The sequence below is a fragment of the Diadema antillarum genome, unplaced genomic scaffold (genome assembly GCF_040938485.1).
Source record: "Diadema antillarum isolate AM-2024a unplaced genomic scaffold, OU_Dant_1.0 seq00000133_RagTag, whole genome shotgun sequence".
NCBI lineage: Eukaryota > Metazoa > Echinodermata > Echinoidea > Diadematoida > Diadematidae > Diadema > Diadema antillarum.
Window position 1 is genome coordinate 500,361 of NW_027271210.1, and position 72,089 is coordinate 572,449.

The 72,089-nt window shown below is 37.6% G+C and overlaps 2 protein-coding genes across 2 annotated transcripts; one reads left to right on the forward strand and one right to left on the reverse strand.

The window, feature by feature from the left end:
• Window positions 1-14,834: 14,834 nt before the first annotated feature.
• LOC139727485 (C-type lectin lectoxin-Thr1-like) lies at window positions 14,835-42,250 on the forward strand. Its single transcript, XM_071638461.1, has 2 exons — window positions 14,835-15,089; window positions 42,041-42,250. Exons 1-2 carry the CDS (start codon window positions 14,835-14,837, stop codon window positions 42,248-42,250), a joined length of 465 nt encoding a protein of 154 aa, XP_071494562.1.
• A 19,779-nt stretch (window positions 42,251-62,029) lies between these two features.
• Window positions 62,030-68,981, reverse strand: LOC139727477 (C-type lectin lectoxin-Thr1-like). Its single transcript, XM_071638452.1, has 3 exons — window positions 68,946-68,981; window positions 64,292-64,561; window positions 62,030-62,246 (listed from the first exon to the last, which is right to left on the reverse strand). The coding sequence occupies exons 2-3, from the start codon at window positions 64,538-64,540 to the stop codon at window positions 62,037-62,039; spliced, it is 459 nt and encodes a 152-aa protein (XP_071494553.1). The 5' UTR covers window positions 64,541-64,561; window positions 68,946-68,981; the 3' UTR covers window positions 62,030-62,036.
• Between the last annotated feature and the right edge of the window lie 3,108 nt (window positions 68,982-72,089).

Genomic DNA, 72,089 nt, shown 5'->3' on the forward strand with positions numbered 1-72,089 from the left:
TTATTTCCCTTTTTCTTCCTAATATAAAAAGCACGCGCAATACTCACACAAACATTCACATCCACATTAACGAGAAACATTTTACTTCACGAACAATAACAAAATGTGTACCTTTTCCCCCTAATGTGTGCTTAATGAACGGTAAGTCATGCTACACATGTTTGCAGTAACATCTATCTATAATTCATTACACATTATTTTTTATTTACACATTATTTACAACATTTTATACAATTTAGTGACCATGTGACCACCCCCAACACAATGCATAACCGTTAGATCTGGAATCCATTTGCAACTGCCGCAAAATGAATCGAAACATCAAAAGTAATGCATTCTTTTTTACGAGGTGTACAAACAGTAGCAGCTGCAATGGTTCAAAAAAAAAAGTATATGTAAATATATATATATATATATATATATATATATATATATATATATATACATATATATTATATGTATTATATATATATATATATATATATATATATATATATATGTGACCGTATCACAAAACGAACAAAAAGTCGTATCACAAAACCGTATCACAAAACGAACAAAAAGTCGCACAAACTGATTTTGTGTGAGGACTGAAAATAGGAGAAATGGGTCAATATAACCGATCTTTACTTTTTCATATTTTCTGAAAGAGCGTGTCTTCTTCTACATTATGCTAACATTTGGGATCATAAAACGGACAGGAAGTGTGTTTTTAGCAGTTTATCGCGAACATTATTTGGTAGAATGGTGTGATTAGGTGTGTCTTGAGAGTCCCCTTTTCATTTCTTAATTTCATTTCTTGCACACATTCTTCACTTTCAATTCTAATAACATTTGAAAAGATGATGCTACTGCTTTGAAAGTTGGCACTAATTATAGACAAAATGTGCTAATGAGGCATGCTCAATTTCACTTATAATCCCTTCATAATTTTACTTATAATCCCTTCATCTGATAATCCCTTCATTGTTGTTACTCTGCTGGTTTACATCCTGTTTTTTGTCCCATTCATCGCACAGCCAGCACGTCTTGATAAAGATTTAGCGCTTGAATAGACATAGTATTTCAGAGCCTCTTTTCTCAGTTCACACTTTTTCTGAGTGTGTGTTTTCTTTCCAATATTTAGATAGGTTAGGAAAGTTCATTTGATACAAGTTATACATCATTTTAAAGCTTAAAGTCTGCTTATTCAGCAATCAAATTTCATGTCTGGCGACTTTCTGTTCGCTTTGTGATGCAGGGTCACATATATATTGTCAATCAAGAAAGACTTTTTCACGACTTTCTTTTTCTTTCATACTCTGAAAGCGATGATGTACGATGTATTATAAGTGTGGAATTTGAAAAATAAAAAACAAAAATAAAAAACAACACTCCATAATGAATTCTTGCAGATTTAACAACAACAATAACACCAACAATCACAATGATAATACACATTGGTCGTTACATATATTTGGTCAAAAGGGTCTCTGACTTTGCTTGACCCCTTTAAGTAGTCTGTCCTTTTCTTATTCCTCTCGTCACTTTCTTTGCATTTCCCTGTCTCTTTCTCACGCACTCTCTCTCTCTCTCTCTCTCTCTCTCGATTGATCAATCGATCGATCGATCACACACTGGCAAATATGATGTTCTCGTTTTACGTTGCTTGGAACCTATACTTGAATAAATAGTGCAGTTTCCCTGTTAGCAATAGGACAATCTAAATGATGCATAGGCGCCTCATGTGTCTATCGAACATTAATCATAATCAAAGCAGGAATACGTGAACACTACAAGTAGTATTGACACATACTAGTTCGTACAGACTGTGTGTAATCAATATGGAACGTCTGTTCAGTGGTAAGCGGTTCATTAAGTTCACTTTAATGTCCACTTCACAAAGACATTTTTACATTGTTTTGGTTTTTTTTACTTTCGCTGCATTGTTGCTTGCCTTTCAATGAAGTCACACTTCACTTAAACGATCATCGCGCATAGTTGGATTCTGTTAGGGTTCATATCTTCAACATGATATCATAAACTGTGTATAACTGATATTCCCATTCCATGTTTTTATTAGGGGGCACTGTGTGTCATTTCGTTAAAGATATGGACTCTTAAATAAACAATTCAAAATTCATTTCAGGGACATGTTTTACTTTAAATACGACCTGTCACTTATTTGTTTACTGTAGGTATCTATTGGATACTTGTTTTGCTGCATTCATTTCGTCTAAATTCATCTCGCCTTCACAGGATCTGCGATAGGGACTCGGACAATGTGTCACCCATATCCCACAAAGGATTAAACGTAAATGTCAAACTGGCTACATTGAGTGACGACATTCTCCTCCTTAAACTTGTCAAAGAATGAAGCCACGAAAAGAATTAGACAACAAATTAATTACCTTCTTCCAGTAAATCGCAAACGTATGAGGAACATTGCATTATAAGCTTCCTGTCACTCATACGTAGCCATACAGGTCGTTCTCGATTAACATGCCTTCTGAAATATCCAAAGAGTGACAGCGATTCCAATCACTTGTGGAGCTTGTCACTTCTACCTTCGTATTCGTCAAGGGTCCCTCATGAGGAGTAATCTGGATGTATTCCCTCTTGTCCCGACAACATTGGGGATGATACAAGAGGCGATGTGGATGTTCATCTCTTTCGCTTATTCTCTCGTTGTCGTCATGGTAACTGTACGGGAACTTTGGGGATGGTGAGGGCGACTTCCTTCTTTGTCGGTGTTCTACAACTGGGATCATAGGGCGATCAACGATTTCGCTGTTGAATGGAGTGTTAGAAGGGCCTTGGAGCCGTCGATTTGGCGTAGCGTCGATGATTTCGCCTGTTGGAGAGGACGCTGCCATGGCAACGGATTGATGACAGTGTCGGTTTAATACACCAGGCGGGCGAGCTCCAGAAGAACGAGATCCTTTCAACCATCTCCAGTACCTGGAGGAAAACAAAGACGCTATTTGGCCTTTCAGGGGAATTCACCCTGAATGTAATTTTGTAATCACAATGATTGATTAAATAAATGCAGAACTATCGATACACTTAAGTTTATTAAAATCCAGTAATATTCCATTGATACGGCAAGACGTTACTGGTAGCTCAATGGGCCGGGGAGCACCAGTAAATAGATGTCGGGCCACAGTTATTTAAGGAATTAAATGTTTTCGTGGCCCCATCAGGTCATCAATATTTGTGAATATGTTGATTGTGTGAATGTATGTTTCTCATCCAGGAAAGGTAACTCGCAGCTCGTTTCATGTTGATAACTACAAACAAGGCAGCTGCCACTACCAAAGTTGCCCGATCGCATTTTTGTAACACCTGAATTCAACTTTTTCTTTTGCCAAATTTGACCAGCCTACATTTTCCATTGACCAAAATGGGCTGTCCACGAATAGAGGTAAGCATAACCATATCTCTTTTTGTATTGATACAATTTCAATGATATATCGATCCATCAAAAAATCATATTCATGTTTGAGTACAACGTTCAATATGTCAAATATGTTGATATCTAATAGCTGCAGTACATAATTCTTGAAGCTCTTTATCATACCAGCTAACTTCCACTTGATTATCATGGTTCATTGTAGCATTTCATTATTTTTATCTGTTTATTTATCGTTTTTTGATTTGTTGTTTCCCTGTATTTTTCAGGCCAACCCAAAAGTCAGTGTTGTGCATTGGATGTTGATTGCATGGATATTCATTGCACTTTGATCTTATAAAATCCGTTTTCTGCTTGTTAGGATGAAAAATCTTTAAAAAAAAATGTCAGATACTCACCAGAAGAAAATTATCACACCGAACGGTAAAACCAGAAACACAACAATTACGCATAGGATGATGGCGTGTTGTTCTACATGCATGTTGAAGAGAGGGGGATATAGACATAAAAATACCAATATGATTATGTATGTACGTATGTATGTATACATATAGTACAGACATATACAACAGGAAATATAGAGAAAGTTATAAAATACATTTTAATTCCAACAGTAATGCTTAATAAAGCCAGATTTTCGCCTTAATTGTACGTTTTTGCTTGAGAGCTATATAAACAATGATAAATGAAAATAAACGTAATGACTCTTGAGAATAGCGTCATCTTGTTTATTTTCATACAAGTGACCCTGATGTAGACATTTGATTACGTCGAAAATGTGGTTTTAATGAACACACCTTATGGACTTGAGATGCATTATAAAACTTCTCTATACTCTGTCTTTAACACTGATACCAGCACGCGGATTAAAAACATTGCTCTAATAGGTATACGTATATAAATACGCAATTATACATACGTGTACATACAGAGATGGGAGTTGGACAACTCGACCGTGGGATAGCCCGACATTGGACAGCTCGACCGGATCGAGCTGTCCAATGTCGGGTATGTGTACGGACAACTCGACCCTACTCTATCTTTTTTTTTTTTTTTTACAGATTTTTACAGAATGAAACACACTTTTACACAGAAATGGCATAGATTAGTCAAGTGATGTATAAAGGTTTTATCGAATTCTGAAAGCATTTTTTTTTTTCTGAGTTCTCTTTCTATTACGTCTTGCCGTGCTGCATTGCTCAGCACGAAACATGTCTTATTAGTAAACTACATCACGGAATAAGCATCAGCTTTCAAAATGTAAATGAACCAAGGGCGTATGTACCTTCTTGAATGTACGATACAGCCCAACTGCCGTTTCGAGTGTTGAACTTGGAAGATAACAACGAAGGGATTATATACATGTACTTTGTACTTCTACATGACAGAAATGGATCTGGATCTATTATTACACTTTCTTTTGTGTGGATTATATGTCTCATTTTTTATACAGCTCATATGATCCCGCCATTATAGATATAGGCCTATAGTTATATGTTTGAAAGACAAGTGAAGAAATTAATCATTTTTCTATCTATCTTTTTATTTCAACATATTTTGACAGGATAGCAAGGTAAACAGGTGAGTGTTGTTAATTTGAATCAGACGGATGGTTGGTAATGACAATTAGCCACTAATTACTTATGTAATGATACTTGTAGTGGGCAACTTACTGGTATTTCCCGTGGTTGTGTTGCTGCACTTGTTGTTTTCGGCGCTGGTCGAGTTGGCTATATAGTGAAAGTTATAGAAAGCAACACATAACGGTAATGACATATTATCATTGTCCTACTAATACGTGCTTTGCACTTTTTGAAGCTGTTCATGTATGATGTAGATTGTATAGGCTACTGTAGTTACACTGTTGGTCATAAAGGTGAAATTTTCATACCACTATCTCATTTTTTCCCCAAGTAAAAAATGTATGCTGTATACAAAAAGATGCCGGCCCATATCACCACTAATATGCCGGCCCATATCACCACTAATATGCCACCATCTTGAGTCATGTCAGTTTAATGCAGACATCACCGACGTTCTCCCTGGCTTATCGACGAACTCACCATCTCCCGTCAGAACTGTTCGGTCAAAGATGTATAGTGGCTCTCACCTGAGTATCGCAGGTTGACCTTTCACACAGTCACTAATCTAAATTACGCACGACTCTACTGAAATTTGACCAGGCATTCTCAAGTAGAAGATTAAAATGTACGATTAGGGCCCAAATGTGGACCCCCCCCCCCCCCCCACACACACACTCACACACACTCATAGTATCAATTCCAGCTCTATCACTTCTTGTTGTAGAGAAGAACATTCTTAAAGATTCCTCAAATTTCTGGGGGTGGGGTCCCCTGGGTGGGGCATGGTGCCCATTTTGACAAAGTGAGATCCTAACCCCCAAAGGAATGCTTCCTGCCAAGTTTGATGAAAATCCTTTATGAGGTTTTCAAGAAGAAAATGAAAATGTACAATTCAGGCCCCAATTTGGACCTCCCCATCCATCCCCTGCTCCCAAGGGGGCACCCCTGGGTCTGTTATGAACAAACTTAAAACTATAGACATTAATGTACTAACTAATACTTCCTAACTTAGCTCTATCACTAGCTAATTCTGGAGAAGATTGTTAAAGATTCCTTAATTTTGGGAGGGCTGGGCCCCTTGGGGGCCCTCCAGGTGGAACACGGTGCCCATTAAACAAATTGAAATCTTATTCCTCTTGGGATGCTACCTGCCAAGTTTGGTGAAAATCGGTCAAGTGGTTCTCAAGAAGAAAGAGAAGTCCTTTGGGACCCCTCCCCTGGGTCCAAAAGGGGGCACCCCTGATTCCGCCATGGACAACCTGGAAACTACAGTCACCAATGTACTGACTCTTAGTATTAACTGATAGCTCTATCACATCTGGTTCTAGATTTTATTTATTTATTTATTTATTATTATTTTTTTTTTTTTTTTGGGGGGGGGGAATGGGTCCCCGCCTGGATGGAGCATGGTGCCCATTTTAACAAATTGAGATCGCAGCCCCCTAGGGATGCCACCTGTCAAGTTTAGTGGAAATCCATCATGAGGTTTTCAAGAAGATGAAAATGTACAATTTAGGCCCTCATTTGCACCTCCCAGCCCGCCCCGTGAAGGGGGACACCTCTGGATCCGCCATAAGAAACTTGGACCTTCAGTCATTAATGTACTAACTCATAGTATTAACATAGCTCTACCACTTCTGGTTCTAGAGAAGAAGATTTTTGGATATTCCTTAATTTGGGGGTCTTTGGGCTCCCCAGGGGGCCCCCTGGATGGGGAATGGACAGGTGCCCATTCTAACAAATTAAGATCCTAACCCCCTAGGGAGGCTACCTGCCAAGTTTGGTGAAAATCGGTCCTGGGGTATTCAAGAAGAAGATGAAAATGTAAACAAGTCTTCGCACGACGCACGACGCACGATGGACGACGGATGACGGACGCCGACGAAGAACGTGATCATATTTCCTTATCTTCATTGTTATTTGATTGAATGTGCCCTTATTTGTCAAAGTCATCTCGAACATGGACTGGATATGATCACCAGATGTACTTGGATGAAAACAAACTATATTGATGACTCATCCCTTATGAAACTATCCGTCGAGGAAGTGAATGAAACGCATTTATTCCTTCGTGCTTATGATTTTTAAAGGGGGAGTTCCCATTATCAATGCAAAGTCGGTGAGGGCAGAACTATACTCCTGAACTACGCTATGTAGTTGGAGGAAATAGGACAATTTGTTCAAAAGCAATGGCTATATGAAAAATTATGATCAATTCGATGCAGGGTGCTATGTATATGTGACCCTGCACCTCAAAACAAACAAAAAGTCGCCAGACGTAAATTTTTAGTTAAGACCATATTCTGAAAGAGCAGACTTTAAGCTTTCAAATGATGGATAACTCAAATCAAATGGGGTCTCCTAACCTATCTAAATATTGGAAAGAAAGCACAAACTCAGGAAAAGTGTCAACTGAGAAAAGAGGCTCTGAAGTACAGTGTCTATTCAAGCGCTTAATCTTTACAAAACCGTGCTGGCTGTGCGATGAATGGGACAAAAAAACAGGAAGTAAACCACCTGAGTAACAACAATGAAGGGATTATCAGATTAAACTGAAATTGAGCATGCCTCATTAACACACTCTGTCCATAATAGATGCCAACTTTCAAAGCAGTAGCATTATCCTTTCAAAAGTTATTAGAGCTGAAAGTGGAGAGTGTGGACAAGGTTTTTCAGAAATGAAAAAGGGATTCTAAAGACGCACCTAATCACACCATTCTACCAAAAATGTTCGAGACAAACTGCTAAAAAAACACACTTTCCTGCCCGTTTTATGATACCAAATTTTAGCATAATGTAAAAGAAGACCCGTTCTTTCAGAAAATATGAAAAAGTCAAGTTCGGCTAGGTTGACCCATTTCACTTATTTTCAGTCCTCACGCAAAATCAGTGTGTGCGACTTTATGTTCGTTTTGAGGTGCACTGTCACATATTAGAACTTTATTAACTTTCCAATGCTACAAATAATGTCATAGAAGGTAGTTGCCTCTTAACTTGTCCACCACATGGTGGGGATGAAACTTTTATTCATATGATCAATGCATTCTTTAAACTTTACTCTATTTTAAGAGATATACTATATTACATTATGTTATATGATTTCATATATGGTATTGATTAATAAATTATAGTGTATTAAATTTTATTGTGTCGTATCATATCATGTCATATCATATCATATCATTAATGCTACATTATATTATATTACATGATATCATAATAAAACTTAAATAAATATCATGGAGTATACTAACTTCACTGACGTTTAAAGGATGCTGCGATTTTGCTCAAGGACATGTTAGCGTTGATTTTGATCTAAAAAGTAATGAAACCCAAACATTTACGTGGATGAAGAAGAACGCAATAGTGAAAGTTTGAGAAAAATCTGACAAGCCCTTGAATTTTTTACAAGGGGTTTTTACATCTTCGCTGCAGCCAGTGTTAGCTGAGAAGACTACTACAGTGTATGAAGCCACATGTGAACGACTATATAGAGACTATATAGAGAAAACATTATAAAGAGATTTCCATAAAATTATGTTTTCCATTAAATGCGTATTCTTTCGATTTATTACTGGCATATTTAGGATTAATAACCTATCGTTCCCTCTGCTTTCTGAGAGGTAAGTCGAACGCCCTTTCATTTTCCTGAAAAAAACTTTGGAGATATGTTGGATTTTCTTCACACTTTTCGTTATATTGTTGTTATTCATGATATCCCTGATACACAAAATGCTTTAGGCTTTTCATAACTGCACCGAGGCTTTTGTAATTCATATTTGTTTAACAGATTGTCACATTTTTTCTCAAACTCCGCTGAAGTGTTCCATTAACAGTGCTGTATTCCTTCAAATCAACCATATATCCAGGTTTAATTCTCTCTGACGTTCGTGATATCTCATTCGAAGGAGTAATCCACACATAACTGTATATCCACAGATGAGACGTTAACACCGCCCCTGTACTTATAAAATACCTTGGTAGATGACCGACGAGTTTTTCCCGCCACAAAAGTAGCGTATATCCCCTACACAGGGCAGGCCACATTGGTCGTCATCTATCTTTTCGCTTTCTTTGCAGAGAGACAAGCAGGAACATATGCAGTTCGAGTTGTTGAAGACGGTCGCGACATAGTAGCCGGTATCAACACACAGCTTCAGGCAACTTGGTACGGTCATGGAAGAAATCTGAAAGTTGATGCTGTCATCTGAAGTCAATATTCCACAACCACCGCCATAGCACCCCAGGTAGGTTGCATCTGAATAAAACCAGACAAAGCAAAACTTTCTAATTCAATTTGAATCAAATTCTATTTCCAGTATCACATTTTTTTCTTGTCAATACAAGTGCAAGAAAGGCAAAACGTATGCAATGTATTAAAGAAGCATCGTCACAAAAACAAAACAAACAAAAAGGTCACATCCACTGATTTTGTGTAAGGACTGAAAACAGGTGAAATTGGTCAACCTACACCCAGTCTTGAGTTTTTAATTTTTTCTGAAAAAAAGAAGTCTTCTTCTACATTATGCTATTGAAAGTGCGGGATCATAAAACGAACAAGAAATTGTGATTTTAGCAGCTTTTCTCGAACACTCTTTTATAGAACAGCGTGATCAGGTGTGTCCCCTTTTCGTTCCTTAAAAGCCCTGTACACGCTTTCCAATGTCAACTTTAATAACTTTAGAAAGAATTATGCTACTGCTTTGAAGGTTGGAATTAATCATGGACAGAATGAACTAATGAAGCATGCTCAATTGCAGCTTACTCTGATAATCCTTTCACCGTTGTTACTCCGATGGTTTACATCTTGTTTTTGTCCCATTCATCGCACATCTGGCACGACTTGGTAAAGATTAAACGCATGAATAGATCTTGTACTTCAGAGTCTGTTTTCTCAGTTCACACTTTTCCAGAGTGTGTGTTTTCTTTAAATACCAATATCAATGTAGGTTAGGGAAATTCATTCTAATTGAGTTATTCAACATTTATAGCTTAAGGTCTGTTCTTTCCGAATCTGCTCTTAACAAAAACAAAAACTAAAACAAAAAAAAATCGGTTTTTGGCGACTTGTTGGTTTTGGGGTGCAGGGACACATATGAAACTATTTGTCAAAAAAAGCGAAATAGCGCTGAGGGAACATACAGCGTAATTTGATAAAATATTCCGTGTTTAAGAAATACCAAACGTTGTACAGGCTGCTACAATATCTTCTTGGATTAAAATACGGTGATACTTTAATAAAGATTCACTTTTTTCTCCCAGTATTTTGATCGAAAGGTACGAATGTAAAGTTTAACTGACCTCTTCCTAAAGGTGCCATCTGAGACTTGCATTAAAAAAGTAATTTCAAATAGGTGTATTCGCCTGAACTCTACTGCATTCTTGGTTTTTCTGACACGGCGTTTTTGTTGTCATCGTCTTCATTTCAATTCCCATCTGCTCACTTTCCTCTCTTTTGTTCTTAACAAACAGATTGCATCGATTTCCGTCACAACGTCGTGTTCCTATAGTCCAAAATTGAAAATATATTGCAATATCGATACTTAAACAGAACAATTCAATAATTTTTCTGAGAAGCAAAAAAAGAAAAAAGAAAAAGATCGACAGGTGTATGAACAGTTGTGAAGAATCCACTGTAAAATGGCTGTAGATGACTTGTATGAAAACAAGAAATAAGGACATTTTATGTTAGATGTCACATATAGGTAGGGCGTTCGTTTGATTGTTTGTTTGTTGTTTTTTGGGGGGGAATAAGGAAATATGCATTCTGCTCATGCTCGTTATTTGTGATGTCTATACACTCGTTGGGATTGGTAAGGAATGGTTCAAAGGATAATGATAATCACGATAATATCCTTTTATCCTGTCCAGATTGTGCGTTTGTTATCTATGGGTGTCACACAGCCCTGTTCTGCAAATTATATCGCAAACTACGACGATTAAACATACTTACTCTCAATGCAATGAGGGCAGTAAGATGTACTTGAGAGAGCATGGCACACGGTATCTAGAAGGCAAGCAATGCCTGCCAGCAAGAGCACATGTGTTATCCAGCCATTGGGGCACGAGATCGCCATCTTCTAGAGCAAATCTTCTGAGAGACTGACGAATTTCTCTTTTGTTGTTCCGTTCCTTCTCTCCTTCTGAATCCCTTCATGCCACTCCTTCAATTTGACTAGTATTCATGACTCACATTTCCCCTAATCCATGCAGCAGACAGAACTTCTTCTCGTGAGCACAATTCCTTCTCTTTTTCAAACTGGTGGGATTCTTTTACATCCCACCGAACGAATGCACATACATGTAGGTTTCAAATGAAAAAAAAATAATGAAATGAATAAACATTGATACACACATTATTGTGACAAATATAATTTTGGGTACACATAAAATTGTAATCTATTTTGCCGAGTGTCAGATTCAGTTTCGAAGGTCTCAGTCCATATCACCGTTAGCACTGGGCAAGCTTTAAATCACAGAGAATCATTAGTAATTCATGTTGAATAAATTGTGACACTGATTAAGCCTTTGCTGTATTTCTTTCTGCCTGCAATAAATAAAAGAAACAGGATTTTTTTTTTTCATTCTGAGGGAGTTTTGACTAAGGTAACTTTGTTGAAGTAGGAATTCCCTGAGAAAACTAATAAGCAAAACCCCATCTTTTCAAACTACAGATAGCCGTAAACCGTTGATGATACTCACATGGCAACCATTTCTTGTAACCACTTCATATTTAGGAATGCATTCGGTATAAGGCCAAGGAAATAACAACCAAATAGGCGTACAGTCCTACCAAGGCACCGAGTTATCATGTCACAATACTTCCTCATCAAAACCTGGAATTCTGGAATCGTCTCGTAGCGTAATCACTCAAGCAAATGCACTTGAATATGTCATGACACTCATCAAATCATTTATCTAAATAAATGTCATTTTCACTTCTTAAACACTTGTGTGGTGCATTTGTATTGTCGATACGGATTTACGGGGTGTTTGTAGATGTATGATTTTCATAATACAGCATTTTGAGCCTATCATGAAAGGTCGGTTGTAGGCCTATAGTAGCCCCTACAATTATCTAGTTAAAGTTATTTTGTGCTGAACCAACTTTGACCAAATAAGCAGATACTGTAATTCAGACCATAAAATCGGACAAATCATATGATGGCTTCGGAGACAAAAGTCGAGAGAAGGATTTCGACTTCAGATGTTGCTACATTTTGAATGATTTGTATCCTGTGTCTTTTTATTTTCCAACGTTATGTCGGATATGTCTTCCACTTACCAATCAAAATCTCATAAGGTTTCCAACACCCAAAATAGTTCATCGCGAAATTTTGTAGCTTTACATTTGAGATCAAGAACGATTGCATAAACTTTTACAACCTCATCATCAACATAGGTACTTTCAATATGTCCACCAATGCTTCCAATCATCATTGGAAATTTGTTTCAGTTAAAAAAACAACAGAAAGTGGATTCAAAAACGTTTCCCTACGTACGTTTGAAATGTAGATATTCTAAGAAATAAGACGGAAGACCAGTGATATGAAATAAACATTTTTACCTCTAAACTGCCACATGTGCTTTAAGTTTTGTATAATTATTACGAAGGGATATGGCTGTGATCCAAAAGACCGAGCAAGTATGAATCAATTTCTAAATGAAGTTCTTACAAAAGCTAAATGGTATATACAGTAACAAACGGAGGATGTAAAGAGTATGCCATATTTGAGCATGCTCTTCTATCTGATAGAACAGCGGCAACAAACGAAGAGGCTACTCTGGATTTAACATGATTATTATCACGTAGGCCTAATGTTCCATAACATATTATACAGAGTTGTAGGAAACCCTCCCACTATCGGTCCACCCATCCCCAGATACTTATCGCTTTTCCCATCGAGTTTGATAAATTATTAATCATTTGTGACCTAGATATAATTTTGATGTATTTATTTTTGTAGCGATGGGAATGAATGCAGGCGTGGTATTATAAGGGCGATAAGACAGTAGCCTATTATCAAGCCAAAATGAGAAACGAAATAAAGATATCAACTCTTGAGATACTTGCGTTTCATTTAACTCGTGTTGACTGTGGAGAGCACGCCGCATTGCGTTTTCTGTGAAACAGAAAGGTAAGTGGGATACATGTTGGTACGTTCGTAGGAGTATGGCAGTGTGATGAGCTGTTGTCGGTTGTAGAAATTTAACTCATGCTAAAGACTTACACTGTAGTTGTTAACTGAACATCACACATCACTTTATCCTTATGTCTTTGAATTGATTGATTGCTTCTTGTTTGTCATTCAGATGTGATTACGTTTTGTATAGGGCCTACGTGGTTCAGGGCTGTAGGAAACTAGGTTTTTATCTCGAAGTAAAGTCCTTGGCATTATTTGAAGCATTTTTTTTTTCTCGACGTTAACATATTGAAAACTTCAAATACAGAGAAAATGTATATTTATTGATTTTTTTAACGACCCGTTTCTACATAAGATATCATGTCTAATGCTTTCATTTGGCACACTGTATTACCCAAAACTGTTTTGTTCACTGTTTGTGTGCATGGGATATTGAATATGTGGTATGGGATGGACAAACTTGTATGGTTTGAGTCTAATGGTCATGACTATGTGTGATTTATTCACTGTAAACTTTTTGATACATAGCCATTTTTTTTTCTTTTTGGTGAGCTTTTGAATTCAAGCTCTTGCTGGAAGACTGGTTAAAGTTTTACTCTATTCTTTTTTTTTGTCTTTAAGAGAAGATGATGAGAATCCTCTCATGGAATATAAAAGGAGCAGTACATGTAATTCCAAGAGATTTCTCCTGGACGTCCTTCTTCTTTCATCTCTGTACATTGCTGTTAGTTTGTTTTTCTATAAATAATGTTATAACCTCATTTATGCATACACTTGCATTGTGCAGTACCTTGATGTAAAGAGTACTCACCTTCTGATCTTATTATTCTACCCGAATACATTTATGTGAATATAAAAAATATAGATTATTAGAAATGATAAAATACTTCACTGCGTATTTTGCCTTCTGGCGCTCCCATACAGCGCCTGCGACCGCTAACAAGCACTGTTCAATTTCCTCTCGCAAAACTTTAAATTTTTCTTTAATGAATCTAGCGATTACTGCTCCCCCCCCCCCCCCGTTACAAATATGACTCTCTATTATTTCCTGACTGGAAACGTTCAATCGCTTCAATCACTTCACCCATCACGTTCAATCCCTTCACCCATCACGTTCGTTAAGGGATCGCATAGTTTTGGTTGAGACCAAGCTCTATGTTTCTAACGTTTTTGGTGAGATAATGCGAAACCTTTAATGAAATAGAAAGAGCATGTAATTCCAAGAGGAATTAAACATTCGGGTTTTTTTTTGTTGGAGAAAATTGGTTTTGAAACGGCTGAGTATCCACGATAGTAGCATATTTGGTGGGACAAACCTTTATTACGATCATTTTGTTTTATCTTGTTTTTAGATTGCTCCGCCATTCAGAAGCCGATTTTCATCAAATAAACTTTGAGTACCTCTTAAAATGGTATACTCTGTACTACTTCGTAAGTGGCTTCTTGATATTTCGCAGAAAGTTATAAGCCAAATCCTCATCTCTACCAATACTATACACCCCTTTAAAAACTTCCAATTAAGATGTGTGTGTGTGCGTGTCTACCAAAGAATGTGCATTAATTCAGCAATATTTATTCACTTTTATTGAGAGGGGTTAGTGTTTATGTTAAGATTTACAACTACGAAAAAAAAAAAGTTGTTTAAATGCTCGTAACAATGTATTTCGTTCCTTAACGTTTCCTAGGTTCCCAGCTTGCAGTGAAATTAAACACGCCATGGGCAGATATTTTGCTGTAATCTTTATCCTCGCCGCTTGCACTGTTCAATGGTGCGCGTCGTCATCGTGCTGCGAGACGTTTTGGATGCAGCGCGGTTCGTTCTGCTACCGCGTCATCGGCTCTCCCCTCAATTGGCTAGACGCCGGTACCGCCTGCCGTAACTACGGCGGCGAGCTTGCGTCGATCCAAGATGGTGCTGAGAACACTTTCGTGTACGATCTGTGGCGCACGCAGACTCGAAGTCCAAGTGGGGTAAGTTGGCATAATTTTCTTCAACCACCGTTCAAATATCACCACTACATGTACTTCTGGCAATTCGTACCCTCCTTTGGTAGTATCCAATATTATTGATATAGAATTAGAGTGACAGAAAAGTTCATCGTAGACTCGATTCATCATGTGTTTATTCGACATCAAGCTAGAAAAATAGAAGTAAAACATGCGTTCCGTTGAACTTAATGAGAGAGGTTTTTTTTTTTTATTTCTGGATTTTATTTATCATTTTGTTGATCTTTATTCAGTAGTTATTTTGCAAATGATTTTTTGACAAAACAAAAACAAACATTCTTAACAATATTCAATGACAGTAAAATGACAAGACGTCTGATTCATTTTTGGACGATACTTTCTTGAATAAATTAACAGTCATAATAGTATTATATTGTAGAATCATGTACACGGAAAAAGGGGAAAGTAGAAAAACAAACACTCAAAAAAAAAATCCTTTAGTGCAAAAACTACCCACAAAAAAAAAGGCAAAACAAAAACAAAATCACTAAAACACCCTTTACAATATATCAAGAAAAAAAATATACAATGGAATTTATTATTCACATAGATCATTACTTACAGTTATTTTTCCTGTATAGTAGTATACACCAGTGGCGGATCCAGAGGGGGTCGCGCCGGGCAACGCCCCCTCTTGATTAAAAAGATTATTATCATTATTTTTGAGGAGGAACGGTGAGGGTAGATTTATTCACCTCATGTATAAATAAATCTGGCACTCAGACTGCTTGCGCTATAACAACTAAGATAATGCATTAGTCTTTAACAATCTGATTTTTTCCATAAAGGGATAGGTCTCTAGATCTCCACATACGGAGTTGTGATTTCATATTCATCAACATTCTCTGTAATTGCGCCTTCCTATTGTGAAAAGATTACAAAATATATTTTCTTAAAACTGTGTTTAGATACAAATGATACATTTCTAAATTGTTGCACGTCCGTTTTTGATGCAGTAGTGAACACAGTTCGACCAATTGGCATTCTTTTTGAAAAGCAAGAAAACAATAGGTCTATGGTCGGTATTTGATGTGCAGTGGCAAAGAGTACACTATTTGCTTACCCTCTATTATCATCAGATTGCCTTAGCCAGTAACATGATAATTTTCTTTTCACTACGAATGCAGTACGGCAATATGACAACACAGCAATTCATCTCTTCATTAAGATTCAATATACCCGTATCCCCACTTGAGCAGAAGAAGCACGTTAACTGCATGATTATCTCTTTTTTTTTCAGTTGCATCATGCCTCTACGGAGGTTTAACAATGCCGCTTTTTAACCAAGCTGCAGGTGCTCTGTGCAATGAGTGGAACCAAAGAATACGATAACGGGATAAAAGACACCCCAGCAACAACAAGGATTTGATTATCTTTCGAACTGAAATAAATAAATGAAATAAAGTTAGATTGAACCAACATTGAGCACGCTCTATTAACACACTATATTCATAGCTACTTCCAACTTTCAAAGCAGTAGTATCATTCTATCAAATGTTATTAGAGTTGAAAATGAAGAGTGTGTAAATGGTTATTAAGAAATGAAGAGGGGCCTCTAAAACATAACTAATCGCACTAATGTACAATTAAGTTTTCTAGAAAAACGGCTTAAAACACAACTTCCAATTTAGTATGATCTCAAGCTTTACAATGATGTGGAAGAAGAATTGCACGTTCAGAAAATAAGAGAAACCAAAGGATGACTAAAGGTTCACCAATTTTGAGTCCTCACCTTAAATCAGGGAGTGCGACTTTTTCTTGGTTTTGTGATGCACGGTCACAATTATGTTCCCGTAAAACGACAAATAAACAGAAATAGCCTAAACAATTCTGGACTTGGCATTTCAAGCACATTCCATCGCCTGTAAGGTTTTTTACCCAATCAGAGTGATTATGATACTTGATCATCGATATGTCCTTACACGCAATGACACGCAATGAGATGATTTACTGCAAAACGTATCAAGAACATAATGTCTTCCGTGTCATGTTTATTACGACCTAACTACATACAGTGCCATTGTTTTCGACAGTCTTGGGCGGGTAAATTGCTCTTCATCACCAGTTTGTCTCAAGAAGAGTATTCAATTGCCTTTTTATTGTCATAATGGCTGTAATAAACTCGGCACTAACCATGCATAGGCCTATAACAACCACTAAAAGAAACAGGACCTAATGTTGACACTCAGTCTAAAAGTAGAGATCAGATTCCATTTCAATGCTTACAAAATTACATGGTAGTTTCATAGGCCATCAGCTTTGAAATTGAAATGATTGGTATACCTTCCTCAGTTTTCTGTGAAATTTCAACAGCTTTCAGCAGGATCATAAAAGTGTCAGAAATCAAATAATCCTATGAAATGATAACAAATGTGGTGGAAATGAAATAAAACGAAACGGGAAGTGAATCTTTACTATTTATACATGTGTATGTGTAGTATAAGCGTACCTGTGTTTTGGTGCCTTGTCTGCTACCGACGGTTTCTCGCTGAGTCGCGATCTTCAGGCAGACTGACAAAGTGGTGCGTTGCTGCAGTATGTGCTTGTGTGGCGCGGTGGATCGGATTGATGCATGGATGGTTTTGTCTTTTCCGGTGTCTGCATTTGAATATAAGTTCGGACCTTTTGTTGAGTGCATTTTTGTTTCGGATGATGATGGCCTTCTCATCGAGGCAGAGATTACACAGGCCGCTCTTTCTTAGAGTTAAGTTGACTTTTTTTGGAATGTCCCATGTTAATGTGAAGTTTGCACGTTTGCCTAGCTTTCAGATTCCAGATGTATTTAGAGAGCTGGGTCTCATTCTTGTACTTTTTGTGCTTGATGGATTCAACGGGATTCCTGTATCTGTCTTTGAATGTGCCCCCGCCAGCCCGTAATAACATTTTCCACGTTGTCATGTTTGACGGTTGCCTTGTTGACAAGAGCTGTTTCCAATCATCTTCCTCTCAGCAGGCATTGGTCTTTTTGGCGACAGTTGCATTTGGGTTTGGAAAGAAAGCACACACTCTGGAAAAGTGTGAACAGAGAAAAGAGGCTCTGAAGTACAGAGTTTATTCAAGCACTTAATCTTCAGAAAACCACAATGGCTGTGCGATGAATGGGACAAAAAGAAGATGTAAACCAGTGGAGCAACAACAGTAAAGAGATTAACGGATTAGACTGAAATATGATATGCTCTACCAACGCAATCTGTTCATGATTAATGCCAACTTTCAAGGCAGTAGCATTATTTCTTCAGAAGTTATTAGACTTAAAAGTGAAGTGTGTGCTAAGGATTATCAAGAAACGCACAGGGGCCCCGGATCTCACAATTCTACAAACAAAAAGGTTGTAGAAAACCTGCTGCAAATGCACTTTCCCATTACTTTTATGTTATGATCCCAAAAATGCAGGATACTTCTTCCAAAAAATATGACAAAATCGAATATTGACTCTGTTGACCCATTTCACCTTTTTTTTTTTAGTCCTCTCGTAAAATCAAGGGGAGCGACTTTTTGTTCGCTGTATGATGCTCGGTCATATAGATATATATGTATATGTGACCCTGCACCTCAAAACAAACAAAAAGTCGCCAGACATGAATTTTTAGTTAAGACCATATTCTGAAAGAGCAGACTTTAAGCTTTAAAATGATGTATAACTCAAATCAAATGGACTCTCTTAACCTATCTAAATATTGGAAAGAAAGCACAAACCCAGGAAAAGTGTGAACTGAGAAAAGAGGCTCTGAAGTAGAGTGTCTATTCATGCGCTTAATCTTTACCAAACCGTGCTGGCTGTGCGATGAATGGGACAAAAAACAGGAAGTAAACCACCAGAGTAACAACAATGAAGGGATTATCAAATTAAACTGAAATTAAGCATGCCTCATTAACACATTATGTCCATAATTAATGCCAACTTTCAGAGCAGTAGCACTTTCCTTTCAAAAGTTATTAGAGTTGAAAGTAAAGAGTGTGGACAAGGTTTATCAGAAATGAAAAAGGGATTCTAAAGACACACCTAATCACACTATTCTACCAAAAATGTTCGAGATAAACTGCTAAAAAAGCACACTTTCCTTCCCGTTTTATGATCCCAAATTTTAGCATAATGTAAAAGAAGACCCACTCTTTCAGAAAATATGAAAAAGTCAAGTTCGGCTAGGTTGACCCATTTCACTTATTTTCAGTCCTCACGCAAAATCAGTGTGTGCGACTTTATGTTCGTTTTGAGGAGCACGGTCACATATGATATACAAATATATACACTCTGCAAAGAAAAAAAGAAAATAAAACTTTATAAGTTCACATATTTCAGAAACTATTTGGCTATTAGTATGTATGTTTTATATGCCATGCTAAGGGTGATCTAATTGGCTATCAACCTGGTTGTTCAATGAAAAGGGAAACTTTACGCATGAGTGAACACATTCGTTTTTTCTTTTCCATGGCACTAAAGTGAAAAGTTGTTATTTGTGTGTATGTGCTCTTCCATATAACAATGAGGACAAGAATCAATTCAACACGATGAAAAACATAATTCAATTTTCAAAAGTTATCCTGTGAGCTCTACAATGTGTATATGTACATGACCGTGCATCACAACACCAACAAAAAGTCGAACGCACTGATTTTGTGTCATGACTGAAAATAGCTGAAATGGGTCAACCCATCTTGAGTTTTTCCTAAAATATTTTTTTTTTTCGGACAGAGCAAGTCTTGTTTTACATTATACTATAGTTTGGAATCATAAAACAATTTAAAAAATCGTGTTTTAGCAGTTTTTGTCGAACACTTTTTGGCAGAATAATGTGATTAGGTGTCCCTTTCTCATATAGAGACATCTTTTTATTTCTTAAAAATCCTGTCCATATACTCGTCACTTTCAACTCCAATAACTTTGGAAAGAATTATGCTACTGCATTGAATGTTGGCATTAATCATCTACAGAAAGTATCAACAAAGCATGCCTTATGTGAGCTTAATCCGATAAGCCCTTCTTTGTTGTTGCTCCAGTGTGTGTGTGTGTGTGTGTGTGTGTGTGTTTTCTTTCTAATATTTTTCTTTTAATATATAGGAGAGTCAATTTGATTTGAGTTATACATCATTTTCAAGCTTAAAGTCTGCTCTTTCAGAATCTGCTCTTAACTCAAATCCATGTCTGGCGACTTTTTGTTGGTTTTGTTATGCTGGGTCACATATTGTCTTTGTAACCCCAAATTAAAGAAAGGCGAGGAATAATGGAGAAAATGAAGAACCTTCTGTCAAATTTAAATTTAATTTGCTTTGGAGAGGCAATATTAGAAAAAATCGGAGAAATTGAATATGGTATTTCATATAAAGAAAATAGGAAATTTGTTTTTGAATTCGTCTCAGAAATTCTTGAATTCCTAAATGAAAAAGTGTAATAAGTAATTTCATCACATTTGCGGCTTACTCCCTGTTTCATTTAAAGTTTGATTTTTAAAAAAAAAAATCTTATTTCCCCTTTGGTGTGTAATTTTGTTTTTGTTTGATGATATAAAGAGGGAAAGGGAACGAATCTTGTTTTCGCTATTTCATTCAGGTCTCATGTAGTGTTAAATTGGTCTTCTGTTATCATTGCTATCTTAAATGGCATTTGCAAAATGAATAACAAAATGTCATGCATTGCAATTTTTTTGTGTCTTCGGGGACAAAAACAAACACGTGTAAAAAATCCCTTTCTATCAACCTATTAGGTTGATAGCCAATTGCATAACACTCGATACGGTATATGACACAATGACTTTTATCACAACATATCAAAAATATATGTGACGGTGCATCACAAAACGAACAAAAAGTCGCACGCACTGATTTTGCGTGAGGACTGAAAATAAGTGAAATGGGTCAACCTAGCCGATCTTTACCTTTTCATATTTTCTGAAAGAACAAGTCTTCTTTTACATTATGATAAAATTTGGGATCACAAAACGGGTGGGAAAGTGTGTTTTTTTAGCAGTTTATCGCGAACATTTTGGTAGAATAATGTGATTAGGTGTGTCTTCAGAGTCCCCTTTTCATTTCTGCAAAACCTTGTACACACTCTTTCAGCTCTAATTCCTTATTCCTTATTGATTAGGCATTTCCATGAAAGGCCTAAAACATGAATTATTTCATAGTGCATCTTGATGTCGTAACTGTTTCCACTTTCTCGTGATAAAAGGAAACTAGAAATTGCAATTTAAACACCATTTCCAACACTTCTTCATATATATGGACATAGCCAGAATAAACACTCCAACTAAACACTCCAAGCTAAACACTTTAACTCTCAATACTTTACACGTGCTATACACACCGGGTGTTTAGATGTTAAACAAAGTGTTTAGATTTTTAACACTGTGTTTAGTTCATAAACATGTCGCATGTCGCATTTTTTACAGTGCAGGAGGCGCTCTAATCTTCGCCGGTATTTCTTGCGTCATGTGCATCAGGTAATGCACACATTAATGATGACGTTGTACTATACTTGTGTAAGCGCACCAGGTAATTCTGTATAGTTCCAATGGTATATAGGGGAACCAGACTCCAAACTAATAATATGCACAAGTAGCCCTAATACCTGGGAATTTTAGGGGAACAGTCGAAACAGACCAGTTTAAAATGTAAAACTGACACATTTCGATAATGTTACCATCGATGTTAATCTTTCATCCTTTCTATCTTATCATGGGCGTCACCAGGGGGGGTGCGTTGGGTGCGAACGCACCCCCCTTCAGATCCTTAAAAAAAAAAAAAAAAAAAAAAAGAAGAAGAAAAAAATCAGTCTGCGAGCGACCTCAACGCCGGACGCAAAATAATTATTCTTTTCTATTTTTTTTAGATATTTGACACCAGGGACACACACACACACACACACACACACACACACACACAAATCGTCGGCAAAAACAATTCGCACCCCTGGTTCTGGCAGCACTGATTTTATACATATCTATTAGTATTCTACAGTGTTTACTATCTATCGACCGTATCGTACATCCGTGCGATACGGAGCACTTATACACGTTTGCATGTACGTGTGCTACTTACAAGTATGTAGGGACTATGTACGTTACTTCTGACCAATCCATATTGCCAGCCCAAGAGCGAGCCTTAGCCTCATAAAAAAAAAAATGAAAAAAAAAATGGAGGGGCAAGCATATCATTTTGCCCACCCCCCCCCCTCTCCATAATTCCAGAGACGAGAAGATTTTCTTTCTTTTTTTTGACAGAAAAACAAAATGTTACCCCCATAAAAATATTGGAGGGGCAAGCATATTTGAATTTTGCCCCCCCCCCCATAATTAATAATTCCCGTAATGAGAAGATTTTCTTGCTTTTGAAAGAAAACAAAAATGTTGCCCCCATAAAAATATTGGAAGGCAAGCGCACCGTTTGCCCCACCCCACATAATCATAATTCCCGCGATGAAAAGATTTTCTTGCTTTTTTGTTAGAATTTAAGAAATCTGTCCAATTATTTCACCCAAAAGCAGTGGCGTAACTACGGAGGGGGGGGGGGGGTGCGCCCCCTCCCAATCCGCTGGTTAAAAAAAAAAAACAAAACCTACCGAAATAGTATAGTTCAAGTGTTAGTAAACTGCTTTTTGAATGAAAGGGTGATCAAGAAATAAGATATTTTTTCTATGATTTCTTTAAACCATAATTAAATAGGTATATAGTGTGAAACATTGTTCAAAAAACCCGAACGCGACAAAAGATTGTGATTTAGCGTGGTTCCTGGTTGGCATTCTGCATATTATAAGCAGGATGTGCGCAGTGTACTCAGTACATCCGAACGAAGAGTCGCTACAATGTTGCGCAATGTGATGTAGAATGTACACCTTTGTACCTCACGCTTCGTTATATCAAAGCGAGATCATTGATTTTGCAGTGTTGCTTTACATACTAAATGTCTTGCATTGCCAATAAAAAGACTTGACCTGGGCTAATTCCTAACTTTTCCATGTATATAATACACACACACAAACAAACACAATTAGTTTAGGGAATGCTCTAAAGTGCAGATTTTGGACATCCTTTCCACGACGCCACCTCGCTGGTCATAGCTCCCCCAGTCATGAACATAAACCCACACCCTTGACTACAGTGGCGGATCCGGGGGGAGGGGCGCACCGGTCCCCCCCCCCCCCTTTAATTTCCAAAGAGAAAAAAAAAAATAATATAGCTTCAAACGACAGTTTTTGGACAGTAAAATGTCAAAATTTTCAAGCTCGCTCGCTCCTCTCGCTCGCATTTAGTCGTAATGCCATTCTCCTGAAGTTGCTGCCAGTAATTGCCGGCAGTTGCGCCTGGTGCGCCCCCCCCCCCCCTTTGATTTCCAAAGCGAAAAAATATAGCTACAAACGGCAGTTTGGGGACTGTAAAATGTCAAAGTTTTCAAGCTCGCTCGCCCGTTCGCTCGCATTTAATGTTTATGCCATTCTTCTGATGTTGCTGCCAGTAATTGCCTGCAGTTGCGCGCGGTGCGCCCCCCCCCCTTAATTTCCAAAGCGAAAAAATATGGCTTAGAACGGCGGTTTTTGGACTGTAAAATGTAAAATTTTCAAGCTCGCTCTCTCCGCTCCCTCGCATTTAATCGTTATGTAATTCACCTGATGTTGCTGCCATTAATTGCCAGCAGTTCCGCCCGGTGCCCCTCCCCCTTAATTTCCAAGACGAAAAAATATGGCTAAGAACGGCAGTTTTTGGACTGTAAAATGTAAAATTTTCAAGCTCGCTCGTTCCGCTCGCTCGAATGTAATCATTATGCTCTCCTGATAATGCTGCCATTATTTGCCAGCAGTTGCGCCCGATGCGCCCCTTAAATTCTAAAGCGAAGAAATATAGCTACAAACGGCAGTTTGTTTTTTACTGTAAATGTCAAAATTTTCAAGCTCGCTCGCTCGCTCGCATTTAATTGTTACGCAATTCTCCTGATGTTACTACCAGTAATTACAAGCAGTTAGGCCCGGTGCGCCCCCCCCCCCCTCCTTTATTTCCAAAGCGAAAAAATTATGGCTACAAATGGCAGTTTTAGGACTGTAAAATGTCAATATTTTCAAACTCGCTCTCTTCGCTCGCTCGCATTTAATTGTTATGCCATTCACCTGATGTTGCTGCCAGTAATTGCCAGCAGTTGCGCCCGTTGCGCCCGGTGCGCCCCCCCCCCCTTCATTTCCAAAGCAAAAAAATATGGCTACAAACGGCATTTTTTGGACTTTAAAATGTCAAAATTTTCAAGCTCGCTCGGTCGCTCGCTCGCATTTAATTGTTATGCAATTCTCCTGATGTTGCTGCCAGTAATTACCGGCAGTTGCGCCCGTTGCGCCCCCACCTCTCCTTTATTTCCAAAGCGAAAAAATATGGCTCCAAATGGCAGTTTGGGGACTGTAAAATGTCAAAGTTTTCAAGCTCGCTCTCTTCGCCCGCTCGCATTTAATTGTTATGCCATTCACCTGATGTTGCTGCCAGTAATTGCCAGCAGTTGCGCCCAGTGCGCCCCCCCTTAATTTCCAAAGCAAAAAAATATGGCTATACAATCGGCAGTTTTTGGACTTTAAAATGTCAAAATTTTCAAGCTTGCTCGCTCGCTCGCTCGCATTTAATTGTTATGCAATTCTCCTGATGTTGCTGCCAGTAATTACCGGCAGTTGCGCCCGTTGCGCCCCCACCCCTCCTTTATTTCCAAAGCGAAAAAATATGGCTCCAAATGGCAGTTTTGGGACTGTAAAATGTCAAAATTTTCAAGCTCGCTCTCTTCGCCCGCTCGCATTTAATTGTTATGCCATTCACCTGATGTTGCTGCCAGTAATTGCCAGCAGTTGCGCCCGGTGCGCCCCCCTTAATTTCCAAAGCAAAAAAATATGGCTATACAAACGGCAGTTTTTGGACTGTAAAATGTCAAAATTTTCAAGCTCGCATTTAATTGTTATGCAGTTCTCCTGATGTTGCTGCCAGTAATTACCCGCAGTTGCGCCCGTTACGCCCTCACCCCTCCTTTATTTCCAAAGCGAAAAAATATGGCTCCAAATGGCAGTTTTGGGACTGTAAAATGTCAAAATTTTCAAGCTCGCTCTCTTTGCTCGCTCGAATTTAATTATTATGCCATTCTCCTGATGTTGCTGCCAGTAATTACCAGCAGTTGCGCCCGGTGCGCCCCCCTTAATTTCCAAAGCAAAAAAAATATGGCTACAAACGGCAGTTTTTGGACTTTAAAATGTCAAAATTTTCAAGCTCGCTCGCTCGCTCGCTCGCATTTAATTGTTATGCAATTCTCCTGATGTTGCTGCCAGTAATTACCGGCAGTTGCGCCCGTTGCGCCCCCACCTCTCCTTTATTTCCAAAGCGAAAAAATATGGCTCCAAATGGCAGTTTTGGGACTGTAAAATGTCAAAGTTTTCAAGCTCGCTCTCTTCGCCCGCTCGCATTTAATTGTTATGCCATTCACCTGATGTTGCTGCCAGTAATTGCCAGCAGTTGCGCCCGTTGCGCCCCCTCTTAATTTCCAAAGCAAAAAAAATATGGCTATACAATCGGCAGTTTTTGGACTTTAAAATGTCAAAATTTTCAAGCTCGCTCGCTCGCTCGCTCGTATTTAATTGTTATGCAATTCTCCTGATGTTGCTGCCAGTAATTACCGGCAGTTGCGCCCGTTGCGCCCCCACCCCTCCTTTATTTCCAAAGCGAAAAAATATGGCTCCAAATGGCAGTTTTGGGACTGTAAAATGTCAAAATTTTCAAGCTCGCTCTCTTCGCCCGCTCGCATTTAATTGTTATGCCATTCACCTGATGTTGCTGCCAGTAATTGCCAGCAGTTGCGCCCGGTGCGCCCCCCCCCCCCCCTTAATTTCCAAAGCAAAAAAATATGGCTATACAAACGGCAGTTTTTGGACTGTAAAATGTCAAAATTTTCAAGCTCGCATTTAATTGTTATGCAGTTCTCCTGATGTTGCTGTCAGTAATTACCCGCAGTTGCGCCCGTTACGCCCCCCACCCCTCCTTTATTTCCAAAGCGAAAAAATATGGCTCCAAATGGCAGTTTTTGGACTGTAAAATGTCAAAATTTCCAAGCTCGCTCTCTTTGCTCGCTCGCATTTAATTATTATGCCATTCTCCTGATGTTGCTGCCAGTAATTACCAGCAGTTGCGCCCGGTACGCGCCCCCCCCCCCTTAATTTACAAAGCACAAAAATATGGCTACAAACGGCAGTTCTTGGACTGTAAAATGTCAAGATTTTCAAGCTCGCTCGCTCCCCTCGCTCGCATGTAGTCGTTATGCCATTCTCCTGATATCGTTGCCAGTAATTTGTCGTTTCACACCGTCATTCCATAATCCATTTATAGGGGGTACACCCCCCTCCGGCACTTCTACACCCTCCCCCACCCTTGCTCGCTCCCTCGCATACTAACCCCCCTCCCCCCACCCCCCCCCCCCCCCAAGATGAAATCCTAGTTACGCCGGTGCCCTTTCCCCGCTTGGTTTCCCTAAAAAAAAACCAGTAAAAGTCTAGGGATTGAGAGCTTCGTATATTCCAAATGTCTGTCCAAAAAAATCTCGTAACTATTTTAGTGTCAAAACGCACCCCCCTTGAAAAAATGCTGGTGACGCCCCTGTATACACTCGTAATAATTTTTCATTGATCATTGGGGTTTAATGGGAAACTCTGTGTGGTGTCCAGTATCACTTTTATGAGAACAGCAAAAACAAACAAACAAACAGAAGGGGATACTACCCCTCCTTCCCCCCCCCCCCCTCGCTCCTGGCCTGCAAATTGAAAATGTGATTTGTATAGAAAAAAACGACAGCATGAGTGGGAAGACCCTCCCAGTATTTTCCTAGCACTCCGTCTGAGGCACAGCCCGACGTTGCCAGAGTTGGCATGTGAAACAATTTGTGTGTGTGTGTGTTCGTTTAATAGTCGAGTTGGCAATTTGGCAAGGTACTTGTAATAGGTCCACCCCTCCCTAGCAAAAATCTGATCCGCCCCTGAATAAACAGAAGATGGAAATCTTTGTTGGACCATAGGATGAAAACGAAAGTGAAGAATTTTTGCATCATATCATATAATATTCATTCTGTATAAGCAATGGAAAGGGGAATTAGGGGCATAATCATTTCATAACTCATATTGATTTGCAAATACAATGTAAGAATTGAGGTATTCTTTCATTTAATTCCTTATAAATGACGATGATAGAACTCGACAATGATATCTTTGTTGGACGTGATTAAATGTTATTCTTTGATTTTGTTGTCAATACTACTGCCTTTAGGACACAGGACAAAGGTAACGTGCGACGTGAACACTTGGGAGTTTCACACTGTATTCTCACTATTTTTATGAAGACATATTCGATGTCGGAGCTTGTCAATCTTGTCAAATCTGCAAACGTATTATGCTTATACCTGTACTTACACATGAAGGTTCCCACTTTCATTGATCTACAGAAAAGCTCGTTTTATCTATTCACATCAAGTAAGTCTGCTTTATCCTCCTCAATACTGCGACATACTTTGTTATCACTGCCTTACCGGATACCATCGAAATACATTTCCTTGTGGTGGCCAACAGAGTTGTAGTATCTGTTTCTTTTGTATGATGGGTCGTCTTTCAATGTGTCGTATAAAGTAGATAAAACTACTTATACTTCAATATAAGGACGAATCTGAAATGTACTGCACCGGGTGAAGGCGCAAAACCGCAAGCCAAATAGGAAACTGAAAGTCACGTTATTTTGGTGACAAAATAATGTCGAATTTATATTTATTCTTTTTTTTTCGTTTTCCATGCTTGGTTTTCTTTCAAATGTCCAAGTTTCATATGTTTTCTTCAGTCAACTTTAAACCAAAAGGATATTTGGGAGTATGTGGTTTTATTGGTCATTTGTGTGTGGTTTTTTTTTTTTTCTAGTTTTTTTTTTAAATCCCAAAGTCGCCATAGAAGCCACTATTCTCAATCGTCGTTCGGCTATCAATATGATTTCCAGAATTTCATTATGGTTGGTGTTTTAATGAAAGTTTGAAGAAGTTATTCAATTCAATTCAATTCAAATCAATTCAATTATTTCGATTACATATTTCTCAATGAAGGAATGTACATCAAATATAATCAAAAATTAAGTGAATCATAATATCTGGCTTGGATGCAAGGTAAATTAATGTAAACGTAATATTATAAAACATAGCGGTCAATCTTCGTAAGTTTGACTCTATATATAACTCTAAAGAAATATGATGGAACCTACTTGAAATCGAGCTTGTTAAGTGTAGGTTCCAAATTCTGAACAGAGAGTAAGATACAGATGAGGAGCTGTCACACACATCACACTCTCACTTGGCTTTAGCAAAGTTCTGCAACTTTACAATGTTGTTGTTGTTGTTTTAATCATATATTGTGTATAAAAACTTTTGACTTGGATCATACAAAATTGATAGTTTGTACATATAATATATACAGTACAGACCAAAACTTCGGGGCCACCCTCAGATTTAGATGGGCTATGGCAGTTCCATTACATCACACGAGCATGCTTCCAACCGGTTTTGAGTGCACTTTCGTGAACCCCAGTCGGTTTTCGTAATATATTCAAATGTTATGCATATCTTTAAAGCAAAGGTTCCCACTGGGCAAATTGTTACCGGTTACCGATATTACCGGATATTACCGGTAATATCACACCAAAATTTGACTAAGATCAAATACTACCACTATTGCGATGTTGTTACCCAAATGATATTACCTGTGTAATAATGAAAGTGTTATAAATTCCTTACTTTTTTATTTTGAGGATAAGGATAAGATAATCAATGATCCTCGAGGCAGACAGGATATGTTTCTGATGAGGAAACCAATTGATAAACGGTGCACTTCGTAACGCAATGTTCAAGTCCAAAATATTACTGTTACCACCCTGTTGAAACCGACTTCTTACCGAGTTACAACAGAGTGATGGGGTAATATGGGTAATGTTGAATGGCTTTAATTGGCTATAACATTGGGAACTTAAGTAATTACAGTGATTTTGTAGCAATCTTGGGAAACCTTTGAAGTTCCACAAATTATTGTTAGCGTCCTTTTGAAACCAACATTTAAAACCGAGTTGCAACAGGGTGATGAGGGGTAATATGGGTAGTGTTGAATGGCTTTAATTGGTTATAACATTGGGAACTTCAGTAATTGCAGTAACCTATAGCAATCGAAGGGAAATTTTCAGGTCCCCCAAATCACTGTTATCACCCTGTTGAAAACCTCATTTTACCGCGTTACAGCAGGATGATGAGGGGTAAAATAGGTAATTTTGAATAGCAACCCAAGCGATATTTTCAAGTCCCCAAAATACCGTCATCACAGTGTTGAAACCAACATTTAACCGAGTATTTGGGTAACAACATGGTAACATTGGTAATATTTGGTCTTAGTCAAATTTTGGTGTAATATTACCGGTAATATCTGGTAATATCAGTAATCGGTAACAAATTGCCCAGTTGGAACCTTTGCTTTAAAGATATGCGTACAATTTGAATATATTACGAAAACCGGTTGGAAACATGCTTGTGTGATGTAATGGAACCGCCATAGCCCATTCAGTGTCAATACATCTGAATGAATGCAGAATGCAGTGTTTTGTATGATTTTCTTTTAAATCCGAGGGTGCCCCAAACTTTTGGATTGTACTGTATATAGTATATATATATATATGAGGATGTGTGTATATGTATAAGTATACATGTGTGTGTAAATTCACACATATACGTTTGTTATTACTATACATATATAACATGAATTCCTGCAAATAGAAATAACCCAAGTCCATTATAGAAAATTTTGGGGAAAAAATAGAAGGCTTGGTGTAGTTTCCTAATGTTTTGTTTTTAGTTCAGTGGAATGTTGATTATACAACTTTGATAATGTATAATGTAAAAAAAAAAAAATCATTTGACTGATTATCTATCTTTGCATGACTTCGTAAAGGGTCTCCAAAGACGATAGCCAAATTTGGATGTTGGTAGTCTTTATATTCAGGTAACCATATCATATGTATATATATATATATATATATATATATATATATATATATATACATATATTGATATATATTTATATCAATTACACCATTGTGTCTGTGAGAGTTTGTATGTATGAATGATATACATTTACATAGGAAATGCAGTCTAATAGGTTATGTCACGAATCTATTAGATTGTACACTTCATCAAACCTTTCTTTTCCAATATATGAGCTAAAAGGGAACACAATCGAGACAATTAAAGAACATCTACGTAATAACGGAAAACCAAAGTTGAAACTTTGCCTGAAGTTTTTAATTATGACTTATTGGTATCAATTATGAATTTATATCAAACAACAACACCTAGTAGAAAACGTAAATACACATTCTTTTTTATTCCTCGATGTTTTACACTGTGTTCATAATTGAAATACAGAGGAGGGGAAAATGAAAGAAAATACAAAAAGTGACAAAAGACATGGAAGAGAGTTTAAAGAGTTAACTTTCAAAATGAAATATACGGGAGCTTAAAGGGATCGCATAATTTTGGCTAAGACCTAAGTTCATGTTTCTACCATTTTTTGGTGAATTAATGAGAAACCTATAATGAAATAAGGAAGAACATGTTATTCCAAGAGGAATTCACTGTTCATTTGATGAAAATTGGTTTGGAAATGGCTGACATATCCAAAAGAGCATTCCTAATATAAGGTGGGACCCACCTTTTATTGTAATCTTTGTTTACTTTGGTTTTGGATGTCTCGGTCATTCCACAGCCGTTTTTCATTTAACAAACTTTGAATTCCTCTTAGAATAGTACATTCTGTATTATTTCATAAGTGGTTTCTTGGTATCTTGCCAGAAAGTTAATCAATCCTCATTCTCCACCAATACTATACTATCCCTTTAATTATTGTGCACAAATAACATTTGGCATGGAAATTAATATGAGTAATATAATGGAAAATATAGCACGCAAATGCAAAATATAGGAAAAGACGACCGTAACCGAAAAATACAGAATAATTTTGCATCAAGTACAGCCAGAACAATAACAATAAAGATTTGGATAGAACAACAACAACAAAGACAACAAAAAGAATAAAAGGACAAAGAAGACGGGAAAAACTTGTGCCTCCGGCCTCAGAAACAGATGCACTGTATTGTTACTCTTGGCCAAGAGCGCCGGAACACTTTTGGTTGGGGGGGGGGGGGGAGGGGGGGGGGGGACAAAATCTGAACGGGGGCAATGTGACGATGTAAGATCCTCGGCGAGGGAGCGAAGCGACAGAGCGGGGGGGGGGGGGAGGGTGTGGAAGGGGATTACCCCCCCCCCCCCCACACACACACACACACACACACACACGGTGGGGACCTTTTGTACAACAGAGTACAAAAGTCGCGTTTATAGAGCATTTAAAAGCAAATTTCTAAGGAATTAAACATAATAAAAAAAATCAGTGCGAAGTACTATGATTACATATTACATAGGGGGTACATGAATACATTAATGTGACGCGAGGCTACCACGTTACTTATAAGTAAATATTATAGTGTATAGGTATAATAATGTATTTTTATTATTTTTAGTGTATTAACGGAGAGAAAATTTCGCATTGCAGTTATGAAATTGACAACTTTTAAACAAGAAAATGCCTTTAATGTTTATTTTGGTCTTTAAATAATTGATTAATTATCTGTTACAGGGGCACTAGGGGAAGGGGGGGGGGGGGGCAAACACTCGATTTGCCCCCAAAACATTTTATTTGGGAATATACTATGTAATAATAATAGTAAAATGGATAACGCTCACAAGAAAAGAATGAGGCATTATAATACGTAATGATCACATACGAAGTGGAAAGAACAAACTTTAGTTAAAATGAACCAAAAACTAACGCTTTACAAACAGTTTTATTTAGTGAGTCAAGGAAAGAGTACACCCACACAGCCCCCCCCCCCCGTGTAATTTGGTATAGAATATTGTACTGTAAGATCATAAATACAATGGCACCATGGAGTTAATTCAGAATAATTGTAACGGACAAAAAAAAATGCTGCCAGATCCGAGGAGCGTTCCTGTTGGTTGGTGCTTCATTAATGAAAGAAAAGAGCAGCAACAGGAGGTAAAGCAACATATTTTCTATCTCGAAGTGTTACTTCAATACATGCTTACGTGTAGTAAGTCGAAAGGCAGCTCTTAGTCGTAAACCATTATAAGGACATAGAAAAGTAATAATTATCATGTCATGACGTGTACCACTGGGAATATGTGACCCTGCACCTCAAAATAAACAAAAGTTACCAGACATGAATTTTTTACTTAAGACCATATTCTGACAGAGCAGACTTTTAGCTTTAAAATGATGTATAACTCAAATCAAATGTACTCTCTTAACCTATCTAAATATTGGAAAGAAAGCACAAACTCAGGAAAAGTGTGAACTGAGAAAAGAGGCTCTAAAGTACAGTGTCTATTCAAGAGCTCAATCTTTACCAAACCGTGCTGGCTGTGCGATGAATGGGACAAAAAACAGGAGTTAACCACCAGAGTAACAACAATGAAGGGATTATCAGATTAAACTGAAATTAAGCCTGCCTCATTAACACATTATGTCCATAATTAAGGCCAATTTTCAAAGCGGTAGCACTATCTTTTCAAAAGTTATTAGAGTTGAAAGTGAAGAGTGTGGACAAGGTTTTTTTTTTTCAGAAATGAAAAAGGGATTGTAAAGACACACCTAATCACACTATTCTACCAAAAATGTTATTTCCAGTCCTCACGCAAAATCAGTGTGTGTGACTTTATGTTCGTTTTAAGGTGCACGTTCACATATAAAGCAAATCTTTCTTCCATACATAGGAGAAATTCAATCACGTAGAACGAACTCTTTAAAAAAAAGACTAAAGCTTCACTAAAATATAACAATATAATGAGGTACAAAGGCTTTCATACAGTGCAGAAACGTTGTAATATCACATTTTGGTTTTTATTTTCTGATAGATTGTTTGACCTTCAATTTAGATTCATACCAGGATCGGGCCAAGGATACTAAAATGTGCACTTTTTTGCTACATTTCTCTTCATTCTTTACAAAGCATAGTTTATAAGACAGCAATATTCCGTGTGTAGTGAAATATAGGCTCCTCAAAGCTATAGATGTGCATGGAAGAGAAGATTGAGTAGAAAGGAAAAAAAAATAGTCTGGAAACCTAAAAATGAATTTAAAAGTGTGGTCTACCTTTAAATTGAGTAAGACTGAGTTCTTGAAGCGAAAAAACCTCCCGAAGTACACAGCCATTACCAGCTTTGTTTTTCATTAAGAAGTTAAAGCTTTACCAATTATTATGATATCATTGTTGTAGTATACATCAGCGAATGCCATCGTGGTCCCTGGCTTTGTCTGATATACCTGTTGATGTATTTTTCTAAGCATAGTGGTTAAAAACCTTCGATTTTTACTAACAAACTATGACCCTAAAAATGACATAGTGTAAATAATGAGTTGATAAACTAAAAAGGTAGATGTCGATGGACAACTGAATTAATATTGAATGAATAAGTAGACAACTTACCGATAAAAATCTTTGTGCGGTCAACGAACTTTGTGTCAATTTAGGGCAGACTTTTCCTAGGTCCGCGATAATAGCAAATTAATGTAGTTGGATATTAACTCATTATATCATCGACATGCTTCACCAACTTCCACATGACACGTCAATTGTGCAAACGTTTTGTGGCATCATATCTCTCAAGTATCTTGCATTTCAAGATACTATTAGAAAATCACCAACTGTTACTAGAAGGAACGTATATTCAAAGCCAGTTCACAGTTAGCACCAGTCTGCACTGACCTCTTGAACCAAAGACTTTACAAAACATGGAATTATCTCTAGTAAGAGCAGTTATAATAAGAGCACAACCAAACAGAAAATGGTAACTTACATGCAATTGCTGCATGAATGTCTTTCGTTGATTTGGTTGAACGAATACACATTCACCAGTACTTCATAAAGATTATTCAGTTTTTTGGAGTTTTTATATAGGCCTATATATATAATATTTCAGTGACACTCCACACTGGAGGTTTTGATGGTCTACAATGAACTTTATCTGCACATGCTCAGATTGTAACTGTGAACTGAGTGGGTACCTCCACTTTTTTTTCGCAGAGTGTATAAATAGAGTGTATGTTTCTTTTTGTACCGAACATTACAGTAGACATGAACATGTTGTTATCCCTGTCTTGCTATGTATATTATCAACGACTCGCATGTCAAATTCATTGTATTGTTTCTTGTACATTATGTTGAAAAAAAAAGTGAAAATAAAATTAAAGTTTGAATCAAACTGAGTTATTACTACTTTGTGCTAGAATATTATGTGTTTCATTTAAGACGTATACCTACCGTAGGCCCTAAAGGTAATCACTTCGTTTGAGAAATGTGCATTCATGTTCAGACAATATTATCCCACCAGGGATCTTGTATAGTATCGTGTCAACAAAAGACGTCGAACGGTTCAGGCCTTGTCACACCTTTCCGAGTATGCTACGCGAGCTTGTTGCGAGTCCAGCACGCAGGAGAATTTTATGCGGGCATACGAGGATGTCAGCGAGTTCCGTACTTGCGTCTTACTGCTAGACGCGTGTATTCCGTTAGACTTGCGTGAGAGCTTCGAAACTCATCCCTTTACAGTTACGAGCGAAGTACCTGCGTTAAAGCTGCAAAGTACCTGCGTGGGAGTTGCCTGCGAGGTGCTGCCGCTAAGGGCCTCCTACTGGTGTTTCGCGTGTACCTCTGCGGGCAACCCACCGCGACTCACCCGGAACGAGTTTTGAGCATGCTGAAGGCCTTGTCACACCGTGTCTGGGGAAGCCTTGCGGCTCTACTTGGGGGGGGGGGGGGGGGGGGGGGGGAGTTAGCTACCCGGACCTCCCAGCATTTGACCTGCACCTGACAGTACCTAGCGCGTATCTTGCCCGTAGTTGCCCGGAGGTGCGCACGCAAGTCCGATTTACCTGCAGCCAAGTTTTGACCATGACAAAACTTTCCTGGTGGGTCGCGGGGAAAGCCTGTAGGAGGCCCGTAGCCGCCGCAAGTCACAGGCAGTTGACCCGCTTGATGTACGTAAGTTGCCCGTGGATCTATGCTTATGCGCCGGAATCGCGTGTCATCTACAGGTATTCTACGAGCTTAATACGGGAGCTATACTGGCAAGGAACGGTGTCGAACTGCCAAAATCCGGGTATCTGGTCGGTTCTGCGCGCGTCGAGCGAGCTACACGAGCAAATTGCGTGCATGCTGAGGGTCAGTTACTGCCTTTTTGCTGGTTAGGTGAGAGTCGGTTGCGGCCAAGATAATGACATTCTGTGGGACTTCTGCCATATCAAATATCCTTCAGAGGGATTACTTCACCGAGTTGTCAGCTCCCACTCGCCACCCATGCGCCTGACACGCAGGTCACACGGAATGCACGTAAGTAGAACGTAAGAAGCACGGGTTCAGCAGGTAAGAGTCATGCGAAACTCGCCCAAATGCTCTTCCGCCTGCAAAAAAAAGAAAAAAAATTGTCCTGTGAGATGGAAAATCCCCACACGCAACAAGCCCGCCTAGCTTGCCCGGAAAGGTGTGGCAGGGCCTAAATTTGGATGCGGGTGAATAGGACTTGCATGAGCAACTCCGGGTAATTACGTCTCAGATACGTGTTAGGTACTGTCATGTGCGGGTCATCTGCGGGAACCTCCGGGTAGCATTTTTTTTTCGCAAGTCGCACGCAAGGCTTGCCCAGAAAGATGTGACGGAGCCTTTACTCACAGTGATTTAGGCTGTATGGGTCATCGTTTATGATTCTTTTTTCGTCATCTCTTAAACAAAAAATGAGAATGGATAACACATATTGTCTTACCTGTGCCTAGAACAAAAATATATGTCATTCACACCATACCCCGCACACACATACACACACACACGCACACGCACACACACACACACACACACACACACACACACAGAAAGACTAAGCCTTGGTCGATTTCGTTTCTTTGGTTTTAGAAAAATAGTTTCCTTATTTGGTATCACATGTTACAAAACTTCAACAATTCTCCAATTCTCTAAAAGTTTTCTTTCAAAAAAAGACTGTAATAAAATGAGAAATCCTCTAAACGCGTTACATCCAAGCATACCGTAACATACAATTTATTCATATGTATAGTTGAAATAGAGATCTATAAATACTGACTAATACGTCTGCAAATTTTTTATAGCAAATTGTGTAAGCGCATGTGTATACGTTTGCGTGTATAACTCGTAAATGTGCATGCGGATATACCTAGAGGAAGACACGATGTGCTTCTGCCTGTGTGCGTGTATATGTATGAAATGTATTATAGTGTGTTTGTCTTTCATATTTTCATTGAAAACAGTCGTCAATTCAATGTGAATTTAACACTTTTGATGACCAAAAAAAATCATGGGGTTACCTCTTTACTATAAACCATGCGTAATTCATCAATGCAAATATATCAAAGAGAGACAATGCAAGAAATAATTGATTATCTAATATGAAATGGATATTACCGATTCTCCTTTCTTAATTGCAAGTGACATCACATAAGCTTAGTCTAGTTTTTCATCCATTAGAGCAAGTTTTAATGAAACTTCCACCATTGTGCGTCTCTGATTTAATTTTAGCTGTGGAAGCCCACAGGCACTTATAGTGTAGTACTAGACATGGAAAAATGATCTAGGTTTCGTCTTTAATTTTTAGTGATAAAGGCTGTTGACATGTGTTTGAATGTAAGCATATTTGTTATTCGGTCACAGTCAAAATCGTTATTATATGGTAGTTGATAAATCAATCATATTTTCGGGCAGTGAGAGAGGGAGAGAGACTGATCCTTATCAGATGCATGGGAAGGGCACAGCTTTTAGCTCTGCTCGCGTGAAGATAAGAGATAACCAATCTACCACAGCTTCACGTCTTTGAATCTAGGTTAGTCATCTTTGAGAGCTCCTAATCGTATACCATTCAGCTATTCTCTCTTGACGAGGAATCATCCAAGGTTACTCCGGTGAGAAAGGTAAGGGAATGCAACGATGATACATAATCGATCAGTCTCGAGATCTCATTTGAAAGGGAAGGGGAAAAAAGAGGCCAACATGTCCCAGATATATTTAAGAATAGTATTAAGTATTAACGTTGTCAGCACTGCTTGAAATCCATCAGACGTTACCATAATCGACGGAAACGAAAATCATTTGTGGTTGTCGAAGCTTTAATTGCACGAGTATTACGTTGAAGCACAAGCGATCCTATGACTCTCATGAGTATGCCCACCTTCCGTTTTGGCTGAAACTGAGAGAAATTTGAGTGAGAAAAAACCTTTTAGCGGCCTACTGTAGGTCTGTTTGCCAGTATGAATAGATATTTCTGCCGACAGTCTTCTATCGTATAGAACGATATCCATCAACATACGTAAACCTGTAGTGATGACTATTTCGCAAACAATACGGAGACACCGAATGTTCGACCGTTTGAGCACACTCAAAAATGTGTGCGTGCGTGCTTACGAGCGCATGTTTGTACTTGCGCCCATGCTTCAGTATGTTCCCCGTTGTGAGAATAGATTCAGTTTTGTAGTTTTCTCTCTTTTAACAATAAAGGCCTCAATTCTGTTTTAGATTGTACAATATTGTTGACAAGAGTACTTTGATATTAACGAACAGATAAATAGGCTTGCTACATTATCTTTCTATTGAATTTTGTTTCTTCTTTGCATTATTAAGAAGAAGAATATTTGTTTCCCTTACTGATATTCGTTTGAACTTTGATTCATTCCAGCTTGGCTTCTTGAATATTTTAGATTTGCTTAATTATTGCGAAGACTGTTTTCCTGGCTTTGGACAAATTCAAGACAAAATAAATGCAGACATCCAATAATCTTATTGTACAGGTCCCCGCTTAGTATAAGCAGGTTTCTTATCACATAAAAAATGAAATAAATAAACAAATAAGTAAATAAAGGGAAAAAGAGAGTACGTTAAAGCTATAGAACACTGAAACTAACGGTTGGGATCATTATTTTCATTCTTGTAATATTATTACAAATCCATAATTTTCATCTATATTTGAAGAGCTTTCAACCAAAAGGCGCTAAATCCATTGAAAGATGATGGATTTGGCGCCTTTTGGAAGCAAGCTCTTCATTATTTGGTATGGGGATGGGGTAAATGTTGTGCCCCTTGAGTTCCCCTTCAGCTATGAGTTTACATATGTGGTTTTGTGGTGATGAATAGTACTTATGAGAGAATATTACGTGTATATTACTATATCTCTATCTACGATATTATATGTTTAGATATGCATACATGTATAGGCATATATCAACAAATATGAATATACCTACGTAGTATAGAAACTAATGCCCAAATGATGATAATATTGAGAATAATAATAAAAGTACACGTGAGGTACCAGTCTAGCTTCATTGCAGTACAAGCGAACAGAATGAATTGTATTTGTTTTCTCTTCCTTTCAGCCTGATAGTATTGCCAATTAAGGACACATAAGACACCAGCGGATATGAATCGAGCCGCGGTGATTTTCATGATCGTCTTCGCGTGGGTGCAGATTGGCGCCTCCGGATGTTGCCCAGAATTTTGGACACAGTACGGCTCCTACTGCTACCGTTCGATTGCCCAACGCAAAACCTGGACGGCGGCGGGCTCTTCTTGCCGCAGTTTTGGCGCCGAGCTTGCTTCAGTTCACAGTTCGGCCGAAAATGACTTCGTCTACGATCTCTGGAGTTTACCGAACAAACACGCAGACGCGGTAATTACATTCGCTTTATTGTAATATTACATAACTTAAGCCAACGGTGCCATGTAGATTTCATAAGCATACAATTGTTTTTTATTGATTTAGAGCCGTTACAAGTTCATATTAGAAAACTTTGTTGTTGTTGTTGTTGTTGTTGTTGTTGTTGTTGTTTCTGTTCTTATTCTCGCTTTCTTTCACAAATGTGGTTCTAAGCAAACGATTATCACATTCCCGCGTTACGCAGATACAGTCGTTGATTACATTCCTCACAAACGCAGGTGTCATCATCATAGCTAAGAGATTATTTTTTTTTCCACTTCATATTCTATTCCTTTATCTTCCGACAATTGCCCGAGGTGGGTTAGTAAACACGGATAACTTTGGTACGTCGTATTTACACGGAACTATTGCTGACTGGTAATAACTTGTAAGAGTATCGTAGGATTATGAATGAATCATTTTATACGGATATTGACTAGTACGGGGTGACGGGGTGGAATATAACATTCTTTGGACCGCCAGGGAGTTATATTTTCCCAGGGGATTACATTTTCCCGAAGCGCGCAGCGCTGAGGGAAAATATGATCAAACTTTCAAAATGATCATTCAAAGAAGCCGCTATTTCTTTTGAACATTTAACTTCGTTTCCCTCAATGATCAACTTTTGAATGGGAGTAGCATTGATTTTCTTTGGCATTATACGTCTTATTGATTTCCACATTGCATTTGTATCACCATTATTCCTTACAATGCTTTCAGACGCGTATTATGCTTGTTTCGCTCGCCGTATCATATCAGTTGCAGAGTTTCTCAATCTCTTATACAATTTCCAATCCTCGTCGATGTTAGAGCGGTGGGCTTGTTTCATTTGATCTCTTTCACGCATCATACGTAATATGCCAAACTTCATCCACGGTGACTCTCGATACCGTATTCTTTTCTTTTGAAGAGGGGCATGTTTATCCAATAGAGGAATAAACTTATGAGAAAATTTGTCATACGCAGTGTTTGAAATCTGACTCTCCTAGTACATTATCCCAGCTAATCTTTTCTAAATCAGCCTTAAAGTCCTCCAGATAAGCATTTTCATATTTAGGCAGTATGTAAACTTATGGTAACTTTTCTCAGCCTTAGCTTTACCTAGAGAGCAGATTATCACAGTGATCACTAATTAATAACGACAGTACATCACAAAAATTTACCTTATCCTTACAAGATGAAAACAGCACTTCTATCAATATAGCTGTTGACGATGTTATTCTTCCTTGTCGGCTTGCCGACATATTGCTTCAGATCGAAATCTTCAGCTGAAAGTTGAAGCCGTCTCGATTGACATGACCAAGGTTTCTTCATTAAATCACAATTCAAATCTCCTTAGATTATAACATCTTTTGAGGAAAATTCTCACGACCGTAGTAAAGTTTCAAAGTGATAAAAAATCGCACTGTGGGAGTTTGGGGGACGATAAAAATATATAGTAATGATAGGTTTTTGCTTTGGCAAACAGATTTCAATACACATAAGCTCTAGACCGTGAATAAATCCTTTTTGACACTGAATTCAACATTTTCCGTGATGTAGGTCACAGTACCACCACCACTTCGATTCCGGTCTATCTTTACGCATTGATAGCCTTTGACTTTGGTCAAACGATGTCACGTTTATCAAATTCGTTTTTAGGCATCTAAATTAGTTGTCACAAGTTCAAATACGGATATGAGCATTCAATTTCGTGTTTGGGCATGGATAATATATTGTGCATTCAAAGAAGTGGGATGGGCTCGATGAGCACTTAAACGCACTTCCAATTTTAAGCTCCTTTTACATTTAAGCATTCAATTTGATGTAATTTACTTATGAATAGGCAAGAGTGAAAATGTCAGGTAGTTATTGACTGTGACTCTTCATCTTAGTTTTCATCATTATGATCAGCATTGTTTATTTGATTATCCATATTATTTTCTTAGGCTTGACTGTGACTCTTCATCTTAGTTTTCATCATTATGATCAGCAGTGTTTATTTGATTATCCAGATTATTTTCTTAGGCTAAACATTTTATTCAAACTTCAATACAAAACCTTCATTTCGTCACGTAATTGTATGGCTGTCTTTGTCTCTAATTCATATAATCTTTATTTTCATTAAGATCATCATATTGTGTTTGTAATCTCAACTTGACATTTTCATATCAATTTGGATTATCATACGTCTTTCTGATCTCATCTCATATTCTTATTTGCATCATCATGTGTGATCCACATGTAGACGCTTTTAGCATTGAAGCAAACAAGTTTGTTTGCCCATATCCGAATTTGAACACTCTGAACGAGCTGGCGACAGGTGTAGACGAAATTGAATAACAATTGCCCAAAAATTATGCGCATTCAATGAATTAGAAAGGACAAATGCGAAATCGGTCATCAAATTAGTCAATTTGAACGATGAAAAACGATTTCGAATAACCGCATTTTGATGTGGGAGCAAATTGAACTAAAATAAATGCTTCTAATATTAAATTGAATGACAAAATAATGAAATCGGCAGGGAAAACTATTTTTAACAAATGAATTGTCGCTATCTAAAGACAGCTATACATATACATCAGCTGATGTCAAAAGACGTTTCTTACCACATGATAATGTTTAAGGTTGTCAAATATAGGGATTATGTTCGCTCACACATATTAGCTTTTTGAAACATTCAACATTTATTTCCTTAAGGTAAAGTATTGATTGAGATGAGGATTTAATTCGGCTTTTGGTGAAAATTGATATTTGAAAGGAATGAGGTATCAAAAAACAAGGTAAAACAAAGGGATCCTAATAAAATTCATGGCCTGTCGCAATTCATTAGGGTCCCTTTATGTGGATTTCAAGTCCATTCTTAGAACAGATTAGAGACAGGCAGTATTATGATGACTTACCATACACCTCACATTTTATATCCAAACGGTAAATATCTTTGAATGATCTATGTTTAAAGGCTCATACAAAGTCACATGGATGTGTCATTATTTCTGTTGATGACATCCCAACAACCCCTTAAGTACTTACGAAAACCTGTGCTTCAACTTTCCTACTCCAACAATCTTAAGGGCTTCTGGATTGGTCTCAACGACGTGTCCAATGAAAACAATTTTGCCTATTCTGACGGCACTGCCTACGATTACCAACATTGGGCTCCCGGCGAACCAAACAATGACGATAACGAGGACTGCATACACTTGTGGAAAAACACCAAGGAGTGGAACGACAGGGAATGTTCGAGCGAGTTAGCCTACGTCTGCAAGATGGCACTTGAATAGGCTATCAAGTGAACCCAGCGCCACGTGATATTCCGTCGCAAACATAAGGCAAAATATATCTGTCAGAATGTCGTTATTCGGTCTTCTTCATTAGATTTAAAAAAAAAATCGCATGTCAGGAAAACTCTTAGCAAATGAAAAACATAAACATATTATGGAGAAGACAAATACTAGTATCAATATACCATTCAGCATCACACATCAGCTTCTAAATTTTTACGCAATAAGTCCTGTTCATGCATGTCAAAACCTACCAGGCCTCAATATTAAACGTTATATCACTCACTGACAAACTCAATGCTACCCATTTGCTTAATGTATGTGTTGAAATTTCAATTACAAATACAGTGATTAAAAATTAATTTTAAAAAGTCGATGTTGCTTGCTTCAATGAAAAGTTTGTAAAGAATTGATGTAAAAGTCATCGATAACGTTACACTTACATCGAAACCCAGTAAACAAAAGAACATTCAAATGCGGCATAAATACTAGTAGATGCCCTCCATGACCTCTCCAAATCTGGTAAATATCTTTGCTGATGAATTTTTCTCTCTCATTATAGTTGGAAGTATGTTTATGTATCTATAGGAAATCCTTATTTCTTGAAAATTAGATACTTGATGTAGGTTGGAACTCAGGAAGAAAAAGCATTCCTATAATTATGCAAAATTCACTATGAATTATCAAATGAAGATTAAGTGAAGATCTCCTTATTTGCAATAACCTCTGTTAGAACCCCCCCTCCCAAAAAAAAAAATGATAATAATATTATGGAAATTAATTCATTTTCAACTCCTCGATAACTTACATGCAGAAGTTAGGTCTTCATTTTAGTCTCCACTTTGCGGTAAGTAATGTAGCTATTTAGAAAAGTCAAGTAATAGTAAATTTGAACTTGTGTCGAATAATGTCTTATTCATTGTTCGCTGTCAGCCAAACAAAAACAAAAAAGGAGACATTTCTTTAAGGAAACCGCATCAGGACGCCGGGAATAAAAGCAGTCTAAACTTGAGAGCCTCACAACTTCGTGTCTTGTTGCAACTTATTGGAGTCACTGTTTCTCTTTCAACATTTGCTGAGATCATAAATCCTGAGATATCATCTAATGATTGTGAAATTTTTTTCTTGGATTCAGGCCCTTCCATATGGCTTGCTTTTGTTCGAAAGTAGACATTTTTTTAAGGATCTCTTCCGGCTTTCGTTATGTGCCGACGTCTCCTTTAAACTTTATCTTACTAATATTAAAGTCAGTCGGCCTACTTTAAAGGGGAAGGCTAGTAACTGATCAGTGGGAATCAGTGGAAATACTGGGAGATGATTGTTCAAATCCTTATGGGATTCATTCAAGAGTTCATTGTATATCTATTGTTGTGTGAAAATGATTTGCTTCAGAATGGTCTCATATTCAAGTAATGTGCAGTTTAATGCTTCCAGGTTAGCGTCCCTGGTCAGTGACGGAGCATTAATCTGCACATTACTTGAATATGAGACCGTTCTGAAGCAAATCATTTTCAAACAACAATAGATATACAATGAACTCTTGAATGAATCTCATAAGGATTGGAACAATGATCACCCAGCATTTCCACTGATTCCCACTGATCAGTTACTAGCCTTCCCCTTTAAGGCTTAAGATACTGTCACATGATTTATACCTTTGAGTGCAAAAGTGAAGCCTGAGGGAATTAGTGCATCACAAAACCATCAAAAAGTCGCATCTTTTGATTTAACGTGACGACTAAAAAAGAAAAAAGGTAAAACGGGTTAACGAAGTCAAACTTATGTTTGTTATATTTCCTGAAAGAGCAATTATTTTTCTTCATCATTCGTAAGTTTGGGATCATAAAACAAACGAAAACGTGTGCTTTCGGCCGTTTTCCTATACAATCCTGTTTTGTACAATAGTGAAATCAGGTAGTGTATGTCTTTTGGAACCCCTTCTCACTTCTTAAAAAGCCTTTATACACTTTTCGTTTTCAACTCTAATAAGTTTTGAAAGGATATTGCTACTGCCTTGGGAGTTAGTAGTAGAAACTAATCATGGACAAAATGTGTCAATAGAGCATGCTTATTTTCTGATATTTCCTTCATTGTTGTTGCTATGGAGGGTTGCATCCTGCTTTTTTTTCCCCCATTCATTGCACAGCCTCCAGGCGCCAAGTGCTTGAATAGAACCTGCCCTTCAGAGCCTCTTTTCTCAGATTACAATTTTCCAGAGTGTGTGCTTTCTTTCCAATATTTTGGTAGGTTAGGAAAGTCAATTTAAACTTAGTTATACATCATTACAAAGATCAGAGTCTTGCCATTTCGGAACATTCCCTTCACTATAAATCCGTGTCTGGCAACTTTTTTATTTGTTGGTTTTGTGATACAAGGTCACAAACAACTATCTATTGGCAATTAATTCAGAGACATAATTATATGTGCGAGGAGAGCATTCCAGTGAAGGTGCTAACCAGAGAGCAAATCACACGAAAAGAAGAACACAAAGAATGGAAACTTTGCATTTTTCTGCATAATTAACGTTTATTTTATCCATTTATAAAGGACAATGAGGATGATAGTCTGTAGATAATCTGCAGGAAAATGATTGGGTTGACAGGGAACGACTTTCCACTGATTTTTCTTTGTGCACATATTACCGATTTATTTAAAGTGATAATTCTTCTCGTTTAAAAGTTTCAAAAGTGCCTGTTACAAAATATGACACTCGTATTCGTGCTGCCGTGCTCACAAGCACACAAATATTCAGATCGATGTCTGTTATTATCATTCTTGTATGCGCTTGTTTGAAGTTATGTTGTCCTTGTTACCTCAATGATTACGCGAATGTAATGGACGTGTATATAATATATATATATATATGTGTGTGTGTGTGTGTGTGTGTGTCTTGCTCGGCAGGTTCATTAGTGATAGCATGAAAGGTTTTTGATAATTTCATTGTGACAACAGCAGATTGATGTGCAGTATTGATTAGAGTGATTGTGCAGTGTAATGCAAAAAGTTTTACCGCTTTTATGACGTAGTGATCTTCAAGGTGAAAAATATCTGATCACGATTCTTCATTCAAGTAGTTCGTATATACAGTGTTAGTGTAATATATGTGACCCTGCACCTCAAAACAAACAAAAAGTCGCCAGCCATGAATTTTTAGTTACGACCATATTCTGAAAAAGCAGACTTTAAGCTTTAAAATTATGTATAACTCAAATCAAATGGACTCTCCTAACCTATCTAAATATTGGAAAGAAAGCACAAACTCAGGAAAAATGTGAACTGAGAAAAGAGGCTCTGAAGTACATTGTCTATTCAAGCGCTTAATCTTTACCAAACCGTGCTGGCTATGCGATGAATGGGACAAAAACAGGAAGTAAACCACCAGAGTAACAACAGTGAAGAGATTATTAGATTAAACTGAAATTAAGCTTGCCTCATTAACACATTTTGTCCATAATTAATGCCAACTTTCAAAGCAGGGTTGAAAGTGAAGAGTGAGGACAAGGTTTTTCAGAAATGAAAAAGGGATTCTAAAGACACACCTAATCACACTATTCTACCAAAAATGTTCGAGATAAACTGCTAAAAAAACACACACTTTCCTGCCCGTTTTATGATACCAAATTTTAGCATAATGTAAAAGAAGACCCGCTCTTTCAGAAAATATGATAATGTCAAGTTCAGCTATAGGTTCACCCATTTCACTTATTTTCAGTCCTCAAGCAAAATCAATGTGTGCGACTTTATGTTCGTTTTGAGGTACACGGTCACATATTATGTATCATACACATCATAAACACACATATATATATATATATATATATATATACATATCATTTACATACATGTCTGTATGCCTATATATATTGTATGTATATGTGAATACATTTTGTATAGAAATATGAATCTATACATAATTACGTATTTACTCTCGAAAAAAAAAAGAGTGAAAATATTCACTCTTGAAGGAGTGACCTCAGGGATCACTTCAAAATCTTCGAGTAATCCCTGAGGTCACTCCAAAACGATTGAAAATGAACATTTTCACTCAAAATTAACTCCATTAAGAGTGAATATTTTCACTCGATCCTTTTAGAGAGTAAATTATATAATATGTATCGTCGCTGGGGTGACAAGACCTCGTATCTACAAAATGTCAACTGTTCAGGAGAGCCAAAAAACATGGTGGTCAAAGCACTGTGACGAATGGGATACTGAGTAGCCTTTCCTTTGACATGCCGTGGTGGCTTCATTTTTGGAGTAATACAGTTGGGATTTTGGACAGGACATCACTTAACCTATTATTTGACCATTTATCAAAAAAAGTCATTTTTACCAAAATTGCAGATACCAGGTCTTGTCACCCCAGCAACGATATATATATATATATATATATATATACATATATATATGCAAAAACACTCATCAGGAAAATGTAGTTAATGAGTTTTCTAATTTCGAATTCTCGGGAATGCCTCATCACTATATCATTGAATTACATAGCAGTTGCTATGGAATTTTAAAGCCCTTACTAATATGAGGGAACATAAGAGTTTCAGTCAATGATAAGAAGACCTTAAGAGGATGGTACAGTATGAGTTGAGGTTAGAATTCCGCTTTTAACTTTTTGTGAGATATTTAGACAACACTTTAAGAAATGTTAGAGAGTTTACAACTTTAAGATGAAGTTAAATTTTATTTGTTGATATTTGGTTTTGAATTGGTTAAATTTTCACAATAAAAAAGTAGGGTCCACCTTTCATTAGATTATTGCTTTGTTTTAGATATCTCAGCACTTTAAAGACCCATTTTCATTAAAATAAGATTGATTCATCTTCGAAGTGTATACTCTTTCATATTCCATATATTTCTCATTATCTCAAAAGAATCATCGTCAAAAATGTTAGAATCCTCAAACCCATCTGACACCCAACTTCTCACGTAATTAATGTTACAAGGTTCAGATTTTCTACAATGTATTATTATTAGAGCTAGTTTGAAACATGCATACATTATAAACAGCAATGAAGGTATATGCATAAAATAATAGGGAGCTAACTTACACAAGACGTAAAAAAAAATAATTCTTAATTGAACATAATGTGAGAAAAGGTGGAGAATCTCAATTAACATGATGAAAGGATAAGAAGGAACTGTTAAAAATGAAGAAATATTGAGAAAAAAATAAATAAAACTGATCTTATAAGAAAAGATGGACTCAAATAGCAAACAGAGAAACTGCACGCAATTCATTCCTGAAAGTCAGTTCAGTTTGCCATTTTCAGAGCGCCCTTTGCTATTAGTTTTGTTTAATAGCTGTAATTCCATTAATTATGAACGACAGACCTTTGTTGGTACGGTCTCAACATTTTCCAAATGTAAATTACATTTAGTAAACTACCCACACTCTTTTTTTAACTTAACCATTAATCTATCATTATACATTTTTGCGTATTTTCTGTTAAAAATCAGGCAATTCACTTTTTTGGGTTCTTTTATTTGTCTGCCCTTAAATCGTAGCTCTATCAATTAAAATCAAATGCAATGTTTACTTTCGTTCAATGCAAGGGCAGATGGCATTTTACAATACCGTATAATGTTTATTTCATCCTAATCTTTAAGAAGTCACTGGTAGGATACGGCGTCATATGTTTTCTTTTTCTTAACTAATCCACTTAATTTATGATACTCTTTGAACTTGAGCTTGGCTGTAGGGTGGCGTGATCGCATATATGACCCTGCATCACAAAAACCAACAACAATTCGCCAGAAATGAATCTTTAGTAAAGGTGAGATTCTGAAAGAGCAGATCCTAAACATTTAGTGATGTATACGCAATTCAAATGGACTCTCCTAATCTATCTAAATTTTGGAGAGAAAAAAAACCACAGGAAACTGTGAACCGAGGAAAAAAGCTCTGAAGTACAAGGTCTAGTCCAGCTCTTAATCTTTACCAGGCTGCATTAGCTGCGCGATGAATGGGACATAAACAGAACGTAAAACATCGTAACGACAACAATGAAGGGATTATCAGATTCGGCTGAAATTGGGCATGTTTTATTTGCACATTCTCTCCATGATCAATGCCAAGTACACTTTATTAACGTTATCTTTTCAAAGGGTATTGGAAGTGCAGAGTGTGCAAAGGATTTTCAGGAAATGAATATAGGGACCTCTAGGACATACCTGATCACACTACTCTAAAAAAAAAAAAAAACATTGATGTTGTGATCCAAAACTTAAGGATTTTGTGGATGAATAGCGCTTTAAGAAAATATGAAAATCTTAACACTGACTTGGCTAACGGGCTTCACTTTTTTTTTTTTGAGTCCTCACGTATAATCAAGGGGTGCGACTTTTATTGGTTATGTAATGCACGGTCACCTATATGGTCCTGCCCTCATATTATTAAATTGTGTCCCTCTTACACACGAAGGACAATTCTTGGGAACATTTCCAATCGTTCCATTGCTTGACGGATGGATAAACGTGAACACAATCTTCGTTGCCGTTGTTGTTCGGCTCGCCCATGTAGAAGTTCTGGTAGACGACGGATGAACCGTCGCTCCATTTGTACCAAGCTTCATTGTCGATGTCGTTCATACCGATCCAGTAGTACTAAAGTGAAAAAAGAGAATAATCTTATTTAAGTACGTCAAATGGATTTGATATAAATATGCTACTTTATGTTTATACGTGTATGCACAAGGCACAAGGCACTTCATATTTATAAGCACAAGGCATGTCTAGTAAAACTCAATACCCCCTTTAAATTCTTCCCTCTGAGAGTACACAAAATATCATGTGTGTGTGTGTGTGTGTGTGTGTGTGTGTGTTAGTGTACATGGTGCCGCATTATATAACCAACAAAAATTTGTGCGATAAGATTCCAAGCTATAATGGCAAATATACAATAAATAGAATACAACGAACAAGGATTCTCTCTCCCACGTGATCAACTGTTGAGGAAAGAGATATAAAACGGACTTTAATTTGCTATTAGAAGCAGGAAAGATGAATCAACAACATACTTTTATTCTAATATGATATTCAACATAATTTTACTGTCCTCTCTGTTATCTTTGTAATTTCGCCAGAAGCTACTTTTTTGACTGAATTCTTGAGCTGGGAACTATTAAGCGAATCCCTACATGCACATAAGGGAAACAAGACAACAACAAACGGACAAATTCTATGACAAACAGACAAAAATAAATTCATGGTACCCCGTCATTGCCTCCGGTTGATGTGCGCCAGAAGTCGAAGACAAAGTCGTTCTCGGAAGAGCTGTGGATCGAAACCAAGTTACCGCCGCCGTCGAGACGACAATACGAACTAGCATCACTCCATGTTTTCTTCGCTCCGAACACGCGGTAGCATTTCGAATTGAACTCCGTGTAATATGTTGGGCATTCGGCTACCACGCAGTAGAAGAACGACACGAGGATAAGAGCCGCACAGTTCAGTTCAGTTCAGTTCAGTTTTTATTTCTGCATTTCAAAATCAATACAAATCAACAAATCAACAAAATACTTACATAGTCATTTACACAGCTAATATTCGTAACGTTTGGATCTTACATACATTTTCTCTTTTTTTTTCAAGAACGAATATCATATATGAAAGGAAGCAATAGGAAATGATAAAAATGAAATGCAGGGGACCATCATCATAAGCTAAGCTTGACGAGGATGATGGCCCCAGGTAAAGAGATACATAAAGAAAATCTTGCCACTCACTGAGTGGGGGGTAATTGTGCAATGGGCTCAACGAAGAGATACATAAAGAAAATCTTGCCACTCACTGAGTGGGAAGTAATTGTGCGAAGGGCGTGCGGTGCAGTGCGGTGTGCATTGTGTTGGGATGAATCTTGGTTTGTACGTTGAGTGTTATTTTGTGTATCAGTGTGATGAGGTGAATGTTACTTCAGTTATGGCCGTGAACTCATTGTTTAGGGTGTTTGTTGACCAGGTGGTATGAATATGAATATTCATACACACGGACTTGACCATTGCGAGTTACCAAACTGTTAACAGAGCAAATAAAAGAGCACGGTAACTGTATCACTGTATGTTAACAGTAAACACATTCCTCCACAGTTCTTTTCTAAAGATGATTTTTCATGAAAGAGTGTTATTAAAGGGATGGTATAGTGATTTAGGTTAGGATTCAACTTTTAACTTTTTGCGAGATACTTAGAAAGCACGGTATAAAATGTTAAAGGGGAAATCCAGTCCAAAAATAAATTAGTTTGACAAGAAAGAGCAAAATATTACGATTTCAACAGTAAAATTCTGATCGAGATCGGGTAAAAGATAAGAAGGTTATGACATTTTTAGGTTTTGCTAATTTTTTCAGAAAACACGCAGTTCTTGAACGGCGAGCATGTCATACCCTCACAACTTGCCATTATAGTTTGTGCATAAATTTTTGCAATTTTAAGTTTTTTTCATTCAAACGCAATCATGCCCAAAGCTCCAATCTTGATATATCTAACTGATCACTATCATGAATATTCTGAAGTTATTCAACCAGTATAACATCTATATTTTAGACTCCAATGGCAGAAACATTGAATTTTCTTCATTTTTTTTTGTTAACGATAAATGGAAAATTGGGAGGTTATGACATGGTCAGCTCATTTATTTGTATATTCATATCCACTGTACTAGAGCTGTTTTGCAGAAATAAACAAAAACTTCAGAATTTCATAATTTCCTTATTTTTCATCCAATTTCAGTCAGATTGTTACGGTTGAACTCGAAAGACTTTAGTCTTTTTTCTCAGACCAACTTATTTTTGGACTGGATTTACCCATTCAAGAGCAAACAATTCTATGAGGAGTTCAAAGTTTATTCTAATTAAAATCAGTTTTAAATTGGCAGAGATATCCAAAAAAAAAAAAAAAAAACAAATTAAAACAAAGGCATTCAAATTCTTTTATTAGGGCCAAATAAACTTTGAATTCCTCATAGAATTATGCGCTCGTTTATATTTCATTACATGTTTATCGCTATCTAACAAACCATCATCAAAAACGTTGGAAAGCTGAAGCGCCATCTCAGCCGAAACTGGACTATCCCTTTTAAGGTACCCGATGAATTCATACTATAGGATAAGCTCAAAATAAATTAAGTTTGACGTTCAATGAAGTAAGAGCTGTAGGTAAGGAGCAAAGAATCAAATCTACAAAGAAAAAGTGGTCTCTTTTCCTGTAGAAGTTGTGTATGTGCAATGAGAAAGAATGATCAATCAAAGCGAACATTGCTTTGTTTAGGACGGCAAGCCTATAGTTTCACTCCATCTTTCGCATACATTCTTAGTTAAATATTTGCTTATTTATTTGGTAATTATGAACTTTGTCAATGTATGGGCATGTTTACATTTACTGACTTTCTTCGAATCATGTACACTACACAGTACTTATGTTATTTTCAATTACATCATTGAAAAATTATTTAGTTACTATGAATTATGTTGAAGAAAATTAAATCAAACAAGCAATATTGTACTTTATACTTTTGTTTGGGAATGAAATGAAAGGAATTGAATGAATTGAAATGAAACAAACAAACAAGGAGTGAAATTTGATGAAACTCGCCTACGCGGTTTGCTTGGAGTAAAGGACCCAAGACGGTGACGCGCGAATTAAAACTCACCACTGCAAGAAGATATATAGCTTGCTAACACTCGCTAGTTTGCTATTAGACAAGAAGTGTCGGTATAAGGAGACTTGCCAAAACCTCGCGCATTGCTAAGAATGAGAGGGCGAGGAGGCGACCCGATAGACTTGTCTTACCGACGTTCCTTTGTTTTGTGTAATTGTTTTGCCTCCTCAGAGAGTTGTAGCAAATAACCTTCTCTTTATGTGCCATGGTGAACACCCCCTGTGTGTCACGTTATTCTGAGACACCAACATAGTCATGCTTTTCAAAAACATTTTGTTGCGTTTTTTTTTTCAAATTTATGTAACTTTTATAGATCGCTGTTACCCTGGACATACAGTGAGCAAAGTTGTATACATTATAGAGAAACTGCCAAGGGTTGCTTTGATGAAAATGGTAGGACAAATCTATTATTGTTTTTCTTTCAACTGACAGTAGCTACATTATTGTAGAGACATGATTTTTGCATAGCAAAGCAAAATCAGAAACCTAGAATTTACTCGCAAATCCTATCGGTGACAAAGATTGATAGCTAATCACCACATTAAAAAAAAAAATAATAATAATGCAAGCCACATTATTGTAACGGTTTAGCACGTTGTTTAGCGAGAAACGCTTTCATTACTCTGTGGTATTTGGCGATTTATCGATTGGTTTCAGCGGGTTTCTGTGTTTGAGAAGAATATGGACTGAGTCGGCATGCGAACACGGCACATAAAGAGCTTGTCTCCACTTCCTTAAAATGTGCCTGCTTGAGTATAAAGTATCACCAAATTATCATCTCGCCATTATTATGTTGCATAAAATTTTCTTAATGTCCACGTCAACCGGGAAAACAAAATAACAGACCTGGTAAGAATAAGCGGTACTTCTGATCAATGTTTCGTTGTATCAAACGTGACTTTTTCTAACTTAAGTCCAATTTTAGGAGATTTTCTTTTTCATTAGGCTGACGAAAAAGAGGAGTATACACAACCTAGATATATTAATGCATTGGTGCTGGAAAATTCGTATTCGCACCAAGTCCTCGTATTAACTAACCCGGAACGGGGTGACAGGGCCTCTATTATGATGACACATATTATAAAATGGGTTCAAGAATGTAGCCAATAGGAAGCGCTGAAATGAGTCACGTGTGCTTTGGTTATTCGAGTCCCATCGCACTGCGTGTTAAATCCTATTGCCGATCGTCTGTGCGCGTGGCGGCTCCTTTGAATTGCATGCATACGTCTACGCGCTGTCAATCCTGTAAACAACTTCTAGTTCGGGCTGCCGGCCGGCCGGCCTTTCTTCCCTTGTGCATAACATGTGTGGCGTACGTATACGTACAGTACAGTAGACCAAGCGTTGTGGGACCGAGCGCGTACATGGAGTCACTTTGAAGGGCAAATCCAACGATTTAGCAGGTTAATTCTCACGCCGTTTTCAGAGTATGTTGTCTAGTAGGCCTATATGAGGAGTCTATATCAAGTCTTTAAGGTAAAGGGTGCATATTCTATGTAAAATAAGTAAGTTTTCATGCGGGAACTTAAGTGTTCGGAAACCCAACCCCCCATCATACTTATACTGTATGTGCGGGATTTCCGAGTGCGACGTGCGTAAATGTTTGGGACGAACATCTTCGGACGTCTTTACCCACAAAGGTACGTGAAAAACGCTGAAAAATGCTGTTAGTTTTCGAATTTTCGACCCATTTTATAAAACAAATGATACACAGGATTATTTCGTGGCGTTAGTGGAGATGCAGCTCACTCTCGGGTATTTACAATGTAGTGCATGTTTCACAATTGTAAATACCCTCGAGTGCGCTATACGCCTCCACTGACGCAATCTATCCTGTGCATCATTTGTATACTATTAATACATTGTAACAATTTACAGGGTACTTATATAATGCGCCAATTCCATGTAACTATCGTGCTCAAGGCGCAGAAGGAAAAGTGAGTTATAAAGTACAAAAATCATTACACAAACATGCACATGGAAATAAATGAAATAATGTTGATGATAGGAAAAAAAATCATAATATAAAATTCAACTGGAAAGCGGTTACCTACCTGAATATTGACTTTGGAAAGTTGACTGTCACGGTGCAGCTCAGTTGGGTAGTCTTGAGTTGAATGACACGATCCGCCTTGGCTCTTCATTTTAATCAGCATTCGACACTTGAAACAACGCAGTTCTTTATCTCTCACAAAAGCAAGCAACCTGCGATGTTCTCACAAATACAGGCATTCATAGACATTATGTCAATATTCCAGCTAGGAAAAGTTTACCATCAATTTACAAACAATGGAATGCATGTGACTCGCGCACGCTAAAGTAAACGTGCCTATACAAAAAGACACACATACTGACAGATGTACATACACACACGTATTTCTACAAGCGCACACTACAACAAAAAAGGGAAAATCGATACATATTGACATGATATATTATATACACATGCTTGTAATATGAAATATTCCTGTATTAAACTTTGCCATAAGTATACAAACCAGTGCCCTTCTACTTCAATATAAAGTCCACCAAAATGTAAAAGTAATTGATGACTTAGATTTGATTGCCAATAAGTCTCTGCGTGTACAATCAACTTTGGGTGAAATAGAATCGAATCGTTTTGATGCACTTTGCTCTGAATTGTCTAATTCTGAATGCTCGACATCCAGAAATAACCCAATTATATATGCGTTGATATAATGACATTTTCAAGGGTGACGACATCATTCGGCAAAAGTAACTCCACTCGTTTCAATGTATAAAATGGTTCTCATCTTTCTTTCCTTAGAATTGTGTGTCTCCGTATGTGCAAGATCTCTAATCAACCTCCTTCATTTTTGTGTATCATTGCTTCCCAAAGCGTGACGATATGGGTTGGATGCTGAATAAAAATCTTCCAAATCACCATTGACTTCCTAGTCAAGGGTGACGAGAACAGACGGCAAGGATGACAACATGAGCTGAGGCGCCAAAAAGCAATTTCATATGCGTCATTCAATGCCAATTCATGGTTGAGGAGAACCCCCCCCCCCCCAAAAAAAAAAAAAAAAATGTCAAATAATTGTTTCCTGTTGGAACCTCTGCAGTCACTTTCCTTTTTCTGCATTTATGAGATTTCACATGATTTCATAGGATTCATGTAATTCCATTTGTCCTTTCGTTATTTTTCAGAGTAAATTTGCCTAAGAACTACAACTATTATCTTGACACGATGTATAGTCATCGGCGGAATATTCCAGGCATGTGCAGCATTCAAACAAACTAGAACCTGATTTGTTAACAATTAATTAATGGCGGGGCTTTTATCTAGATATTGACCTCTACCTCCCCCTTCACTCTTTTAGCGGTTTGCCAGCTTTGAAGAAAAGGTCTGCTAGCTTTAGCCAAAAGTTTGCCAGTCAATGCAGCTTGGGTGTCCATTTGGATGGATCGTTTTGTAGAAGTGGATATCTTCGGGGAGCTGTTCGTTATTCCGAAGGTTCGCTATTTCGAAGGTTCGTCATTCCGAAGGGTCGTTTATCCGAAACACACAAATTCCCTATACCTAGATGTTCGTTAATCCGAAAATGAAAAGGGGTTCGTAATCCGAACATTTGTGGCGTTATTCTGAAGGTTCGTTATTCCGAAGATTCGTTTATCCGAAAATGAAATTCGGAACAATGAATCTTCGGAACAACGAATCTTCGGAATAAAGAGCCTCCGGAATAACGAACCTTCGGAATAACGAGCTGTAACCAAATTCAGTTGGGGGATGAAGATGAAAGTGGGGAGAGGTGACGAATCATTAAATTGGGCAAAAAAAAAAAAGGTGGTATAGACAATAGAGAGTAATAAGGATTATGATGATGATCATGATCATGATAATGATGATAATGATGATGACGATGGTGGTGGTGGCGGTTGTGGTAGTAGTTACGGATTGCAATACTCTCAACCAGGTGTGTCTCTATATCACTTAGTTGGCTTGTCACTATCATAGCATGGGAAGATACCCATTTCTTTACCACTACCAAGAGGAATTATTAGCCCAAGGAAAAACAAAGAAATACACAAACACACAAGCACCAATTTAATGTTACGAATTCGTTGTCTTGTTGGAATTGTCTACAGTCTCTTTCCCTTTCCTGCATATTCTGTGACAGTGGAGCTGTGAGAATTGGCAGATGCAACGCTATCAAAATTGATACACTATTTTAAAACGCGTTAACCATTAATCGGTGGCGGCAGTTGTTATCTGTGCAGATATTGCCCCCGCCCAAGACATTTTAGGCGGTTTGCCAACCTTGGCTAAAAGTTTGCCACGTATTACGTGGGTTCAATCTAGATCTGTAGAAGTCTGTTTATCCGGTTGGGAAAGTAAGATGTATAGGTCATGCAAGTGGAGAGCGAGAGGTAAGACACTGCGTAATGGTGTATAGCCACCATGGATTGTAGCCACGATAAGAAAGGACAAGTTGGGGATTTATGTAACACTTAATGACAGGAATTTCTCCAGCGATTGGCCTGGCTTGCACGGTTCCGCTCCTATCATTGTCTCAGCATTGTCAGATACGCTGTGTACCATGATGGGTGAATGAGGCAAATATACAAAACAACAACAACAACAATGAAAGAACAAAAACTACCAAATGAAAAGAAAAAAAACCCGCAAAAATATCCAAGGCTGGTTGAAATTGAAACCTGACTTTTAAGTCTCCGTGGGTACATTGATACCACTTCTTCCTCGGCATGCACTTAATTACCTCCGAACTTGAACTACTTTTAACGGGATAGTTTTGGTTGAGACCAAGTTTCAGGTTTTTGACATTCTTTGGTGAGATAATGAGAAACCTCTTATGAAATATGAGAGAGCATGTCTTTCTGTAAATGAGGAATTCAACGTTTATTTGATGAAAATTGGTTCTGAATTGGATGAGATATCCAAAAGGGAGTTATTTCAAGAAAGTGTGGGACCCACACTTTATTTCGATCGCTTTGTTTTACATTGTGTTTGGATGTTTTAGTCATTCCAAACCCGATTTTCATCAAATAAACTTTGAATTCCTCATAAAATGGTATGCTCTGTACTATATCATAAGTGTTTTCTTGGAATCTCGCATAAAGTTAAAAGCTCAAAATTAATCGCCACCAATACTGTACCCATCCCTTTAAGTTATCCCAGGCGTAACGTTGTGTAAAGATATAACACAATTGATTTGAGTTTAAGGTGATTATTTGCTACTGCTGGACCACATGGATCGTGTGGATGACCATAAACTATATTATGCTTCAGTATGATAGTATTTGTCGGCAGGAGTGGGATCATTTCCCGCTGAGAGTGGTTGCTTTGAAATCATAATGATGATATCAGGTTATCTAAACTGATATCTCTTATTGTTTAAAAGCTTTAGAAGCGCTTATTTATTCATTTACCTTTAAAAAATCACATCCTCACTCCCACGCTGACGTGCATATACAAATACGAAGAAATTAATATGCTGGATGGTGTGAATGCATATGAAGACAAGTCAGTAACCTTGTCCGTTGTATTTCACAGTGCGAAATTTCATTGTGTTAATATACGCCAGTTCATGGTTGCGAGAGGAGACAGTTTTATTTGATTTTTTATCAAAATGGATTTTTTATCAAAATGGACTTGTAGAAATAGATATAAAGATCGTATAGATTTCAATTATACACGAAAAAGTCGTTAATTGAACTAAAGACTCAAATGCATGTTGAATTGAAATGATTTATAGTACCCTCCACATTACTTTTATGTGGTTGATTAATACGTAACTACGTGTCCTACATTGTATAATTTTGCTACCATTTTTCTTTTTCACAAACCTTCAAATCAAGATTCAATCAATTACATCACTAATAAGTACCGCTATGATTAACAAAAAAAAAATATGAAAAGAAATGTCTCACCCTGTCCAAGTTAACTGCCCAGTCTCGTGTTCTAATTACTTTTTGTAATCATGGTGGGCCTGTTGGCACTTTACCACTGATTGACAAATGACGTTAGTGACAGAATCCTTGGTTTTGAAAAGAAAAATGTCGGCCTATCCAAGTAATCACAAAAAAAAATACAGAAGAAAATGAGAAATTAGTATTGTAAGACAAACTATGGAACATTTGTCGGTATTCTCGAGGCCGCATATGTGATGAAAAGGAGAATTTATCAATAGAAGTCAAATGAATTAATGTGCGATACAGTCCTTTCCATGATAACGTGCAGGAAATTGTGACTGTTGGCCTACAGATTGTAAATCCTATATTAGAAATAGCAATAGTAACACAGTGGTGCTAATGAGAGTAATGACGGTATACTGGTTTTCATAATGGTTGTAACAATTATGACAACTTTGTGTAGTGTTGTGCGAAACCTCTGATTTATATCATGGTCTCTCGGTGATCACAAGGTGGCGCCATTCGACTTCCGTGGTCAGCCACAGTGGGGCATGTGATTGTCAGACATCAAAGATGAGCTGCAGGATTGCTAAAAATAGTATGGAGGAAGTATAGGTTTTCCCATCCATTTCGCACTTTTGTCACTCAAGTTCAAAGACTTATCATTCAATTTCGTTCCGAGAAGCACGTGAAAAGCAAATCCCAACTTCAATTTCGTCAATTGTCATTGTAATTCGTTTTTCGTCAAACATTTTCAAGGACATAGCATTCAAAATCGTCAATTGTCATTCAAATTCATCCCTCCCGCTGACGGATCGCAGAATGTGAAGATCAAATTCGTTTTTGTTCACACGATTATTTCATGAATTTTTTATTCAAATTAGCCGGATGTTGTCGATTCTTTATTTTGAGGTCGAACCAACTTTAAGCCGACATATTTTCACTTTCTCTCGTAAATTGTATCGTTACACATTATTCCCTAACCTGGAAAGCAGCAAACATAATTATTTTATCCATTCTTTGACATTAAACAGACTACAATTCTACACTTAACATTTTGTCCTTAATCATGTTCGTCTAGAAATCGTTTGTCAGTGTTTTCGCATGCGAGACGGAACGTCTGTTTGTATCAGTGTGTACTCGGACTGCTTGTGTGCGTGTCTGTATCTGTGTTTCTGTGTTTGTGTGTGTGTAGGGAGGGGCACTTGTGTGTATATTAACTCCTGAATTTAAGATTTGAACGGTTACACACACACACACAAATATATTTATATATATATAGGTTTTCCCATCCACTTTCGCACTTTTGTCATTCGATTTCAAAGATTTATTATTCATTTTCGTCCTGAGAAGCAAGTGAAACGCAAATCCTAACTTCATTTTCGTCAATTGTCATTGTAATTCGTTTTTCGACAAACATTTTCGAAGGCATATAGTAGCATTCAAAATCATCAATTGTCATTCAAATTCTCCCCTCCTGCTGACGGATCGCAGAATGTGAAGATCAAATTCGTTTTTGTTCACACAATTTCATGAATTTTCATTCAAATTAGCCGGGTGTTGTCGATTCTTTATTTTGAGGGTGAACCAACTTTAAGCCGATATATTTTTACTTTCTCTCGTAAATTGTATCGTTACACATTATTCTCTAACCATTTGCTTAGACAATACACACGAAAACATGGCTTTAATCCTGTTTACCTAGAAATCGTTTGTCAGTGTTTTCGTATGCGAGACGGTATGCGTCTGTTTGTATCAGTGTGTACTCGGATTGCTTGTGTGTGTGTGTGTATCTGTGGTTCTGTGTGTGTGTGGGGGGGGGGGGAGGGGGCACTAAAAGTGTTGCGTGTATGTTAACTCCTGAATGTAAAATGTTAACGGCTACAGAAAAAAAAATACGTGAATGACTAAGTTATTTACGTTTTTTTTCTGTAGTAGTTCACATTTTACTGGGAAATCACACCGGATAGAGCTTTGAGACGAATATGAATGATAATTTAACGAAAATGATTGCCAAAAGACGAAATCGATCCTGCTGTTTTGAGTGCAGTCTGCTGCTGCGAGTGAGACTGACGAATTTGAACTGTAAAAGACGAAAATGTGTGCCAAATGACTAAATTGAATGGACTTTATTCGAAAATGAACGACGAAAGACGAATTTGAAAGTAGGATTGGCCTATTCCCGACATTCCGCGACGAAGTTGAAGTAAAAATTTGTGAAATTGAATGAAAAACATTTTGAAAATGAATGGGAAAACCTATACAAGACTACAACTCTTTATGCAGGTATGTCTTGTGTTTTGCAGTATACGGGCTTGTGTTGTCTTGTCTATGAAGAGCTTCACTGGAAAAGCCCTTCTTTTCTCCTTTTTTTAAACTTTGGCATTGTCTACTTCTTCGCCTTACATAATTATAAATGATTGTTATGTGTCGGCACGGTGCACGGCGGCGCGGCGGCCCATAAAATGTATGTAGGGCCTACAGCGTTTGATAAATTATTGCTCTCGGTGACGTAAAATCAAAAACAATACAAAAACAAAAAGAAAAAAGGAGAAGGTCACCTGTATAATGTCAATACCAGTACCATGAGTATTACCATCAACCTACGTATTAGGCATACGAACATACGCTCACAATATCAGAAATGTCAACACACACAAACACACACACACACACACACACACACACACACACACACACACAGAAATGTTTATAGATACGATAAAAGACATGACGAACAGAACAGATTGAAGAACAAAGTGTTATAAAGAAGAACACAAACAAAGAAGGGGACAGTGTTGGAGGAGAGATTGAAAAGATCCCTAATGATCTATATTACAAAGTCTTTTAGCTAAATAGGGATCCAAGACGAGGAACCAAAAGAATAGAAGGATAAAAGGAGATATTGTAAGCATTGACATGATTGAAACTCAAGCAGAGCGACGATAACATATTCATTCGTGAAAGTCGGTTGAGTTTTATTGTTCTATATTGAACGTCTGTAATTGCTGTTGTGGTAAATTATGACTGTGTTACAGAACTTTGTTGACTTTATATCAACGATTTTTTTTCTAGACATTTTCTGTGTTTGTATATCTACCAAACAATTAATCAACTGTGACATTATATTCCTTCTTAATATCATTGACTTCGAGGGTAATCATTTTTTTTATCTCTAGACCTTATGAATTTCTATTACAATTCCACATATTTATTTTGTAATATCAGATAGAGCAGACGTCATTTGATGATAATAATATACTTTAAGTTTATCTCACTCATTTCAGTACACAACCAGCGTTTTTTATATTTAAACATGAAAGGAGGCATCAAAATATTCGCTAACGATATAGATATCGCTAGGGCGTGTTATCGGTCAATGAAAGCGTATGTTATTGTACACCATCTGAGAAATAATTAGGAACTACCTTACGATTTGGTCAGCTTGTCAAATCTATTTTCATCCTGATCATTTTAATCCATTTTAATTACTCCCTTTGATGCACGCGTAGTGATCATAATTGTTGCAATTATGGGCAATCCAATCGTAGAGTTTGTGCATTATACCTTATTTTGAAAGAAATCACTGATAGAATATCACATTAGCATTGCCTCTTCCTTCTAAATTTTTTTACTAAATTTGCAATCGTGTTTGAATTCAAACCTGGCCGAGGGTAGGTGTGGTGACAGATGATTTTGTTAACACTGACTATGACCTCTTCGGGTGCTGTTCGTTATTCCGAAGGTTCGTTACTGCTAAGGTCTGCTATTCCGAAGGTTCGTTTTTCCGAAGGTTCGTTAATCCGAAACACACAAATTCCCTATACCTAGAGGTTCGTTAATTCAAACATTTGTGGCGTTATTCCGAAGAGTCGTTAATCCAGAAATGAAAAAGGGTTCGCTATTCCGAAGGCTCGTTAATCCCAAAATAAAATAGGATTCGCTATTCCGATCTTTCGTTGATCCGAAATGGTAGGTTCCGTAACGAACCTTCGGAAAAAGAGCTTTGTTCCATTTTCCTTTAACAAACCTTCGGAATAACGAACCTTATTTCATTTTCGGATTAATGAACCTTCGGAATAACAAACCTCATCACATTTTCGAATTAACCAACCTTCGGAATAACGAATCTTCGAAATAACGAACCATTGGAACAACGAACCTTCGGAATAACGAGCTGTAACCGACATTTTCTATCTTTAAAGACGCTGTTTCTTGCCACCGTTTTATATCATGCCGCGCTTGCACACGAAGGTCTTTTCTTGATGACAGTCCTCGTCGTTCCAACGCCCATCGTCGTTGTAGACTTTAACGCAATCCTCGTCGTTCCTGTTGTTTGGCTCGCCGTTCCTCCAGTTTGCGTAGTTGAACGTCCAGCCGCCGTCCCATTTGAAACTTCCTTCACTCGAAATATCGTTCAGCCCGATCCAGAAGCCCTAGGGGAAAATGATTATTAATTTCAGCAACTAAAATGTTTCATGCGCGCGTGCCAGGTTATGTGTCATTGTATACAGGGAGTTGGTCCATAAAATATATAATTATCCCAAACTAATGTTCCTATCCAGCCAAACTTAATGACGAAAGTCGAACATGCAGAGATAATGCCTGTGAGGGGGAGGGGGGGTTAAGTTAATCTTTACAATGGCAATGGGTCACCCATTAAACGTGTGCCTTGGAGGGGGAGGGGGGGGGTAGGAAGCACTTTATGCCAACCATTGTAACGGTTATTACGAATAGACCAGAATTGTTCGCATTTTTGTTTCTTTTTTACTGAAAACGTAGGGGCAGTACTGAAATGAACGCGAACTTCAGTTTGTTAAGAAGCAGAATGAAAAAAAAAATAAGCAGCTTACATGCGTTGGAATACAATATTACTTTTGACTTGGTTCAACTCAAATTTCGAGCTTGAAACAACTACAGTAAACGAAAGCAATCACACATAACCACAACCGCAAACAGATAACCTCTATGACAGACAGAAAAAAAGAAATCGTTGTAGGGCTCAGGGAGGTGTTGCAGAGATGGAGTGGCAACTCTTCGTAATTCATGCAAACACATGTTTGGGTTCAAGGCGTTACAATGGGATGTTTAGCATTCCACTACGCTTTGAAGTCATGCTCGGCACCGCTCTAGTTGCAAGACGAAGTTCGGAGACGAAGAACGCATTTCACCTTTCGTTGACTTACAAGCTTTATTTCACCGTAAAATTTTAAATGAAATACTCGAATTGATTTAGAATAGTTTAGGAAAGAATTCAATGCTATAAACATGTATTTCTAGTTTCTTCGTAACGCGCAAATCGAAATGAAATGAAAATTAGGCCCTCTTAAAAACCTAATATTTTTGTAAAATGCGCACATTTCCGCATGTTAGTTTTCTATCTTTTAATCTGGGATATTTTGATCTTTCAAATAAAGTACCCCGCTAAAGGGTGTTCCAGCGTGCTTTTAAACTATTTGCTGTTAAAATATTGTCAGTTTTTCACTGCATTTTTATTCGCTACTCCAATTCAAGGCACACAAATTCATTGTTGCCATCACATTGAGAGAGAGAGAGCGAATTGCAGTAGGGGCAAGTATTTCTAGATGTGAGAGCGCTAGTCCTGATTATTGATGCTCTCTTTTGTCAAAGCACATAGGTAACACCTGTAGTTGAACGCATAACTTCTCGGCGGTGCCGCGCGTGACTTCAAAGGAGAGCAGTAGTTGTCTCTCCAGGGAGGTGCTAGAGAAGGAGAGGCAACTAAAGCTCTCCTTTGAAGTCATGCGCGGCACCGCCCAGAAGTTATGCGTTCAACTACAGGTGTTACCCATGTGCTTTGACAAAAGAGAGCATCAATAATCGGGACTAGCGCTCTCACATCTAGAAATATTTGCTCCTAGAGAAATGGAATTCGCTCTATCTTTCAATGTGATGGCAACAATGAATTTGTGTACCTTGAATTGGAGCAGCGAATCAAAATGCAGTGAAAAACTCACAATTTTAACAGCAAATAGTTTAAAAACACGCTGGAACACGCTTTAACGGAGTACTTTATTTGAAAGATCAAAATATCCCTTATTAAAAGATAGAAAATTTAATATGCGGAAATGTGCGCATTATAGAAAAAAAAAGGTTTTTAAGAGGGCCTAATTTTCATTTCCTTTCGATTTGCGAATTACGAAGAAACTAGAAATACATTTTAATAATATTTAATTCCTTCCTACACTATTCTAAATCAATTCGAGTATTTCATATAAAATTTTGCGGTGAAATAAAGCGTGTAATTCAACGAAAGGTGAAATGCGTTCTTCGTGTCCGAACTTCGTCTTGCAACTAGAGCGGTGCCGAGCATGACTTCAAAGCGTAATGGAATGCTAGACATCCCATTGTAACGCCTTGAACCCAAACATGTGTTTGCATGAATTACGAAGAGTTGCCATTCCATCTCTGTAACACCTCCCTGGTCTCTCCTTCTCCAGCACCTCCCTGTACGACTTACATTTCCCTTATTTCCGTTCGAGGAGTGCCAGTAGCTGAAGACAAAGTTGTTCTCGAGGGGGCTGTGGATTGAAACCAAGTCAGCGCCATCATAACCGCATGTTGTAGCCGCATCGTACCATGATTTATTTTCTCCGAATACGCGGTAGCATTTCGAGTCGAACTCCGTGTAATACGTCGGACAACAGGCTACCACGCAGTGGAAGAACGACGCGAGGATGGCGACCACCACACACAGGGACTTGGTCATTGTGAGTACTGGGTAATCAAACTGTCAAGACAGGAAACAAAACCATGATTACTGTGTTATGGCGACTGTAAATATTCAAATCACGAAAAAAGGTCCATGTACATGTAATAACAATAACACATGAACCCCTTTTCGTTGTAGATATATGAATATTATGTCTGCCAATCCCATGTACCGAAGTATCCTCAAGTTGGGCCTGTAGGTATATAAGAAAGGGGTCGAGAGAAGCTCTACAGTGAAGTTGAGACTTACTACAAGAAAATCTGAATGGTTCGACTTGTTCAAACTTGCCTAATTAGTTCTTCTTCAAAAGCAATTCTTGTTGAAACTCGTTTAAGCTAATTGTTAAGGGCAAATAGACCTAGGAGATGAAGTGCTAAAACTCATCACTCTGTAATGTTCAGAACGAGAAGGCGCGAAGGTAACTTGTTAAAACTCGCTAATATGTTTTGCCGAAAGTGAGAAGTCAGTAATATAATGTGGTTCACGCGCCTTCCTATTGCGAAGCGACTCGGTAAATGTGGTTTCAATGTACGTATAATATTTCAGTCCAGTTCAGTTTATCTTTTTCATTATTATTTGTCTCCATCGCAATTCGCAACATAACCAATTATCATATGTATAAGTGTAAGTGAAAATCAAGAATTTCAACGAAAGTAGTCTATGAAAACAAAATACATTATAGGCTTTAAAAGGGGCCCATTCATAGATATTATGATAAATAAGCATTATGATAAATCGATATAAATCAGAGCGTGGAGATGGGGGACCCACTGAAAAGCGAAGCTTGTAGATTGCGGGTCCCCCCCCCCCCCACCCCTCGTTAAAATGTGCAATGTACATACTAAAAAAAAAAGAAATAAAATCATATTTATGGTCACATAACCCAATAATACATATTGCTTAAACAACTAACCGAATTAAACATAAATGCATACATAAGTGTGTATTGTTTCTTGGGGTGATACACTAAATGAAACGGAAAAAAATAGTACAGACAAGGCTAGCAGCACAAACAAAAAAGATATTTGGATGATGAAGCGAGGAGTTTTGTGTGAAGAATCCAAAAGCGCCTTGACAACCCAAAGAGATTCAGCACGTCATCTTGCATCCTTCCTTTCTTTTATTAGGCGTCTGTTTGTACTTTGAGAAAAAGAATGCCCTCATGTCGCATGTTGAGCTTCCTAGTAATTTGCCACACCAACCGAGGCAACAAAAACAGTAGACCTGTTTAGATCAAGCGGTAGACGTGAGTGTATGAGGGGACAGAATGACTTCGGGGATAAATTTCACTACTTCCTCTTAAAAAGGAGCAAATTGGACTGTGAAGGTTCAATTTTTATTTCATAAAGAACTGTTATAAACTTGTACAAAATTATTGTGATGAGGCAATAATGAAGGAATTTTTATATCAATATCAGTTACATTTTCTTTGCAGATCCCACTAGACTGTCATAACCATGGCCGTGTACAGACTGTTGTTTCTTTTTTTTTCTATTTTTTTAAGGGAGGGTGAGCAAGAATATCTAAAAATATTGAGGAGTTAATACGCAAGCGACGATGTTTTGCATTTTAGGAATTGAAGTATAAGGATCTAGTGCACACTTTCATTGAATTTCATCAATTTTTGCACAAGCGCTAGCACATCCGGATGCACACACAAATAAAGATCTTGAACACGTTGAAAATTCTCGGAGGTGAGAGAGGGCAACTGACGTGGTAACGTACCTCATAGCAACTACCCTTTCCCATCACTCATTTCTTCCTTATATCAATATCAGGACAGCCTTTACAAGTACGCACTCTTCATAGGTTTTATAGATGGCGTTGCTCATGCTGTCTGTTTCGGTGGCCTTCATTTTGCCCACTGACGGTCTAGTGAACCTCTTTTGCGTAGTGTGAGTCGGTCTCGTGAGCCATATTTGCGTCGTGTTGGTCTCGTACCTGAACCGTCTTTGCTTCATGTCGAACTTATGGGCTTTACATGCCTAATAGTGTCGAACACATGGGCGGTATAAGGTAACCCTATTTTACTTGATGTCGAGCTTTGTTCGCTTTAGCGTTGAACTCGTGGGCTGTATAACTAGTGGGTTTTATGACCTGTGGGATGTAGGACTCATGAGCAGTATGACTTGTGAGCTGTATAACTCGTGGGTGTCGGTCTCGTGACGAGCATTCGTATTAAACCATCGTGCAATATGACATGGGTGCTGTTTAAGGGTGACTTTAAATAATGAGATGAAAACTTGGGAAGTATACATGAACTATATAGTTATATCACTGATTTACTTCATTAAGAAATCCATGTTTATGTCCTACAAATTCTTGATGATTGAACAAAATAAAATCTCGGCGACGATAGATGTGGGAGCAAAAGATAGAGATTGATATGTATGGCGTGGTATACAAAAATTACAATGATATATGTGTGGTTTGAATTGTAATAATGCTCTTCTCTGCAAACACATAACGTTTTCAGAACGTTTCCTAAACGTTTCTTTTTTAAGGTTCCGTACGTCTTCGTATGTAAAATGGAGGTTTTTAAACGTACATACAACGTCGAAGTTGGGACATAGCATTTACAGCAAAGCACACTTTTTTGGAAAACGTTTTAAAAACGTCAATGGACGTTACAAAACGTTTTTATTATGTCTGCAACGCGTCCATCCTTTATAAATGTCCACAAAACTTTTTATTAGGTTTGCTACGTCGACTTCGTCTTTAATGAACGTTTAAAAAACGTTTTTATTTGGTCCGCTACGTATTCGTCATAGGTTTCTTTATCATGAATATTCAAGCCTATTTATGAATACATGTACACAGTGTATTTAAATTATACGATTTGAAAAGTAGTGCAAATAGATAAAAGAAATTAAAATCTAAAGATTTATGCTGGGTTCAAACTTTCTGTGTTAGAAATAAACTTACCTACGTTGTTGTTCAGTTATTCACAAATTCAAATTGTGTTATAAGGAGGTATTTTCATAATCCTTGAATTATGTTAATAGGCCTGCTGGTGTGTGTGTGATCTAACTTTAGAGACCATTATGTCTTCATACATCTCAACATTTTGCTGGTATATCACAATGTATATAAAAGAATGCGATATAGATTCATCAGTTGGGAAAAGGATGTACACAGGTATAGGTGGTAGGACATCAGGAACAGGTTAGAATAGGATTATAAAGGCTTAGGATTAGGGCACATTAATCCCAGATTATGCCTGAATAATCTCATCACCTATAAATGTTTTGTTTTTTTATATATATACCCAATAAGAAATAAACATTAGACGTTCTTTAAAGGTTTTCTGGACGTTCTAGACAGATATGAAAGGTTCTCTAAACGTTCTGGAACGGTACTACTTTTTAAGACGTTCTTAACACGTTTTTTGAACGTTCTAGATGGTTTTCAAAGGTTTTCTGGACGTCCGCAGAACGACCACAGAACATTTTGAATATTCGTTAAAGTTTTTATTGACGTCTATAACGTCCAAAAGGCTTTTTTTGCAGGACTTTAAAATTCCGGAAAGTTTTAATTGATTTTTTAAACGTTTTAAAAACATTTTCAGAACGCCTCCATTTGAAATGTTTTAAACACGGCGAAAATCTTCCACAAAAAGACATTCTGAAAACGTTTTGACAAAACGTCCAAATAACGAACTTGGAACGTTTCAAGAACGTTCAGAAAACGTCAAAATGTTAGCTGGGTCCTTGGTTTGACCAAAAATCAATGCCATCGACACATTGCGAATGCGTGACTGCGTGAATGATAACATCGAGGATGAATAGATATTTTGTTTAGGCCTATATGAACCATGGCTTTATCAATGTTTATGGACCTTTTGTGTCGAAACACGAGTAGTGTAGTGTGTGCTTTTAGAAGTCAGCTTATGATCGCGTATCTTTATGATGTGTTGTTGTGGTCGTTTTGATACCTAAAAACCTGTAAGTTGATAATTGTTAGTTATTTTAATAAAACAGTATTTAGAAAATCAAAAGGATTCATCCCTAGCACACACTTGCAAGCACGCACACGTGTAAACGTTACATAAATAAAATGCATCCATGCACCCAGAATTTACACAAACACACTCACACAGGTACATAATCAATCTATCAATCTGTCTATGTAGTATCTACCTAATACCTGTACATGTTAGGTCTGTACATGAACCATTTATGTTGTATGGTAAAAAAAAAATACCATTCATGCACCCAAAATTTACATAAACACTCCCACAGACAAGTACAGTATCTATACAGTATTATTATAATCAGTCTATCAATCTGTTTATGTAGTATCTACCCAATAGGACCCCTACCTGTATAGACAAATATGATAGGTCTATACAGCAACTATAAACCATTAACAATTATCATTATGTTATTATGGTAAAACATACCGGTCCTGATCGCTGACTGGAAAGTTGACGATGCTGTGAGGACGAGGAGGAGAAGTTGAATGACACAATCTACCCAGGTTCTTCGTTAATAAGGATTCGGCACTTGAAAACATGCAGCGCTTTATCTCTCACAAAAACAGTCAAGCTGCGATGTTCTCACAAAAAGTGCATCCATAGATGTTTTGTTAATATTGAAGCAAGGAACAGTTTATGATCAATTTGCAGATAATGAAATGCATGTGACTCACACATGATAAAGTAAACGTGCCTGTGTTGAAAGACACACATACTGACAGACGTACATAAACACAGTCGTAATCACATGCACACTCGCAAATTATATAAAATTTATGTAATTTATGCACAATTTATGTAATTTATGTAGTTATGTGTTCATGTCAACAGACACGTTGTGGCAAGGCCATGAGAGTGCTAAAAACTCGTTTCGGGTGTCGTGGGGGGTTGCCCGCAGAGGTACAAGTAGAACGCCAGTAAGCGGCAGCACCTCTCAGGCAATTCATATACGAGGATACTTCGCAGCTGTAACATAGGTACTTCGCAGTCCCCGTATGTCGCTCGTAGCTGAAAAAACGGATCATTATCAAAGCTCTCACGAAGGTCACACGGAATAAACTAAAGTAACAGGTAAGAATAAGCATGTTTTCTTATCGTCGTCTCCTTTAAAACTCAATTTAGTAAAGTTTTCAGAGTAAGTTTGCCTTGAAACTTGTGTGTGTGTGTTATTGTTGACTCATGTTGTTATCTGCGGGTTTCAGGCATGTGCACCCGCAAACAAACAAACTTAAAAGTTAATGTGTCAACGATTGCTTATAACGGCGTTTTAATCTGGGTAAATATTGCCCCCCCCCCCCCCCCTCACTATCATTTCACCCTTCTGGCGGTTTACATCAACTTCAAACAAAAGTTTCTTGCTAGCTTCAGCCGAAAGTTTGCCATTAGTTCGGGGTTTCATTTCAGATTACTAAAACGTCATTTTCTATAGAAGTGAGTTTATTCGGATGAGGGACCGGGGAACGGAGATGAAAGTGGCGAGAGGTACGTGAGACACCATCAAGTTGGGTAAATCTAAGTACATACAGGAAAGGGGAAAAAATGATAAAAAGAGTAACAAGGATAATAATGATGATGATGATGATGATGGTAACGGATTGCCATACTCAACCAGGTGTGTCTCTATCACTTGGTTTGGCTCGTTACTATCGGAGCATTGCAAGTAATCATTTCTTATGTACCATTACCAAGAGGAACTACATTGTATTAGGCCAAGAAACACAACAAACGAACAAACAAACATACGACCAAACGCCACCAGTGACCACCTTAATGTCACGAATTTGTCTCGTTGGAATTTCCAGTCTCTTTCCCCTGTCTGCGTTTTCTGAGACATCAGAGCTGTGAGACTTAACAGGTGCATGCTGCCATCAAACAGACTAACGTGTTAACATGATGGCGTCATTTCTATCTGCGTAGATATTGCCCCTGGACCCCCCCCCCCCCCCCAAGAAATGTAGGCGGTTTGCCAACTTTCGCCAAAGTTTGCCACTCCTATACGTGGTTTTAATCTAGATAACCAGAAGTGTGTTTATTCAGATGGGGAAGTAAGATGCAAGTTGCTAGAGATGAGACACCATCAAATTGGGCAATGCCATAGCCACCATGGACTGTATAGCCAGGATGAAAAACAAAAAGAAAATTCGGAGATTAAACATAAAAGTGATGATGATTATGATGGTAATGATAAATATGGAATGCCCTATCTACACAGTCGTAAGATGTCATGCACGATGAGGATAAAAAGATGTGCTATTTCTTATCTCAGACTATGTAGCATTTGTAATGTAAAAACAGGAACTGTATGTGTGCATATACATTGTCGCATGTGCTGCAACATCTGCAACCACACTGCATATGAGCCAAAGTTTTTAAAACTTGGCAACAGTCACTAATCCTGAAATTTATTGTCTGTTGATTTGTACACTGCATCTTTAAATGCATCTTAAAAATAGGTACTTTATGTGAGCATAATTATACATTGTCGCATGTGCCGCAACATCTGCAACCACACTGCATATGAGCCAACGTTTACAAAACTTGGTACAGTTAATACATGTAGTCACTAATCCTGAAATATATTGCCTGTTGATTTGTACACTGCATCTTTCTCAAGAAACAGAACCTTACACAACAGGATATTGCAATTGCAAAAACTCTGTGTGTGTGTGTTTTTTGTTTTTTTATATCACTCATACAAGCCAAAAAAAAAAGAAAAAAAAATCTGTAAATCAAAACAACCGATCACCAATTACACCTAATGGTACACTGGGATCAACTTGTGCAGTATAATTCAATTTGATTTTGACCTTCCAGCCAGGGCTGGTACGCCAAGAATGCTGCTTCAATACTAAAACTGAAGTCAAAAGAAATACATTTTCAGCTAACCATTAGGCCTATGTTTTCCGTATGTCGGCTTGCAGTGTAGCCGACCAATGCATTGTTACAATTTAAGGTCCTGGTTATTTTTTCTTCTTTCTTTCTTTCTTTCTCTTTTAATCAGGGAGGTAGCAATGATTTGATTATTATTTTTTTGGTGATGGGGTACATGGGGATCAGGATCATTGCCGAGTAGAATTGCCAAAGGAGATCTACGCTGTATATACACTGTAATCAGGATCGTAAGTAAGCACACTTTGTACAGATTAACAAGAAACACAATGATAATTTACAATAGCGTGCAAATTATCATAGTGTACTCCTGTTATAACAAAGTCCTCGGGGCCAGCGGTTTTCTTCCACACTTTAAAAATTTAATTATAACCGAACAGTATAGTGTGTTATCATAATATGTGATCCTGCATCACAAAACCAACAAAAAGTCGCCAGACATGGATTTTCAGTTGAGGGCAGATTCTGAAAGGGCAGACTCTAAGCTTTAAACTGATGTATAGCTCAATTCCAATGGACTCTCCTTACCTAGCTAAAAGGAATATTGGAAAGAAAGCTCACACTCTGGAAAAATAAGAACTGACAAAAGAGGCTCTGAAGTAGAGGGTTTATTCAAGCACGTAATCATTACCAAGCCATGCTTGCTGGGCAATGAATGGGACAAAAACACAATGTAAACAA

Coding starts and splice junctions, on each gene's coding strand:
- LOC139727477 (XM_071638452.1), bottom strand. CDS start 64,540: ATGACCAAGTCCCTGTGTGTGGTGGTCGCCATCCTCGCGTCGTTCTTC. Junction 62,247..64,291: donor CGAACGGAAATAAGGGAAAT/GTAAGTCGTACA, acceptor ATTTTCCCCTAG/GGCTTCTGGATCGGGCTGAA.
- LOC139727485 (XM_071638461.1), top strand. CDS start 14,835: ATGGGCAGATATTTTGCTGTAATCTTTATCCTCGCCGCTTGCACTGTT. Junction 15,090..42,040: donor AGACTCGAAGTCCAAGTGGG/GTAAGTTGGCAT, acceptor AACAATCTTAAG/GGCTTCTGGATTGGTCTCAA.